The 71749-nt window shown below is 38.7% G+C and overlaps 2 protein-coding genes across 10 annotated transcripts; both read left to right on the top strand.

Annotated features, from left to right (window-relative positions):
* Positions 1 to 20376: 20376 nt before the first annotated feature.
* PRXL2C (peroxiredoxin like 2C) lies at positions 20377 to 24981 on the top strand. Of its 2 annotated transcripts, XM_082782764.1 has the most exons (6): positions 20377 to 20597; positions 21052 to 21120; positions 22723 to 22776; positions 23196 to 23301; positions 23546 to 23677; positions 24310 to 24981. In XM_082782764.1, exons 1-6 carry the CDS (start codon positions 20418 to 20420, stop codon positions 24435 to 24437), a joined length of 669 nt encoding a protein of 222 aa, XP_082638890.1. In that variant the 5' UTR covers positions 20377 to 20417; the 3' UTR covers positions 24438 to 24981. The 2 variants fall into 2 exon arrangements, with proteins under 2 accessions (XP_082638890.1, XP_082638891.1); XM_082782765.1 differs by lacking the exon at positions 21052 to 21120.
* Positions 24982 to 27101: 2120 nt separating this feature from the next.
* On the top strand, positions 27102 to 71308 carry CDC14B (cell division cycle 14B). Of its 8 annotated transcripts, none has more exons than XM_082783602.1 (14): positions 27102 to 27504; positions 34228 to 34321; positions 36357 to 36432; positions 38260 to 38352; positions 48912 to 48988; positions 51230 to 51296; positions 52785 to 52847; positions 53774 to 53861; positions 54203 to 54433; positions 56066 to 56204; positions 56341 to 56494; positions 57173 to 57273; positions 66418 to 66534; positions 70127 to 71308. In XM_082783602.1, exons 1-14 carry the CDS (start codon positions 27300 to 27302, stop codon positions 70161 to 70163), a joined length of 1542 nt encoding a protein of 513 aa, XP_082639728.1. In that variant the 5' UTR covers positions 27102 to 27299; the 3' UTR covers positions 70164 to 71308. The 8 variants fall into 8 exon arrangements, with proteins under 8 accessions (XP_082639728.1, XP_082639727.1, XP_082639730.1 ...); XM_082783601.1 differs by having other exon boundaries at positions 70124 to 71308; XM_082783604.1 differs by lacking the exon at positions 66418 to 66534 and adding an exon at positions 59906 to 60051.
* Positions 71309 to 71749: the final 441 nt, after the last annotated feature.

Here is a 71749-nt window from a genome sequence, read left to right as displayed (position 1 = left end):
TTACCTCTCTGCAGTGCCTCTGCAGAACTGAGATGCTGTTCAGAACTTTTCAAGTATGCAACAGCCAAGGTCACAAGGCCTTATTTTGCATCAGGAAACTGTCCTGAACAAGATAGTCATTGCACAATTCCACTGCATGGAAAAGCAAAGCTCAGTGGTAGTGTCAAGACCTGGCTGTGGAAAATGGTTCAATGTCTACATGTACCAAGATGTTATCAAGCAATACACACTGGACTAGAGTTATAAAATGTATGGAGGAAGTACAGGGGGACTTTTGAGAATCCTGTTTAGTTTCTCATTATACATAGACATTTCTGATAACTGTCATGTACCTCTGCATGCCAGCTATGTGCTTTTCAAAAAGCTTTGCCTCACTTCCTTGCATTCTAGTTACACGCTCCAGACTTGACAAGGAAAAAGAAAAAAAAAATAATAATAATAATGTCTTCTTTTGTCTATTTAGTTTCAAGCCTTTTAGAACAAGTTTCTCATATTGTATGATGGAGATCCTGGTCACCACTGAGGTAAGTGAACATTTTATTGTAATCTCACCAGAGCCAAGATTTCACATCTGTTTATAGAGCAACTATCCTGAAGGATCACTTTAGCTTTATATCAGCTAGATACTGTCAGAAAATGAGAGTCATATTGTCAATCTCATATCAGTATGGATATCAGTTGTGCCACCAGTCAGACAGAAGCATGCATAAACAGGTATTTTTCTCTGGTGCCTCAGATAGCTCAACAAGACCGCATGTTACCTTACACATTTATGTAACTGAAAGGCAGATGGTTGAAACACTGTTGTGAAAATGCTCGGTGCTTTTAAAAAATTGAAAACTGAAGTGCTCCAATATATTACAGAATCCTGAGATAATCTCTACAGACAGACTCCAACTGGGCAGAGCAACAACATTGCTTGAATAGTTTCTTAGCATGCCAAAGATATTACAACAGACTGAACAACATACGAGTATGAAATCTTTCAAGATGCCTGCTCACAGTTCACAGATTCAGTTCTATGGAAGCAAGTGTTCCAAATTCCCTCAGTATTGTGCACTTCTGGAGAGCTCCCTTTGCTATTAGAAAGTTGCTGACCATGTCTGGTAAGAATTGTTAAAAATGCTCCAGCGATGAAACTAGGAGGCTCTTGCCAATTCAGGAGTCTTGGAAAAGGGTAAAAGGAGAGACAAACAGCTCACAAGAATATAAAATAAAGTTCTGTTCCTTTCATCCCAAGGAATGTAATTCAGATGAATATCCATCACCCCAAATATTTGCATCTTTGTTAAAATACATGCCATCTCATGTGTGGCAGGAGATACAGTTCAGTTGCATTTCCTCAGTACTGACCTCGTGTTTCTGAAGAGTTTAACGTGCGGAACAGAAACTGAAATTTTAATCTCTTCTTTCCCCCATAACCATGAGGGATGAAAATTTGCTTTTACATACCTATGCTACATGCCCATACCTGAGTCTGTTCCTGCAGCTCTTTCCCTTTGACGATATTTGAACCTTACATTCAATTTCAGCCAAAAGAGAGAGAGAGAGGTATGTCAAAGGAAGTTGCTTGAAAATAGGCAGGCAATGAAAAGTCAGAGACCATATTAGTACGCCGGAGATGGTGAAACAAAAGTATGCATTCAGATATTATTAGACACCTGAGATATCCCATCAAAGAGAAATTCGGTGTTTCTCAACAACCTCTGAATATTCCAGTTTCCATGAAAGATTAGTTTGAAGCTCATACTTATTAATCCCATAAGGCAGAGAAATCTACTGGAAACCAAGTCTTTACAGTTCTGGTTCCTGGAGTAAGGTTTTTATTTGTGTTTTTTGTTTGTTATTTTGTTTGTTTGTTTGTTTGTTTTCACTCTCCCACAGCCCTGTTACTTCTTCCTCTTCTTCATTCATTGTCTCACAAATCAGCTTCATTTTTCCGTGTGTGATGAACTGTATAAAACCTGCTAAAATAGTCTCCATCAGTATCACCCTGATTCCACTTTGCTTCCATGAAATGAAACCCCTTGAGCACTTCAGCTCCCCATGTCCTTTCATCCAGCCCCTGGGACCAACTGCCTCTAGTTATCCATTACTTCACGTAAAGAAGAAAGGCACTAGGGCCCTACAGTAATAAGGGAGTAAGGCATATCTTCTACATAGGCAGAAAAGAGACTTTCTCCAGCCTCTCATCACTGGGAAAGTATTTCCTGCCTATCTCATTTGACAAGAGAACTTCCCACCTGCTCATCTTGCTGCCCCCTTGCTGCCCCACAAAGATCTTAATCTGCAGGGGGCTGACTGGTGTTTTACAATTTATGTTTCTGAATCAGTATGCTCTCAAAGGCAATCTTCACCTAAGCTAGAGCAGAGTCAAGAAAGTGATGCAAAGACGGGCACAGTTAACTTGCAATGTTTCCTTCATGAAAAATGGGTATTATTTGAATTATGAATGGACATTATTACTTGCATTTACAATGCAGTTATCTGTCTCAATACACCAATACTGTATGAACAAAGATATAGTTTATGATATGGAACAAGGGAGGGAAAGAAAATATAAATGTACAAAAATTATTCTTATACATTAACTCGGCAATATTAAAAAAAAAAAAAAAAAAAAAACCACGATGGTTTTAATTTAAACAAAAAAAAATCAAGATTGTTTAATTAAATAAGGTTTTTGTCATGTGGAACTTAAATATTTTATTCCACCAGCAAAACCTGCTGATGCATTGTAGAGATATTCTACCAAACAGATGGAAACAGAATCTGGATAAACATTGCCACCTAGCGGAGCCCTCCCTGACAGAGAGTACTGCAGCAACCTCATGACTTCACTGCAGAACAATTAACTAGGAGCTGGTATTGATTTTTAATAAAAAATGTTTGCTAAAATACACAAGCAACAGAAAGTCTTCTACACAGGCTGCGCAGACAGAAAGAATATTACAATTTTGGTTAGTTGAATCTTGGCTGGGATATCTTAATTGGAAACCTTTTACCCCGAAGCAGTGTTTCGAATCAGAAGTAAAACAAATGCAATTCTTTGTTCCATTTTATGAGTGCATGACTACTAAAGTGCTTTGTTTCCCATTATAGAACCCCACTTCACAAGCAAGGAGACTGAACATTAATTGTGCTCACAGAGGTGTACCCTTTAGGGCAGGTTTGAAGAACAGTGGGTAGTGTGGGAAAATATGAAGCACTCCTTCTTAAGACACAGCAATTCATAGACACAGACAATCTTGTCAGCCCAGCAACTTTCCCAAACATGAAACTTACTTTAAAAATTGAGATGTTTAGCTCTGAGCTCAGATGAGTCAGTGAGTTATCTGGGGAGTCATTAATGAACGTCAAATAGAGAAAGCCACAAAGAGATGAGTCATATCACCATAACACCAAAGAAATAAGTTTTAGCCCTTCTAGTTCTTACTCTCATTGTGGCTTTTTGTTTGCTTGTTCTGTTGTGTTGTTTTTTTTTTTCTCTCTCCCTCTCTCTCATCATTCAGAATAATTTCCAGCTATTGCACTTCAATTTTAGTTTCTGTAATGATATTTTTCTATAGAGCTGACTCACAGATGAAGGATTTGTCCTCCTGATATGGTATTAAACAACCTCTAGACTCTGGTTTCCTGATTTTTTCTTCCCCCGAGTCAGCTTGTGTTAGCCCTAAAGCCTTTTCACTATGAAGCAGCAAAAGTTCAGTTCCCTCTCTAGCATTATCACTCCTCAAGTGGGACAGATGGTAAGCTACAGCAGTGCTAGAGACAGCAGTAGCACCAGAAATTGCACCTTCTTCTGCAAGTTCATTACAAGGGTATCTTCACACAAGCTTCATAATATTTGACCTAAAACAACACTTTACAGTCACTGCGTGGTCAAGAAGACTAACGTGAAAGAAAAGATGAAAGGCACCACATGGAAACGAGGCAAGAGGGCTTCTAGGGAGACAGCATAATCATTTGGTTGAGCAAGTAAATGTAACTGCAAAAAGGAGAAAAGAAATCTATTGGAACTTGAAAGGTGGCTTCAAGGTCACTCAGTGACACCTCCAAGGTCAATTAAAGATAAAGACACTACTTGTAACCAGTCCAATACAGAATGTATGAGCTGCTCAGCCTGCAGTACTCAACAGGTTCACTGGTGGATGTGACCTTCTTTGTAGACTACCAACAGTGAACAAGGTAAAAACAGCCCCTCTGTTTTGCAAAGGGATGTCAGCAGAGGTGTCAGGAAGGCATGTCACAGGTACTGCTGGCAGAAATGACAACATGACTATTGCTGTTCAGCTCTCAGAGACAGGACCATGGATTTGGGCCAACATAAATACTTGAGCAGTGGCTGGAAGGGGTGTTTGAACCCTTGCATTTAGCACTATAGACAGCCAGATAAATGCATAGTGAGCATTTACTCAGTTGCTTTCATGTAAAAAAGAGGAATTAGAACTACAAATTAGAACCACAACAGGAGTGCAGGTTAGTGGTGATATGCACCCGTGGAAAATATGTCAAATATATCTAAATTTCATCAAACTGTTAGCTTAAACTACACCTACTTGTTGTGATTCTGTACATATCAGTAACATTTTTCATTATACACTTTTATCAGTTTAGTGTTCTGCAGTCAACTTTTTATTACAGTGCTTTTCCTTAACTTTTGCCCCAAGGAGAGAGTAATATAAACTTTTTGTCTCATATGCTTTCCTTAAAATTATCATTGTTACTAGGCAGGATATGGTCAAATAAGTTAGGAAAGAATGCTCAGAATTCAGATCCCAGGTTGGGCTGAGAGCTAGGGATTAAAAAAAAAAAGGGGGGGGGGGAGGCAAGGCCAAATAAAATAAAATAAAATAAAATAAAATAAAATAAAATAAAATAAAATAAAATAAAATAAAATAAAATAAAATAAAATAAAATAAAATAAAATAAAATAAAATAAAATAAACCACTTAAATTATGAACTGAGCAAATTTGTTACCAGCAGCATTAAAAGAATAAATATCCTATCACATAACATCAGTGATTCAGAATGAAGTGTTATAAATGCCAATTCCTATAAAGTATGGTGGCAGAGGTTAGAAAAATATCTTAGATCATTCTCCCAGTCACCGTGTAAAGGTGATTCACTATATTCCTCTAATTCCAAAAGCTGCATCTAAAAAAACATGTCTTTGCTATACTCACAAAACACCTCTTACAACCATCATACATTACACTTACACAGAGAACTAGTTATCGATGATAGCTGGCATAAAATATTTTTTCTTATTTACAGACAATTCAGAGATGTTCAGTCTCTAAATACCAAGGACTATGAAGTAAAAAAATCTTATCTCTTATATACTTTACTAGCATCATTTCGACTGGCAACAGCCGTATAAGAACAAACAGCAACCATTCATCCCAATAACATTTTTGTGCATCACAGTTTCCTTTGAATACAGCTCAGTAACCCTGACACTTCTGTGGCTACAGAAGGAATTATAACGGGAAGTGCCATAAACTGAGCAAATTAGAGAATAGTAAACTGAATTATGCAACTCAGAAAAAGCTAAAAACAAAATCAGTGTATCAGGCTACCTGACATGTCTCTCTGCAGGCAATGCCATGTTCTGACATGAGAATTGAGTTTGATACTAATGCTCAGCACGAAAATACAGCTGAACACACATGGCAACATAGAATCTAAGATGAAATACTCTAAGGACACTATTAAACTGCCGTGCAAAGCTTTTACCCAGAAACCCAGCATCACAGCCAAGAAAATCCATGGTCTAGTGCTGTGACTAGAGGAGATAAGCTATCTGAGGAGTAGGTGCCTGAAGAAGATGAGGGAAGATTCAGGACCAACACACTATACCTAGAGACCCTTTTTGAAATCAGGATACTGGCATGTCTTCCTTTTCCTTTTTTATTTCTTCCTAACAAGAGTTGCAGTGCAGTGTGTTTGTTTAAAAACAGCAAATTGAATTGAGACTGTAGTACAAACACCCCGGTAGGCCTGTAATATCATTAAGCACAGACCATCAGCCGACCACGGCAGCCAGAAGCAAGCAGTGTGCCTGATCTGCCTTTCCCCACAGTGGTGTAAATAGGGCATCTTCATTTCCAAAAGAATCACATTCATCCAAATTTTTATCAGTGCAACTGAGGGCAGATTTGGCCCAGCTTGTTCAGAGGCCACCAGGGCCTACAATATGCATGCAAGGATGCATAGATGTGCAACGAAGTCTGAAAAACATACTCTGCTTTTTTCCAAAGTGTGTATGATGAATATTAAACAACCCCCTGAAGTTCCTGTTGCCACTTGCCTGGAATCAGCACTGCCATCCCTATTACATACAGCACTCTTTGGAATGCTAATGACTACTTAAACTCGTTCAGAGAGGATGTGTAAAGAAATGGGGCAGTGACAGGGATATGGCATATAATAAGTGCAAGATTTTTCTGCAGCTTTACATATTCATTTTCTTTCTTCTTTATTTCAAGCAAACCAGGCATTTTCTTCCAAATTGAACTATTTCTGATAGCCTCAGAGGATAGAAAATGTGATTTCCACATCCGAATAGTTAACACACCCAGAGGCATGTTAGAGAGATTTAGGAAAATGGAAAAGCTACTTCATACCAGAATGCCATGTCAGAGACTGGAATGATCAGCTGAGTCACAGAGGAAATGAATGTGAAGTCTCATGAAAAGTGGAATCTCCTTGTAAGCCACAACTCTTCTATAACCTCTTATTTGTCTTCTAAATATATTTGCACTAGATTTGAAAGAATTACAGTACTAAAGAAGCAGGAAGCTTAAATACCTATGTTTAATCAGGAGACAGCAAGAAGGTGATGTGACAGCCAATTATTTACATAACTAGAAAGACTTTATAGACAACAACAAACAATCCTGTGTTACTTAGAAACTACCATATCTCAATTTTTCTTCTGTTTTCTGAAATATACCACAGCTAATGCCTAGGTCAGCAGTAAAATAGGAGGACAGCTTCCATTTATTAACTCAAAAGTGGAGGGTTAGTGTCATTCTCTCTCTCTCTCTCTTTTTTTTTTTTTTTTTTTTTCCATGACAGATTGCTTGTGGTTTGGAAGAACCAGCACTTAGATAGTATTCATTTTAGATTGTGGCAAACTAAAGCTAAGGGATCTCCTCTGTTCTGGTTGTGTGCACATGTTCTCAGAGTGTATCTTCCCCAAATCAGTAAGTCCTAATCTAGATTTAGTTTGTCACTAGTCAAATACATCTTCTGAGGAGTACTTCCTTGAAGTAACACTCACAACTTAAATTTCATTTTTGATGCAAAGGGAAGTTGCACAAAATTCACACTGACATGAACTGGAATATTAACAGTGGATTCTCTGACAACTACATGGACTACTACATTGGCTCAGTTTGTAGCATCCTTTAACTTAATCAAAACAGTGGGGAGTTTTGTTATTTTTTGTTAATTTTTAATCTTTTTCTAAGCTTCCATGTATACATAATATTTATGTCCAAAAGGTTCTTTGAAAGATATATTTTTTTCATGCTGCAAATCTGGGGGCAAATTCTGAGCAGAGAAAACATCCCCAGGAAAGGCTAGCATTTTTTGCACAAAACTCCTGCCAAGTGTTTTCCAGAAGGATTTATTCTTAGTATCAGCAAACAAAAAGTGCAGTTTAAGAGTAAGACAAAAATAAGGGGAAAAAATAAATGAGAGGAAAACAACCAAAGAAATAAAAAACAATCTAATGATGAAAATCTAAAAAGCAGAAAGCAGAAGGAGGAAAGGAAGTTATTATTATTAATAACAATAACAACAACAAAACAGAAAATCCACCCTTTTGCTGAAGCCACGTACTAAAAACAAACCCAATGTTAACGACAATCAGCCTGACTGACATCACAACCTCTGAGCAATGCTGGGCTATACTTTCATGACACCAAGTGGTTAATCTGTAAAGGTGCATTCTCGAACATGCTCCACATTCAGAGGGCTGTTAAAAGAAAGCCATATTCCAAGGTGCTTCTAAAGACAATTCTCCTCTGCACACTCTTGATTGAGTTACACGTCCTAAAATGTCTTTTCATAAGAATGCCACATAATGTTAACTAAATTTTTCTATTATTATTATTTCACTCTGTCCCCATCAAATAATTTTGAATTTATTCATATTAAAAATATTGTTGCATCCAGAAGCCAAATTAAGCATTTTACAAGATCCCAGATAACAGAAACTAAATCCAGATTCTGTGAAGGGTAGTAAACACCTACAAAATATATTTTAAAAGGAACTCAGAAAAAATAAAAGGGCCTAAACAGAAGCTGAAACTAAGCCTGACATTGGACAGATTTAACCCATCCCCTACTGCTATTACAGAAGTTCAGAAAACAAAACATATTAGTGAACAGAAATAGAAAAATAAATGATGCAGTATGATTGTCATTTTCTTCAGACCAATTGTCTTTCAAAGTTAATGATTATTGGTACCCAGATGTATTCAGACTCTCTCAACAGAAAAAAAATAAAAATAAAAATAAAAATAAAAAAATCTGCTCCTATTCACTGTGATCAGCATTCAAGGAAAAAAAAAAATCCTATTTTCCTTTACATTTCTATGTCTAATTAACAATTAAAATGAGTACAATGGTGCTTATGTCTGCTTCCTGTGAGGCTCTCATCACCACGATTCACACACATTTTCAGGTTATTACAATAGTCAATTAATTCTTCGCAGTGGACCCTGTGCTCTGTGTCTCCCTGTTGTATGGTTAAGCCAACTATCTGTTGAAATTTTCACTTGCTTGCTCATTTCTTTCATTCCTGACGTTTCTATTGATGTAATTCTGCCTATAGTAACACAGAAAAGGTTCTCCTAGCAGGTAAACATTGCAAATTGCAGTTTAAATTCATTTTTAATTCATCCATTAGCTTCCTCCACAGTCAGGTGACCTTTTACCAAGAACATTTATTATCTGTCTCGAGCTTTTTAAATACTTGGTTTCTATGAGAATAGCTTTGGCATCAAGTTACAAATGAAGAAAAATAGAGTAAGAGCTCCTAAATGGATACTAGAAGTCAAATGAGACTGTGGAGGATCCTGGTAATGATAGCAACCTGCTGGTAGAATGCTTTTTATATGAAGAAAAGTCAGCATTTACATATGGTGCCTAACACAAGCTTCAAATAAAATTTATTACAGTAGTCTTAGCTGATGATCACAGAGATGGATTGCTGTCAGTAGTTTCTTGTGATAAAGAATAGCAATTTATGCCTAGCAAGCTAGGCATGAAGGAAAGCATCTCTCAGCCTTCATGCTAACTCAGAGCTTCACCAGGTTCAGTTGTGGTAGTTGAAGGCAGATACCTTCAAAGAAAGTCAGTGTTGTGACAAATCCTTAATGCATTTCATTTCTGAGCACCCTCACTTTCAATTCCATTTGCATAAATTTTCCCTTCTCTCTTTTTAAACTGTTATGGCTAGTTGACTCTGTGACATCCTCAAGGAGGGGGCATTTTCAAAAGAGATTTGCTGTTAACAAACAAGTGATTTTTATTCACTGATTTCTATTTTTGCATTAAGCATGTCATAGATATAAAATAGCAACACACAACCACAGGATAAACAAATCAAAAGGCACAAATAGTTCCCTAATCAGGAAGGCCCTGAAATACCTCTGGGGTGTTCTGGGACACCACTCAGTAAGAGTTTGTCTTGTAGAGGTACAATGTGCTATCCCAAGAGACTGCATAGCCCCAGCTATATGGGGCACAACTGGCAGCTCTTCAGCAACCAGAGGCAGCAAGGGTGCCCTGTATGGGAGGAATCCACAAGCTGCCTTGCGCCTGTCACAGATACTTCCAGGTGGCTTTGAACCAGTGTACACACCATATCACACACCAAAAGTTCAGCCAGCCACGGGAGCACGTGATGTCTCTGTTCATACATATTTAAGAAAGAGGGTCATCTACTGGGAGAGGAGGAACAGAGGATACACACAGAAGTGGACATCATTGAAGACACAGCTGGAGACTGCAGCCCGTGGAGGAGCCTGCATCACAGCAGGGATGCCTTGAAGGGACTGTGTCCCATGGGGTGACCTGCACCTGGGCAGGGCCACCACCAGGTGGCTATGTATGGTTCATGGACAAGCAGTGCCAGGGCAGGGACTCTACCAAAGGGACTGTGGCCCATGGTTAAATCAAAGAATCATTACGGTTGGAAAAGACCACCAGGATCATCTGCTACAACCATCCCCCTACTACCATTATCAACCAGTAAACCGTGTCCCTAAACATCATTTCCAACCTTTTCTTAAACACTCCCAGGGACGGTGATGCCACTACCTCCCTGGGCAAACAGTTCCAATGCCTGACTGCTCTTTCTGAGAACAACTGTCTTCAAATTTCCAACCAAAACGTCCACTGGCACAACTTGAGGCCATTCCCGTTAGTCCTCGATATCCTTCTTGTACTGAGGGGCCCAAAGCTGAACACAGTACTCAAGGTACAAACTTGATTTGGAGCTACTCAAACATGTTCCCTCATCCAAATCATCAATAAAGATATTAAAGAGGATGGGTCCCAACACCGACCCCTGTGGAACACCACTGCTGACCAGACACCAGCTGGATTTCACTCCATTCACCACCATTCTCTGGGCCCGGCTGTCCAGCCAGTTTTTAACTCAGCAAAGAGTATACCTGTCCAACCCATGGGCTGCCAGCTTCTCCAGGAGAATACTGTGGGAGACTGTCTCAAAGGCCTTCCTGAAGTCTAGGTAGACTACTTCAACAGCCTTTCCCTCATCCACCAGGTGGGTCACCTGGTCATAGAAGGAGACATGGTTGGTCAGGCAGGACTTGCCTTTCGTGAATCCGTGCTAACTGAGCCTGATCCCCCAGTTGTCCCACAAGTCCAGGTGGAGCAGCAGGTCTCTAACTGTTTCTACCTGAACTGTGGGGAGGGTTCTTCTGCTCCCTGTCCCAGACTTCAAGGTCAGGAGGCTGAGTACCCCGAGGATAAGTGACTAGTAAAGACAAATTTAAAGAAGGCATTAAGAACCTCAGCTTTTTCCTTATCTTCAGTAGTCATGTTCCCTCCTACATCCAGTAAAGGATGGAAAATAACACTGGAACAAAGAAAAAGAAGTAATAAGAAAGGATTGGCAGCCAGAAAATAATAGGCACACAATGCCAATCCCATTTCCCCAAATTAGGGATGTTTTGCTTGTGATGTCACTTCAGCCACCCTCCAGTGGGATCTTCATCAGGATACTCTTAAGATGTTTAGTGAAAAAAGAGATCTGCAGAACCTGCAACTAAGACATATTCATGTGGGTGGTACATGACAGGTGGATCCTCACCAGCCCTTCCTCTACACCCAAGCAGAATGGACTTGTCTTACTCATGACTTCAAAGTTTCACAAGTCCTGGTTTCCTCTGTATATACTCTAATCTTCTGAAAGATGATTAAATATGAAAGACTCTTAAGTATAAGTTATATACAATGTATGCTGTACGGCTTCATCTTTTTAAGGTAACAGTTAAATAACACATGCTTCTAGGTAGATAGCAGGTATTAACATTAGAGACTCCATTGGTAGCATCCTTACCCCTGAGTTAGCATTACAGTAACATTCCAGCATGGTGCCTGGGTGAGCTGAACTGCTGGCAGCATTCTTTAAGATGCGGTATTAAACCTAAACCTGAAATATTTACAGACCTCAGAGATCTCCATGGCATTGTGAACAAGGTTATCCCTGAGGTTCTGAGTGAATTATATTTCTGTATGTGCATGCTGTCAGTCTATTTCACTGCATTTTTAAGTACTGTATATTGCTTCACTTTTTTTTTTTCTTTTTTTTTCTTCTTTTTTTTTCTTTTAATGGTATTATTTGTGCATACTTTAAAAAGACCACAAGCTGAGCACTGCTTGGAGAGGAAAATACAAGGTCAAGTAGTAGCTTCCATAGGAAAGCTGCTTTTCTTTGCTTTTTTTTCACCTCAGAGTGGAAAAGAGTGGTACAGCCACAATCCCCCCTTCAAGTACAGGCCATACATTGTTAATGTGAAGGGAGGCATGCCAAGAATACAGCATTTACAGGAATCACTAGAAAGAGTGGTAAAACTTCAATACTGTCAACTTCAAATAAGTACAGCTCTTGACCCAGAATCCTTTCAAAGGTGGTATATTTCAGAATCTTTTTAAGCTGAACTTGATTTCTTTGGTACATGGGTTCTAATTTCAAGCTTTTGCTCATAACAGAAGCAGAACCAGAAACTTTCTGGTAAAAACTTTGGATATCAGCTTGTCTCTGGTGGCCAGGAGAACTAATAACAGTGACTTCTGCGCTCACACCGTACTTCTTTCCCATTCCCTCAGCCCTTCAGAAGCATCTTGGTGCAAGTTTTAGCATACCCTGTGAAAATGCTAGACAAAGTTTTGTGTCATGCTATACAACCATGTGAAGAAGGAGGTGGTGCACCCAAGAAAATGGAATTTGTCCTCCTACAGCAAACAGCTTTTCCCCTTTAGAAGGAAAAACTCTCTCTGGGACTCTAAGTCTCTAGAGACTGAGGAAGGTATGACCATTTATTTATTTATTTATTTATTTGATCATAAAGTATTCTAATTTGTAAGGAAAACTGCACACAGATAGTATCTCCTTCTTTGTGCAAAGACTTGTCTATCCAACATCAGGCACAACAATCAAGTTGTTGATTCCTTGTTCTTTATGCTTTTCATCTGGAACTGGACTCCAGTAAATAACTTACTCCAGAAGATTACTTTCAATTTAATTCAAATTAAGCAGTTCATCTAGTTCAATTTTGAATGAAATAAAAGCCTTTTTATCACAGTGACATCAGAGAACAGTGACAGACTTAACACACAGACTTAACACAGACTTAAGACATTTTTATCACCTGAAATTCCTGTAGTAATATCTAGAACAGTACAACACTAGAAGACCTCTCACAGCTTGTCCCACAGTACTAGTTGTCTGTAAGTATTCTGAACAACTTCATGTTTTAACATGCCTTTCCCTGAATGATTATCCCTTATTCTGATTTAGCCTCATTATTTCAAAGTTACTTCAGATAAGCAGAATTCAAATAACCACATCCATAAGTGGAGTTACTCAGCAATAGCCACAGAAATTGAATTTATGTCTACTTTAATCAAAATTAACTTACAAGTGTGGATAAGCTTCTGAGCTGATCCCATTTGTTCTGTCAGCCCAATTTCATCTCTGATTTGATATTGCCAGACAATGACTATTGCTTCCTTAAAGAATTTCCCAATGTAGAATTAAGGGAAGCAGCACAAAAATAAATATGTTTTACAGATTGACTGATATGATACCCAGCTAATTTATTTGTATGATCAAAACTATATTGAAGTCACTAGAGCTGTATGTCAGGACCTGGGAGGCCATGGCAGGGCCACAGCTTGAATGTTTGAGTACCTAGTGAGAATTTTAAAATGGTGGCTGTTGATCATTCCTTCCTGAACCAAGAGAGCAAGTAATTTCAGTCTCAGAAAGTGATCTGATGCCAAAATAACGCACTGCTGTGCAGAAAGGGCAGAAGCTGCTTTATACAAATTGCTGATGCATGATAATCAGCATCAAGGAAACTAAGTGCAAATTATTTTGGACATTCTATAAAGAAAAAAATAAGAAAATTGAAAAAAGATAGGGTTTTGGGGAGTTAAATTTATGGGAAATAGAATCTAATCAGCCACTTCATTCCCTTAACATTCTCCCTCCCTCCTCGCTTCCCCCCTTCCCCCCCCCGCCCCCTCCCCTCCCCCCCGTCCCTTGTGTGTGTGTGTTAGTATTTTATTCTCCAGCTCTTATATACAAATCCTTTTGTTGTAGACAGAAGGGTATTGTTGCACATGCTAACTCATAACATGAAAGACGATGGTGTAGTGGAACAATAGTACATTAATTGGAACTAATTTAAATGACCTCTCACCAATCTGCCAAAAAAAGATAACACTAGATCACTTACAGATGTTTCAGTTGCGGAAATGTGCTTTAGCTGATATGTTAATAAGTTTTTATTCACGGTTCCCTGTAACGAAAGCATATTTAACGTATTTGTATTCCCCCCTTTTATTCTGTTCTTCACATCTATAGCTAGCTTTGTTCATAGACAAACTACTGCAAAAGAAGTGCATGTACAGAGAGAAAAGATTCACAACTGCAAGTGAAAAATAAGGAAAAGCCATACATAACTTCATTAAGGAGTAAAAGTCTTCTGAAGCAGCTTAGCATCTTTGTTGAAGCAAGTAATTATGATGCAAACAGCAGAAAGAAAAACAGCTTTCTTATTTAAACGCTGTCCCGTACAGCAGGGGCCAGATTCCTCAGCCCACAGCCAAGGATCAGTTCCCAAGGCACCAAGAACAGGATTCAGACTGACGCCAGCACAAATCCCAGGCATAGGAAGCTCACAGGGCTGGGCCCTCAGTCCTGGCTTTGGCATGCATTTTACTGCCAGCAGTGGTAATTTTCACTATGAACAAACCAAATGCATTGTTTTCACTACAGATGTTTTTAAAAGGCCCTCTGAAGAAACCCAACTGAAAAGCTGTGATCTTTAGAGCTCCTGACAGGACCCACATGATGGCCATTAGAAATTTTACCTTTGGACTCCTTTTCCTTATTTAAATCGTTTCTTCAGGAAGGCCTTCCACTATGAAACATCACTGTCTTCACCCAAGTTTGGCACATGCATCATCTCAGTCAGGCACACAATAACCAGAGATAATTAGGCAACATACTTAAACCATTTTGAAAGGAAGGAGTGTGGACATGAACCATGTATTTGTAGCCCTCAGGATACAAGCAGTCAACCAAGTTTAAATGCTTGTGTGATATATGGAGTAATAATTCGTGCCAAGAAGATGGTTGATGTTAATAAAGAAGGGAGAAATGTGGGAGTGTGGCCATGGGGGTCGACAAGCCCCATGGCTGGTGATAACATCAGAATCTTAACGAGGAGGCCATCAGGAATGTAAAAGAGTTTAGAGGAAACAAAGAAGGGTGATTCAGGAGACGCCATGCCGTCTCAGATTGCTTGTTCTCCAGCCATTAAGGCATGGAAGTCGCCGAGTGTTTGCTGTTGCCGGGCAAAGTTGTTTGACCAATGAAAAGTTGTTGGAAAAGGACTGCTGTGGGGCGAAGGGTATAAGAGGGGAGCCTGTCCTCAAGAATAGACTTAAGGATTGTTTGTTAAACATTTACCTTTTAAATTTTTGCCATGTTTATATTTCAATTGATACCTTTTCTGATTGTATGTATAGGCGTACACAGATTTAATATGTAAAAGCGAAGTTCTGTATATTTAGGAAGTTCAATGTTTGTGTGTGCATGTTGGTAGAGCATAGACTCCCCATGCACCCAGCGCTGTTTACTTGCCTTTTATAAATATTACTAACTTCAGATTGAGTTGTATCTTCATTTATAACACTTGCAAAATAAAAATAAATAAATAAACCCCTGGCACTATAGAGGAACTGGACTGGGTTCCTCACTGATCCCTGCGACAAAGAGGGACAAGAGATACCAGAAATCAAAGTGGTGCTACTCTTGATTATACATCACAAAACAAATGAGATCTGTTTCAAGTCATTAGCCTCCAGCAAATACATAACACAATATTGTGGTCTCAAGAACAAAACTCCTCACTGAACCTAACATCAAAGTTGCCATAGGTAAAGGAGCCGTGTGAACTGAATCCACGGCAAACCACACACTCAGCTTTCCACGAACACAGGAAACAGAAATATCCACAAGGAAATACAACCTACTTGCGGTATGCTCCTTCTGGTGGTATGTTTCTTCTACATAGACAAAAAGAGCAGAAGATGGGGGGGGGGGGGGGGGGGAAGGAAGGGACAGGGAGGAACAGCTTAAGATTTTCCTGCTGAAAGTAAATGTTTTCTGAAAATAAAAATAAATAAATAAATAAATAAATAAAATATTACAAATATAAAAGCTACAGTATCTAGGGTTTTCAAGCAAGTTTTTGTTTACCTTGTAAGACGCTAGTTCAAGAGTCTTAAATAACAAGGCTTAATCTGGCATGAATACTCCATGTGATCACCTCCACTTTTCTCCTCATTCTTCATGTCCCTATCCTCTGATCTAACTTTTACAGTAATTTAAACACTTAAGATAATTAGCTTACTTTCTAAGAGCCTTATTGGTAACAAGATATGAGGCAAGTCAGTTTGGCCAGCTTGGATCATAGAATATATTTTACTTGCATTTTGCCTTTGTTTCATCTATTTAAGTAGTGATCTCTTCAGGTGAGAGTCTTGATTCCTCTCAGTTCTTTAAAGAATCATTCAAACTTGTGGCACTTAGCCACAAAACAGCAACTACACATATAAACTACTATTCTTGTCATATAGTGGGTCATCTCTGGTTTTCATCTACAGCACACAAAGTAGGTAGTTGCAAAACAGAAATATATCAAATATTAAGAGCTCTTAATACATGCATTAAAGGTTCTCTCAATGCCTTGAAGCTATGTATTAATCAAAGTATTATGCATTTCACCTACAATTGTTACATTTTCTTTTGTAGTAAAGTTTGTTGTTATAGCACTCCCTATAGGGTTAGCATTACAAAACTAAATATGCCCAACATAAAGGCCCATCTGGATGCCTACCTGGGCAGCCTGCTCTAAGGAACCTGCTTTGGCAGGGGGTTTGAACCCAATGATCTTTCAAGGTCCCTTCCAACCCCTTCAATTCTGTGATTATGTCATAATAGGAGAACATTTTTTTCTCTCAATGTGTAAGTGTGATCACTAAACTATTACAGTAAATTTTTGATTATATTTATGTTTTGTGAGACAACAGTTAATCGGTATACCACATACACTGACACTGCAAGCAGACTTGCCAAGTCCTTAGTCTTGTAAATAATCTTGAATAATTTTAAAAAGGGAAAAGAGAGGAAGTAAGGAAAATAAAAGAGAAACTACGTCACAAGATAGAAAGTACTCAACAGAAAGAAAAAAAAATAGAGATGAAACCAGTGTTTGAAAAATGACTACGAATGATTCTCCTGGCTGATTAAAGGAATCAGTCCCATGACTCTATGCCAAGAAGTCTAGTGTGCTCCAATACACCATCACACTAACAAAACAGTGAAAGGGAGCTGTAAAGGAAAATCCCGCCTATCTGTAGGACATCATGCACTTTACTGCTTTTTAGTTACAACAATAGTTTAACATCAGTGCATTCTTAGTTAACACTTAGCATGATACTTTTATCCTAGAATTCTAAAGGCTGATTTATTTCAGCTGATCAGTAATAACCATGGCATCTCTAGCTTAATAATACTCAGATAAACAAGAACAATAGATATACTAGTGCTAAATAAACAGTACATCTTGCAGTAAATTGATAATAACATGGTGCTTTGCAAATACACACTACACACTCTAAACAGTGTGGCATGCTACTTGTATAGGCCACAGCAGTCTTGTCAGATATTTTGTACAGCTGTTATAAATAAAGGGATTCAGGTTACATAATTACAGCTGGTATTTTGTTTTACTAGCCAATACAGAGCAAATAAATTATTCCACATCTGTGTGTAATTATTTTTTCTTCCCCTTGAAATGGTAGGAATCTGAATTTCCTATCCCCAACACAAAGCAACCCAGCTCTTGGTTAATTAAATATTTACGTAAATTTCTCTTTACGACTGTAAATAGCACTGCTGTGAAAAAAGTGACTTGCATCTTGAATGCTACATCATGATTAATAATGCCAATGTACTAATTAATTCTCCTTAAGTTACTGAAAAAAATATGACAACACTGATGAGCGTGCTTTTCATCACCTCCGTATTTAAGAAATGTAAAGAAAAGTGCAGAAAGGAAAAGAGTAGTCTCCCTAATCATAGCTCATGTGGACAGATTTTACGGTTTTGGTAGACTGCACTTGTAGACTGTCCATATTTCCCAGACTATCTGAAGTCAACAGATGTAGAGTCTTTCTTTCCTTCTAAGTCACTGGAATTTATATCTTTATTTTTTATTAAGCATACTTAGATGAATGACTTCAAGCTTCAACTTTCAAAAGTGACTGCTAATTTTGAGTACCTTCTCTTTCAGAGAACATGGTAGTGTTCAATTCCCATTCTTTCTCTGTAAAACAGCGGATGGAGGTAATTGGTATTTGTATGTTACTAACACTTCTATCATACTCCATTAAAAATCAGAACCACGCCATTTGAGGGGCTTTTGAGAATGCTTTAGAGGATATGCTTGGGTGAAAGCTGCTAGTCATCAGCAGCAGGATGCTGAAACTATGTGCAAAGGACATGATTCCTCAGCTAGTTTATGGCATCCAAATTGGATAAAAGAGCAAAGTATGGAGGCAGATCTTAGGCAGTAATGTTTACCAGCTCTAACAGATGGGCTGGCCTCCTCAGAAACGTAATTTAAAACCAAGTGATAATGACCTCTCTGGAGTCTAGGCATAAGACCAGCCACGCCACGCACAGACTGAGATGGAATAGTGTCCTGTGAGTTTGTGACACCCCACTGGCCAATTCTTCATCAGAGGGCTCAGCACCACTTGCACCCTACTCAGGACTGGCAGCAGGTCCTATGCAGGGCCACCACTGCCACCTCTGCAGGCTCTGATTTCCAGCTGCAGTCACCAGGGCCCTGCTCCCAGCTCTGCTGGTGACCAACAGCTGAGCTGTGCCCCTGTGCCCTGCATAGCATGGTCTGTGATACCCAGCAGCTTTACTGCAGCCACAACACAGCCTGCCCACTTCATTCTGAAGATAAAGAGCAAAGCATGTCGAAAGTCACCAGTTCTCTCGGCTTTGATACATCTTGCAGTAGTCAAGGGCAGGCCACTCCACATTAGTGCTTTTGAAGAGCCACAGAGTGATGCAGCATGGCCCAAATCTGGCATACTAGCTGCTGGCTGAAGTGCTCCAAGTGACAGCATAAAATATGTGTAACCATTAAGTGAACAAAGGACTCTGACAACAGCAACAGGGAATTAATACTGTTCAAACCCTTATCTAACAGAACATACATTTCACAATTTTCAGAAATTCTGTATCAATTTGAGTTCACTGTGACAGCATACTGGACTGCAAGATTAGTCCTTGAGGTAAACTGCCGTAAGCAAATATGCAAGAAGTGCTTTACTAACATTCAAACCATGATTTGCTGTCTCAGCAAAGTATTATGATGACAATCACATTTACCCTGGCAAAGACACCAGCGGGATCTGTATCATGAAATATAATTTTATTACTGAAACTAGAGGGTTGCACTAGCAGCTGGACAGTTTTACCTGCAGGTATGTGCCAGAAACTTGTAAGCAGCTACATCAGCCAGCAATCATTTTCCCTCATGTTGTTGTTTATGAAGGAGAGCTGACTTGTCATTATTGCTAACTTGGCATAAAGTACCTTATGCGTCCTTAAGTACTTTTTGACAACAATTTAAAAAGAGTTAGGAAGCATCCCAACTGCGGGACCAGCTATGTTATATCATCCCAAGTAAAGGTCTTATACAGAGCTCATTTGACTTTTCAGACATCATGAAGGTGGAGAGAATTTCTCCCACCAACTATCCTATGAGAAGTGGTGGCAATGCACGCTCGTCTAGGGAAGGTCTGGAGCTGAGCAGCTGGGGGTTACAATGGTTCTCAGGCCAAAAGTAAGTCAATAATAGTACAATGTTGTTGCACAACCACAATACCAGCATGTTTAAACAGATGCGCAGGCCCAAAGCATGGAGTAAAGCTAACACGTAAACATTGTTTCTAGTTTCAGGCACTGAACTTCAGGCATGACAGAAACAATCTAGACATTTATTCTAGAAATGGTGTATAAGGAGACATTGTAGAAAAATAAGGGGGGAGGGGGAGGGAAGGTTGCTTAATCTAGGAAACAGAAGATTGAGGGCAGCATGGCACTAGTCTGTGTAGTCAATACTGACGCGGTGCGGGGATTAACCTGTTCTATGCACTCTCTCCTGGTAGTATAAAAGCAAGGGGCTTAATCCAAAGTTTCAGGAGTTTACATAGACAGGAGTTTATGTGACACCGACACTACAGACACTCTGGATGTCAGCCAAGAGAGACTCTGGGCTGCACACCATCAGGGGGCTTCAAAAAGCACAAAACTCCTGGCGATGCCCCGGTGCTGTTCCCTCCAGCGGGAGGTACTTCTTTTGTTCTGGCAGGGCTCTGGCAGCGGATCTCCCTCCCGCTCGGAGGCCCCAAGCTCCCCGACTCCTCCTTCATCCCCGGCCAGCTCCGGGCGCAGGGCCGAGGCGATGCCTTCCCCGGCCGGCTCCGCCTTTCCCTCCCCGCCTGCGGGAAGGCCGGGCCGGGCCGGGCCGGGGCGGCGGCGTGCTCGGCCATGTCCTCGCCGCCGGCCCCCCCCGTCACGGAGCAGGTCCGCAGGGCGCCCGCCGCGCCCCGCCCGGAGGCGGCGGAGCTGCGGGAGGCGTCCCGCTGCCTGGTGGCGGACAGCGAGGGCCGGAGGGTGCCCTTCGCCGCCCTGTACCGGGAGCAGAAGGCCATCGTGGTGTTCGTGAGGGTGAGCTGGGAAATGGGCAGGGCAGGCCAGCAGCTTCAGGCCCCAGTGCGCTTACAGGCGAGGGTGGGAGATGTGGGGTGGGGGGGGAGGCAAACAGGCAGCAGAGCCCCCCGTGCTTTGGCAGAGCGATGCAGTTTGCATCCCAGACCAAACAGTCCTTCAGCCCTGTCCGTAGGGAAGCAAGGATGCTGCTCCCCAATTTCCCAGCTGACAAGCCGGCTCTCACCTTCCTAGGAAAAAAAACACACTAGCAAGGCCCCGAGCCCGGTGTGCTTGTTCAGGCTTGGATGAAACCAGGAGGCTCACCCACATGTGGTGGCTGCAGTAAACTTTTATCTGTCGCGTTCCCAGTTCCCGGCCACCTCCAAAACAGTTTGTGCCAAAGTCAGAATGAGGTGCTTTGTTGGTGTGCGATAACGTCTGTTTGTGACACGTCCAACCGGCTGTGTTGCAGAGTTTTCTGTGTTATACCTGTAAGGAGTATGTGGAAGACCTGGCAAAAGTCCCCAGGAGCTACTTACAAGTAAGTATAACACCCCCTGTATGTGTTTGTATGGGGGTCTACTGCAGTCCATTAGATCAGTTGTCTCCTGTAGCGGGCTTACACAAGGCTTAAATCTTTAAGGAATAATACAAAAGCTCAGGAGAAAGTTAGTGCTTTCCTTCTTTGCTACAGTTGCCAAAATGCATCTGCCTGGGAGACAGGGATTTATTGCACTGCATGCTCTGTTGCAGCACCATTATTTCTCTTTGCACTGTTAGCTTGATGCTGTTTTTTCTACCCAAGCAATTAGACAACATTTGACAGGCATTTCTTTTGGTATTAGCAGTGCCCCGGCAGCTGTCTACTCCGACCAGACCACTGACTACTGCCCATCCCATTATGCTGCTACAGCTGAATGCTGGTTGTGCATGGAATGAGATCAGAAAAGTGATTTAGATTACAAATAGTCTCTCTTCTGTGATTTTTATTTTTATTTTATTGTAAGCTGCATCAGTTGTGTGACCTGTCCACCAGTCAGCTGCACAAACAGGAGTTAGAGAATGACAGAAAGGAGAAATGGAATGGGCAAGACTTGCTGTGGACTGGTATTTGTCAGGTGGTAGGAGATGCAAGAGAAAGACAGCAGTCCTCTGCTAAACAAGGGAGATCAAACTGTCTTCTAGGCTGCCGATTGCAAGTCTGACATATTTTGTTTCCAACAGCAGCACAGCAGGTGACAGAGACCCTGCTCCACGGTGACAGCAGTCCTTAGATAGACTAAGACCTTGAGGATGAAGAGGGGTAATTTCTTTGGCAGCTTGCCTCCTCAGGACAGATTTTTCTAAACTGTTCAATTAGCATTACTCAGAATGACATCTTAATTTGGCTGCTTAAAGATATGCATATGGAAAATCAAATCTTTTTTTTTTTTTTTTGTAAGACTTTTTTCTTTTTTTTTTTGGTGGGGGGGAGGGCTTTTTTTCCCAACAAACGAACAAAATGATTCTGTTTGGGATAGGCAATCGTTATACCCCAAAATTAAAAAAAAAAAAAAAACACAAAAACAACAAAAAAAAGAAAACACAACAACACAACAAATAACAGCAATATCTGATACTTTATTAAATGTGTTATTGGCATCTATAAAAGTTTTGGCCTGTATTAGACTCAGGCTTAACGTTGCACGTGCTAAAGGCAGCACTACGTGTTGATTGAAGTTATATATATTAAGGGTCATTGGTATATGAAAATTACAGATGTACTTGTTTGTACATCAGTGTTTGCATGCTGCTTCTTTAGATGCAGGTGTAACTGCACTGAAATTTTCCATTTCCAAAATCATAAGCAGGTTGCAATCAATTGAGAAGATGATGCTACTAATGCTACAGAAAACATAAAGTTTACATACCTGTATCTTAAAAGTTATCTTTAATTAGTAATTTACCACTTAGTAAACTTATGTAGCTGCTAACTGTGGGTGACAAAGACTGTGTTCCAAATATGTCAGTGACATTAATTTCAAATAATTTTAACTCAGTGCACCGTGATCATTATCGCAGAACACCAGGCTGTTAATGCTTTGCAGCTGTGCAGAAACACCAAGTTCCTCTTTTCAGTTTCAATACCTGTGTTCTGTTCTAGGAAGCAAATGTGAGGCTTATCGTTATTGGACAGTCATCTTATCATCACATCAAGGTAAATAAAGTAGTCATTAAATAAATTGTGTATTCTATTGTGTCTTAATGATCTGCATTGAGTGATTTTGCTCAGAGTGAAAAAGACGGTCATTTGCAACCACAGAAAACCAGGTCATGAAGCAATTGATAGTACATGAATAAAGCAAGTAACTAAAGCTTTCATTTTGAAATTCATTGAGACTTGTTAAGGAAAAATATTTTCCAGAGTTCACTGGGAGCTTTGTTTTAGTAAAAGCCTTAGTAAAAGCTTTTAGTAAAAGCTAAAACTTTTTGGCTTTTACTTTCATTTAACATGGCAAAGTCACAGGTTTTAAAATTGGGGGTGTGTCAGTATTTTTTCCACTGTCAGTAGATCCTAACTAATCCTAACCTTAAAAATGTTACTTTTTTTTTTTTTTGTATATACATATTTTGCAGCCCTTTTGCAGTTTAACTGGGTATACGCATGAAATGTATGTAGATCCACAAAGGGAAATTTATAAAACACTTGGAATGAAAAGAGGTGAAGGTAATAACGCATCAGGTAAGAAAATTTTTCTCACTCTGAATTGACTCACGGAACAAGAATGCTCTGATAAAATACCATGATCACAATGTAAATAGGAAGGGAGTTGCTCACCAAACCATCTCTTGTAAGCTGCATGTTGGCAAAACACACCCCATTTCTTCACTAGTCAGGAAACTATTCACAGCAACACTTTGATTTTGTTGTTCTCTCTAGTTATTTTTGTATTTCTAGGTAACAAGGACTTTGCTGTTTTGTTTAGTGCAGAGCCCTCACGTAAAATCAAGTGTGCTCTTGGGAAGTATTAAGAGCATGTGGAGAGCAATGACTGGCCCAGCTTTTGACTTCCAAGGAGACCCCGCTCAGCAGGGAGGAACTCTGATTTTAGGCCCAGGTGAGCCCATTTATTTTGTCTGAAAAACAAATGCAGTCTTCCTTCTGCTGTTTGCTTTAGTGCTGCCATCTTGGCTGCTGCCCCTGTGGACTCCCAAGGAGAAAGGACAGTCTAGTGTAGTCTGTGAGATTCTGCTAGCTGAAGGAACCCATGGAGGTGCCATTGTGCAATTCCACCTCCTGCAGAGATGGCAAAAAGCTGATAGTGGCCCTGATGGAATAACTGGCTTGAAGTTTGGATGTGTTTTTTTGTTTTTTTTTTTTGTTCTTTTTTTTTTGACATTGTGTTATACACCCACATTCTGCTTTTGATTTGATTCTAGGCATTTAATGTGTTTTTAATAGAGGAATAAATCATGAAGTGGGGCTAACATATGACAAAGTAATCTCCTCAAATCATTAGGAAGCACCATGGTACAGCAGATTTAATTCAGTTAGATGCCTCAGTGCCCCATGTTTCTGCAACTTAATTTTAAAAATCCATAATTTAAAATACAGTGTATTGTGCAACCTGCAGCTAGTACACATCTGTACAAGAGCTTGTGGGAATTCAAAATGCTTCTGTGATTCACTTGTGTCCTTAAATAAGTATTGTATTCAACTATTTACATGTTTATTCTCATTCAATTCCAGGTAATGAAGTTCATTTTTTGCACCTTGATAAAAACAGATTGGATCATGTTCCCATTAACACTGTTTTGCAACTGGCAGGAGTTAAAACAGTAAATTTCACAAACAAACCCCAGATTATTGACATATGACACAGAGGAAATGTGTCATTTTTCATTTCTGCTCTACAAGAACAATTCTCCAGTGAATTCCCACCAGCATTCGTACTCTTGCGACTTTATAGGACATCCGAAACCACATCTAGACTATCAGAGCACAGAATAAACTACCTGGCACTGAAGACGGATACTGAAGTGCTATTTCCATTGTGTGTAAGATAACAAAAACTAAAATGCAACTGATACTTATTGCAGAAATTCCTGCGGCTTATTAATTTCTCATCTTGCTAACACATTTTAAAAATCTTCCTTCAGGATGCACTAACCTAAAATCTGGTTTTGCTTGGGAAGAACTTGGGATTCTTGCCTTTTGCTAAATCACATTGGCTTTCAACCCGGAACTTCTCAGTGGTTTTCAAACCTCCAGCACTGTGTGGCAATCTTGTATTTAAAATATACTTTGAAAGCTCACCGTTGCAAGCAGTGGGATCTAAGCCGATATCTATTCTTGCATCTGGCAAGGGCGGACTTTATGAAATACATTTAACAGTTTTAAATAAATATTTTATATATATCATCTGTTGCCTGCAGTTGTTTTGTGCAATACAAAAAGGTGGGTCTGTGAAAACAGGGAGAGAGGGGTGCTAAACCTGTTTCTGCTCAGATTGTCAGTTTTAGAGTAGGTCGTGGTTGTTTATTTTTTTACGAATATTTGCAGCAGTACATTCTCCTGTATAAGTATGTATTTTCTGTCAGAGCAAGAGGTCTTGGAGAAAACATCCTTAGTTATTTCTGTCATCGGCAGCTGAGCTGAGGACATTTAAGTTTGTGGTTCTGTCAGATTTTGTATGATCTATTTTTGTAGAAACGCCTATGCTCAGAATCTATTGTTTTCATTAAAGTGAAATTTGCCCTCTTTTGAGGCATGAGCCACATTTTATAAATTTCAAAATAAAAATCTCTGAGATTTATGGAGGAGCATATCCTCCTTTGCAGTTTCTGATCTTTGGCCTTCACGGTACACTGCCACTACTCATACATATCTCACCTGCAAAATCTCACCAGTCTTAAGCCTTAACACTAAAGTGGTATGTCAAACAGAGTTTTGTGCCTACGTCCATTAAGGCAGGCCCAGAGCAAACTTCTGAGAGCTCTCTATGCCATTAAGATCACGTGAAATTAAATGCAGTGCCCCTTGATGAAAAATAAAAGGCTTAAGAAAAATAGTGATAGGGAGCAGTGTAATCACACCAGAAGGTACTATCCCTTGGCCCCTTATTAATTACATAAGTGTTTGGACAGTGCGTGTTTAACGAGAGGATGTTACTAATGTGAAAACACTGCACTGGGCTCCCTGCTCTGACTAAAGGGCGCTCAGAACAGGGCTGTCAGCAGTCCTGTGCAGACTTTGAACCCTGGCTCTTGCAGGGTGGCCCAGAGGATCCCTGAGAAGGTGGCACAGCAGACAGCGGCTGGTCCTTGTCCAACAGCCAAGGCTCTCAGGGGCAAAGCAGCAGGAAGCAAGATGGAAGCCCCAGACCGTGTGTGCAAAATGAGAAACGCAGGGATTTTAACAGATTTTGGAAGTGAAAGAACACCAGTTTACCCGCAGTGCTCCCACACATTCATTTGTCCGATCATCCCTGCTGAGGACACTGGTTCCAGCTCTACTTTTGTTTTCCTGTCATTTCACTTTCACCTTCCTCATGCTTTCGATTTTGGAGTAAGCGATTGGCGAGTTGGAAAAAAAAAAAAAAAAAAAAAAGATACAAACAACAGCTAAAAGTGAGGACTCTCAAAGGACTCTTAACAGGGATCAGAGTGAATGAAGGTGTAACCTGCTCTGTTTCTTAGTCACCCAGCCCGAGAGCACTGCCAGAAGCTGTCCCACAGCCTCCGCACTACCCCAGCACAACCCATCCTTCCCCAAGGCTCCCAACACGAAGAGCAGCAAAAAGAGGGATAACAACAGAGGAGGACTCATTAGAAAAGAAGACGTAATTAAGGCACCAGCTGTGGGGTTGCTGCGTGCAGCCAGACCACGGTGCGACCCCACAGCGCTGGTGGGATGCTGGTGAACACGGAGCATGGGTGCTGGCAGGGGAAGGCGGCAGCAGGATGCCAGGTCTGCTGTGTGACTGAAAAAAAGTATTTAAAAGGTGTTTTTTTAGTGTTTTAAGTGAAAAAAGGGGGTTACAAAAAAGTGTAAAAAAAAAAAAAAAGTAAAAAAAAAAAAGTATAAAAAAGTGTATGTACAAAAAGAAGTGCTTTTACCAAAAAAAAAAAAAAAAAGAAAGAAAAAAAGTGGTTTTAGCAAAAAGAAGTTGTTTTACAAAAAAAAAAAAAAAAAGACAAAGAAAAAAAAAAGAAAAAAAAAAGAAAAAAAGGAAGAAAAAAAGCGTTTTTTTTTTTTTTTAAAGTGTTTTTACCAAAAAAAGTGCTTTTACAAAGTTCGGCAGCGGAAGGCGGGAGGTGACCACCGCTGGCCCCGCTCGTGGCAGGGCTGAGGCGAGGCCGCCCGGTCCCGTCCCGGTCCCGCCCCCGCCCCGGTCCTGTCCCGCGCCCCGCGGTCCCACCTGTTACGGCGGCCGCTATGACGTCACAGCCCGCACCGCTCCGCGCCGGTGACGCCACGCGGCCCCGGCCCAATCAGCGGCAGAGGCGGGGGGCGGGGGGGGGGCGGCCGGGAGCCGCCGCCGCGGCGGGGCGGGGGGCCCGTCGGTGCCCGGGGCGGCGGGAGGGGGCGGTGTCCGGGGACACGCGTCAGCCGCCGCCGCCGCCGCCACCGCCGCCGCCGCCGCGGGGTCCCTCCTCCCCCGCGGCCTCGCGATCCCCGCGGGGATGATCCGCGCCGCCTCGCCCCCACCGTAGCGGCGCGGCCGGGCCGCCTCCGCCATGAAGCGGAAGAGCTGGGCCGAGGCCCGGCGCCGCGCCGCCGCCGCCCCCCCGGCGCCGCCGGCTCTGAAGAGAACTCGGAGCGCGGCGGCCAGGGCGGCGGGGGGCGAGGCGGAGCGGAGAGGGCAGCAGCAGCAGCAGCAGCAGCAGCAGCCGCCGCCGCCGACACCCCCCGCCGGGACCGAGACCTGCGTGAGGATCGCCGGTGAGGGGCGTGCCGGGGGGGTCCGGGCCGAAAGTTGCCCCGGGAACTTTGTTGGCAGCTGCTGGGGAGCCGCGGCGGTGGTGGAGGGCAGCGCGCCGCAAAGCACGGGATTCGGGGGGAAAGAACCCAAAAAAAAAAAAAAAAAAAAAAAAAAGGAGCGGCGGCGGTGGGTTCTCGTGGGGGGAGCGCGGGGCCAGCGCCGCTCGCCCGCGGGGTCCGGCAGGGAAACGAGCGGGGACAAAAGGCGGCGGTGCCCTCCCGTCCCGTCCCGTCCCCGCCGTGAGCGGCAGCGGAGCGTGTGGGCAGGATGTGCCTGCCCCAAACGCCTCCCGTTGCGCGGCTCCCATGCTCTGGTGGAACGAAATTGCCCCAGCCTAGCAGATACGAAACGGTCTGTGCCTGACCCGCGCCGCGGTCTGTGGTGACACGCGGCTCCCAGCCCCGCGTGCCCTATAGCATCTCGGCTGTAGGCACTCACATCGGAAATTACAGCGCTGCGGCTCCGGGGTTAAGCGCAGAAACCTGCAATTTGGCAGGTGACGCCTGCCCGGCAGCAGGGATTCCGCTCCCTGGAGCACTGTGCAGCCCGGGGCTGTAGCACACAGGTCTCTCCAGCCACCCTCCGGCTGCAGTTGCTTGGGTCTCTTGATACGCTCCTGGCACCCAACGGGCCCATCAAACGACTGTGTTTTTCTCTTCCAAAAAAATGCTCGCTTGTTCGAATAATACAGCCCGGCACCTGGGATTTGACTTGTGTCTTTCAGTGGGATTTCGACCTACGCGGCAGTGCACAGTTTAGGAAACTCAATTAAATGCAGTAGGTTCTTATATTTAATAATATTTCATTTTGCCTTGATCTCACTGCTCGCGTTGGCTGCTGTTTACAAGCTTCTAATAATGGAACAATTACAGCCTAATCTTCATTGCACTGGTATGACATGCTTATTTTTTTTTTTTAAATAGAGAAACCCTAGAAGAATGAGCCCTCAGGCTTGCCTTTTCATTCAGCTGCTTTAAAAGTTGCTTCAGGTTTTGAGCTGTCAGTTCTGCCTTCTCGTAATGAAGTTCTGAGAAATGAATTAATAGTTCTGGACTGCAGGAAGATTAAAGCTTAAGGCCCTACTTTTGCAGTTGGACATGCTGGTAAATATTTCAGCACCTGTAAGGGCTAAAATACCTGCATTAGCTTATCTGCTTACAAAAACACTTCCTAACTCATTAAGAAGGTTGCAGGCTGCTCTCATTTTCATCTTTGCTGAAGACAAGAGCACAAAACAACCCAAATAGCCGTAAAGATTTATGGATCTTTCCTTGCCTGATACTACATTTGCTCTGATACATAACGGAGTTTGTAATCCATCATATGCGTGGATTTTTTAATGCAAAATAATAAAATAATTACTGTGTTTCTGTATTTCCTAATGAGTCGTACCTATCAACCATATGTCAGGGTCATCTAAATATTCCTGTTTGCTGCTAAGAGTAGTTCAGAAGAGCTGTAGTTCTAAAATACTGTTTATTTTGGTCTGTTAAGCTACATGGTAAATTTTACCATTTTGTCTTTGTCAACTAATGGATGAGGCTGGCTGGTATGAATTCAATTTGCTGGTACTGAATGCACTTCTGTTTATTGGAAGCATATTCCCATATCCTTCTGATCTCTGAAACACATAATTTATATGACCTAAAGAAAACACAACAGTTCTGCTTGAGAAGCTCAAAAGCTAGTATTTTCTTCTCTGGTTTTTATAAGTAGCATCTTAGAGAAGATGTGTAATTAAAAGGCATAAACTTTGGACAGAAGGTGTGTGTTTCTCTCTCACCTCTCTCTGGTAGTTAATTCCAAAATAAAGTAGCTATGAATAAGTTTTAGTGATACTACATCGTGGGACGTTTCCTGATGTTTGTTTGTCCTCTTGGTAACTGGGTATACAGTTGGTTACAGTGAGGAACTAACTCCGGGAAAGAATGCCCTAAGCTGTACCATATATGCCTTTTTTTTTTTTTTTTTTTTTCATTAATTGAGAGTCATCTTACTTACGCTGTCACAAGGAGTTTTGTGAAACAGTGTTTGGTTTAATATGATTTAGGTTTAATATGGTTTAATAGATAGGTGGGTTGAGTTTTTTTTCTTTCTGTTTCTGTCTTTGAAACCATGGAGTCCAAGGGTTTTGCTTTGCCTTTCCTCTGTTGCTGGCTTGACACTATAAATCTTGTGTATTTTGAAGAAAACAATTTTTTTGGCACACTGAAAACAATGTAGGGGGAATTTTCACAATACTTAGTTTTCATTATACAAGTCTCTCACTACAACAGTTGTATTTAATCTTTTATCAATATAACCTCACCTACTGGTGAGCCTGTCTCAAAGTTAAGATTTTAAATGCAGGTCTAAGGCTTTCAGTATCTAATCCAGTACTGAAAGTGCGTGAACATATCTAATGTAGTCTTGTAAATCAGCTGAGCAGCAGAGCACAAGGACTGTATTTAAGGAAATCATAGAAGTAACACAGTGTTGTTGAGCAGTCATGATGTGGCCCTGAAAATATTTTTTCATGGTTTGAGGTTAAATAAAAAGTTCCTTTACAGTGTCTTCATTTTCTTTTTCAGAAGGCAAGGCTATTGTTGTTATTGCCAGCAGCATCATCACTTAAATTTGAAGTACTCTGTAAAGACGAGTGAATGAATCTTTCCAAGGATAGGATGACTAAAAAGAAAAGCTCCTACAATTTTGCTCATCATCTCAATATTGCAACAGAATTTGTCTTTTGTTTTCTCTTGTGTCTTCCTGTTATTCTTAGGTCTTTAAATCCAACATAGCAATATACTAGGCACTAACCCTGGATTTAGAAATGCACTTCTGTTACAATAGCAAGTAACTCTCTAGTTGCATTGCTGGTAATTCAAAACAGGCTAACGTGGTATTTTGCTGTACTGTCAGCCTCCTCTGAATTTCTCATCTATTTAACAATAGCAATGCAGAGCTTCTCTTTTTTTTTTTTTTTTAAATAACCTTTGCTGTTTCTGTGACTTGTCCTGTAGTGAGTGCCTGTCTGGTGTTTAGTTGCCTCGTGAAATTACTGAATTTTTTTTCTCTAAAGCCTTTACAGCAGATCCGAAGAAGCATCAGGCTTATTGAGAGTAAAGGCAAGGAGATTACTTTGTCATCTCTGTATTCACGTGAATATGATTATGAAGTGGCAGCTCTCAGTTTTCTGTAGGCATGCTTCCACAGAACACTGTAGATCTGAAAAACAAGCAAAATGCATTTCTTCCTGTGCACACTGAAATCAGATGTGTGATTATTATAGCTTGTGTAGACATGCTTGTGCTAGCTTTAATCTCAGTAGTTTTTGTACTAGCAGTAGCAGAGCTGTGGAAACATAGCCCTCAGTTAGGGGTCTACAGGCTCATTTTGTTGTACAGTGGATGCTTACTCAAATTAATTGCCGACAGTGAAGTCCATGTTTCTGTGTTTTAACTATTTTGTTATTTGAGGCAAACAAAATTAAATGTAATTGAAGTACATCTAATGTACTGCAGTCATATCTCCTAATTGCAGTGCAGATGCAGCCTGGAAGGCAGTAAGCCCTGCTTTCTTATTCTTCTGAAAGACGATTAGAAAGATCTGCTCTAGTTTATGATAATTTTATGATGACCTTTTATCAGAAATTTGCAAGAATCTGGATGTACTCGAATACATTACATGTAAATGAGATACTGAAAAGTTAAAATTAACAAACGAAGCATAAAAATATTAAAATGGAAGCCTTTCTCCTGCAGCCCAAACCTTTGTGGAGTCCTATTGAAATAAGTTTACTGCTGCTCCAGTGTATTTTATGTATAAACCCTGGTCCTGCAATTTTATCCTTAATGAAGAAATTCTTGTCTCTCTGTGTTACTCATGTTCAAAAATTAACACGTTAATCCTTGGTTACTGTAAACAGAACTGGGAATGTGTTTGCCACAAAAAAAAAAAAAAGCACAAAAAAACAACACACCAGGTGAAAATAGGCATGGTGAGTAATTTACCATTTGTATTGTATCAGGCTGGTTAGCCAGTAAAAAGGTAAATACACGCATGGGAGAAAGCTGTGCAGCTTATTTCTAAAATCTCCTTGTAGGAAACACTTTTAAAAGATGGAGCCTGCTGTTTACATAATAGGGAGCGATTGTTAGTAGTGCACTGGAAGGGACAGCTTGTCAGGATATTGGAATTTGACACACGCTGCTCTTATTGTGAGGCAGTTCTGTACAGTCATTAAACTTGAGTTTCTTGCTAAATTCTTTCAGGTGTTTTAAGAATGACTACAATTAACACGATCCAAACATACCAGTGCAGAGCTGAATACTAACAGCATTTCAAAAGGCCACATGCATGTTACTCACTGAAGAGATGAATTCTTATTTTTGCTGGACATTTTCTGCTGAAATGTCTGCTGAAAAGGCAAGCTGCTGAAAATTTTCAGTAAAAGTCGGACCACTGAGGAAACAAGTGATTCATGTATTCCAAATCTTGTTTTAGAGAAAAATGCTGGGTTGTTTTAGGCTTTTGACCTATTCAAATGTGTTTCTTTCTTTATATTTTTTGTTCTTTCTTTTGAGGATTTGGGATTACTCTTTCTGTATTGCTTTTATATTTTCAAAAGTGATGTAAAGCTTATGTGAAGAAGTTGGCATGCAAGAGGGTAGCATGCCAGTCCGAGTGCTGCAGCCATTCTGCCCAGACCTCGATGTCAATGCTGTTTGTGTGCACCGAGAGCTCAATCTTAGTCAAAAATTAGAGTGGATCTAAAGGACAGATGCCGTTGAGGGAAAAATCCTGGCAGTGTGTGGCCACTGCTAACCCACAGTAGGCTGGCTGGTTTAGCGATCTAACCCAAAAGAAAACTTGTAAGAAACCTGATGGCAGCTAGCCATTAAATCAGTTTAGAAGTAGTGTGAAATTGTAGCTCAGGGCTGTAGTCTGACATGTGTTTCATCTAGCAGTGCCGGTTTAAACACAATCCCTAGATATCATATCCTCTCAGTTCTCCTTTTTGCTTCCTCATGAGCCCTCAGACCTTCCCCCCATTCACATGTTAGAGCTCATTTTCAGGGCAGAGGGAAGTAAACCAGCAAAGCAGCTTTTTTTTTTTTAATTGTTATATTTCTGTAGGTGAGCTAGCATACCTGCTGCAGTCTCGGATACATGCAAACACATTTTGACACAGCACAGGGAGGAATTCAGTGGGGGGGACAGGTGCCAGGGGAGTTGTGGGATCCCTGTGCTCCTTCTGCCCGTAAGGAGTCAACTTGAGCCCTTTTCCAGGACTGCCTGCCTGTGAAGGTGTTGGATCCATGTGGGGTGTTGGCACACTTGCTTCTCCAGACTTACTTTCCTTTGGGGCCAGTTTATTCACTTCTTAACCCACAGCATTACTCTGGAGGTTTTCTCCTTTGGCAAGTTTTTCGGAGGTGCTTTGGTAAATGCTGCAAGTTACAGAAGTTCCTAAGCAGTGCTGCACTTCCCAGCTAGTATTGCAGCTGATGTGCCAGCAAGATGGGACTATCAGAAATTAAATCCCTGTTTTTTTTTTTTTTTTTTTTTTTCTGTAGCTGACACCAGAGGAAGTAGGTACCTGACTTGCTCAGGAGCGAGTGCATTTCCCAGTGGTTGCGCCTGACCTGTAAATGTGTAAGCCAAACTTCGGGCTGGCGTTGTATGGAAATCTGCCTTTAGCAGAGGTATTCTGTCTGGTGGGGGTGTCTGCACCCCCTCCCCAGATATTGTTGTGAGTGTCAAGATACAGGCATGCAGACTCCATTCATGGTGTACTTTACAGCATTTAAAAAGATACTTCCACATTTATCTTTTCAAGATTCAGGTAATGATTTCTAAGTGCTAGTCATGGGGGACTTTTGTTTGAAACGAAGTGATTTTTTTCTCTGCTCTTAGGAAGAGGTTGTTCTTTTAGAAAAGTTACACTTTGGTATTTAAATACAGGTGATATTTGGATATTAAAGTAAATACATCCACTCTGGACAACTAGTTTGCAAAAAGAAAAAAAAATAATCGTTCCTTTTAAGCTGGACTTTTACTCTGTGTATTTTACAATAATGACGCTTTTTCAGCAGGAAGGAAAAAAATAAATAAAAAAAAGAATTGCTATGCTGCTGCAAGGCATCAAATTTTATTGACCAATTACCAGAAGCACAGCAATTTACAGCGGCAGCACAGTCAGTGTTTAAAGTTCAATGGGCCTACAGCTCCCCAGGCCATAAAAAAATAAAAAAAAAATAAAATAAAATAAAGAAATTGTATCTATGTGAATATCAATGGTGCTTGTTATCCCCCCACCCCCCGCTGAGGGGAACATGGGTCAGGGCAGGCACCCCTGTGGAGGCCGCCGGGCTGTGATGGTGGCACCAGGCCAGGACAGAGGTGTGGGGGCGTTTCGTGGCTGGGCTTCACGTAGGTGCTGTGTCCAGATGGGGGCTGTGGTGCTCAGGAGAGCAGCCGTGTGGCCTGCCCCTACACCAGGAGGAGCAGGGCAGGGTCCCTCGGGTGTGGGCCGAGGGAGCACTGCCAAGCACAGGCCCTCAGCCGCGGTGTGCCTTGTTAGCTGGCACCTGAGGAGCACTCTCGAGCCTTTTAAAGTTGTTCTGCTGACAGGTAATACTTCAGACATGCTGTGGAGAAGTGGGTTGTTTATAAAAGCCCTACATTTTCTTGTGTTTCAGATCGCCTTTATTTTGCAATTCTCTGCCAAAAACCAAAGAGTGGAGCTGCAAATACCCATTATTTCTGCATAGACGATGAACTTGTGTATGAGAAGTAAGTACAGACTTATTTTTTTGTTTTTTTACAGATCATTGGAATAAATTAGAACAGCAGTAATGAGAAACCAGCCTAATTGACGTTCTGTTTTTAAATGTAGCTGAGGGAAACATACTATTTCCATTATAGAGCTAATTATATGCGTCTGTCCTCTCAGACTTATCTGCCATAATGATTTATATGTCTTAGAATGGTTTCTTGGCTTCCCATCAGGATTTCTTAAAAATCCTTTCAGAGCAGAAGCTTTCATTATACCCATTCTTGTTAGAAGACAAGTTGTTGCAACATGTTCCAATATATTCAGAAATGCACTTGGACTATTGAGCTGAAAGGGATGTCTTTAGTTGCTGAAGTATGAAGTGGGGTGTTTAAACTTCCTAGAATAAGAGAAAAAGCTGGCAAAATTAATTCAAGCCGTTATGAGCCAAGAATGGATATATTATTTCCCCTGCAGTGAACAGGATATGCCTTTGTGTGTGATTTGGAATGCTACTAATTTTTGAAATATTTTTGACCAAGGACATGCTTACTGTTTTTGCAATTACTAATGAATATTTATTCCCAGTGCTCACTTTTCTCTAGCAGTAACACACGCTGTATCTTTATTTAATTGACGTATTTTACTGTAGAGTGTACAAAGAACAGTATGTATATATAGTCAAACATGTTTTCAAAATATTTGTGAGTTACTATTAGTTGCCTTATTTTAAAGATGACCATTTGGGTTGCTCTTAAAACAGTTTCTAAATAGTTATCATAGAGTGGTATAATATTGAGAATTATTCAGATCTTGAGTATTCCAGTTTCCTTGTGTGGTGGTGTGTGGAAAATAGGAAAAGGTTTTTGTTCCAGTTAAAAGATTACTGGAGACTTGCTAATGTGACGCCCATCTATAAGGAGGGTCATAAGGAGGACCCAGGGGACTACAGGCCTGTCAGCCTGACCTCAGTGCCAGGAAAGGTGATGGAACAGATCATCTTGAGTGTAATCAGACAGCATGTGCAGGACAACCAGGGGATCATTAACCCAGCATGGGTTCATGAAAGTCAGGTCCTGCCTGACCAATCTCATCTCCTTCTATGAATGGGTGACCCACCTTGGGGACAGGGGACAGGCTGTTGACGTAGTCTGCCTAGACTTCAGCAAAGCCTTTGACGTGGTCTCCCACAGTATTCTCCTGGAGAAGCTGACAGCCCGTGGGCTGGACAGGTACACTCTCTGCTGGGTTAAAAGCTGGCTAGATGGCTGGGCCCAGAGAGTGGTGGTGAATGTTGTTAAATCCATCTGCAGACTGGTCACAAGTGGTATTCCTCAGGGTTCCATTCGTGGTGATTTGGATGAGGGATTTGAGTGCAGCCTCAGTAAGTTTAGAGACGACGCCAGTTTAGGGAGAAGTGTCGATCTGCCGGAGGGTGGGAAGGGCCTGCAGAGGGACCTGAACAGGATGGGTTGATGGGCAGGCCAGTGGGATGAGGTTCAACATGGATAAGTGCTGGGTCCTGTATTTGGCCACAACCCCATGCAGCGCTACAGGCTTGGGGCAGAGTGTCTGGAAAGCTGTGCAGAGGAAAAGCATCTGGGGGTGTGCGTCGATGCTCACCTGAACATGAGCTGGCAGTGTGCCCAGGTGGCCAAGAAGGTTAATGGCATCCTGGCTTGTATCAGGAAGGACCAGGGAGGTGATCATTCCCCTGTACTCAGCTCTGGTGAGGCCGCACCTCGAGTACTGTGTTCAGCTTTGGGCCCCTCACTACAAGAAGGACATCGAGGCCCTGGAGCATGTCCAGAGCAGGGCTATGAAGCTGGTGAGGGGCCTGGAACACAAGTCCTATGAGGAGCGGCTGAGGGAACTGGGGTGGTTTAGTCTGGAGAAGAGGAGGCTCAGGGGAGACCTTATTGCTCTCTACAGCTACCTGAAATGAAGCGTGATGCACTTGTATATTACTACTCCTCACTTTGTTCATCTGGCTTAAACTGTATAAATGATTTTGTTTTTTTTTAATGTACAATTTTTCTTTCTTTCTCCGAATAGCTTTTATGCAGATTTTGGACCACTCAATCTGGCAATGGTCTACAGATACTGCTGCAAACTAAATAAGAAATTAAAGGTAACACTTGTTTTTGTATTTAATATTCTTCTCTTTTTAAAGAACAAAAACAAATGGCCCAGATTTTTTTTTTTCCTGAGATATTTTCCTGGACTTGTAAGCAAGCTAAGTTTTGAAAATGCATGCTAAATTTCATCCAGGTATATTTGGGGAGCAGGAGGATTAGGAGTGAAAAACTGCTTGCCTTTAAGATCCAGAAGTTGCAAGTGACAGTAACTAATATTAAGCTCCTAAAAGATCAGTTGCTAAATGGATACAGACTTCTCTGAATGAAAAGCTCCCCTCCTGGAATTCAGTCTTCTCAGCTATCTGACAATATTGACAGCCTGAACACAACACATTTTGATTTGAGGTGGCAGTTTTTTTTGACTCTAGTTTCTCTTCTGGTACTGACATCTCTTTTTGTAAGAAGAAACATTTGATCTTTAATAGCATTTATCACATGGTCCTAAAGGAGACTGTCATGTTCCCACTATAGGTTATCTTCTCTTAGGGATGCTCAGTAATCTTCAGAATTGACTCTCCATTGAGCATAATGTCTTTAAAACAGAGTTCCTATATTAATTAAAATTAATGACTTCAAGTTAGTTGACCTCTAACAGAAATTGGACTATAAAACCTGTTAGGCAGATAAAAAGCTTATTAGCATTAATGTGAATCACGGTTTGCCTCTTCAAAACTGCTTAGATCTTGAAAGAGACACTGAACTGTGAAAATTGGTAGCGTGCAGAACCTTATAGTTTAACAGAGCTGTTTTTTTGTTTGTTTTTTTTTTTGTTTGTTTTTTTTTTGTTTTTTTTTTTTTTTGGCAGGGGGCATCCCTTGGTGTCTGTCACTGCTATTGGTTTGCATAATTCAGTCTCACTTGGTCCCAGTGGCACTAAGAACAGGTTTACCTGAGACAAGATTCTTTGATTTCTGTTTGCAGGGTGCTCTGAAGCAATAAAAGTCTATATATTGTAATTACTTTGAATATGATGGGTTTGTTATTGGACAGATTATTAAGATTGCTGAGGACATACTACTGTTAGTTATCTGGAATTTATTTATTTTAAGTGTGCTGAATAGTATTTGAGCAAGTAATACTGCTATTTAAATAGCAGTACTTTATGACACTTTAGCCATTAATCAAGTTTCAAGCACACCAAAATTTGTTTCAAGGGCAAGTTTAGGGACAGGTTTTGCTATTACAGATGTCCTTTCTATTGGTAATGCTATTCCACTTCCTCTCTAAGGTAATTGAAGAAACTACGTGCTAAAGACTGAGATAAAAATTTTAAAAGTTATTTCTGATTAATTTTAAAAAAGCTTTCAAAATGTTTTTATTTAAGCCTTTTCTAGTGTATCTCATATAGTATTACTTTAGAAACAACTATTAGAAGAAAACTGATTTATGTTATGATTTATGAGTCTAAATTTCTTTAAAAAAGTATAAATTACGTTTTTAAAGCTGTTGAGACCTTAATTTGTGATGTTTTTTGAGAATGTCATGTATTTACTGCCATGTAATGTATTTATTTCTCATAACTGCATGTCAATTGCATAGGGCTTGAAGTCACAGATATTAAATGCATTCAAGAAGAAAAAGAAAAAATAGTGTAATTTGTGTCAAAAATTTGTTTAGGCAGTTTACCGGGGAAAAGTACTGAAATAATCTAGGTGGGGATACAGTAGACGCTGAAGCTTCCACTGAAGCTTTGAAGGGATTTGTCTACTTGGTCCTCTGAATACAGATGGCTGAAAGGGTGAACATTCCTCTAATTTTAGAAAAGGAGTCATTAAAAGTTTATGCTGCAAAATTATAATCTTGTTCATTTCTTGATACAGTCATTTTCATTGATAAGGAAGAAAATAGTTCATTATACTGGCTTTGATCAGAAAAAACAAGCAAACGCTGCATTCCTCATAGGTTCCTACGCAGTAAGTATTTAAATTTTTTCCATTATATCAGCTGGTTAAATGTGTTCATTCTTTTATACTCCCTTTTTAAAACAGCAAGATAGAAGCATTTCTTTTTTCTTGAGTAATCTTTCTACCAATGTATTTTGCAATAACGTACCGCATACTAAGAGAATTTTTAAAGTCTAGTAGGTATGTGTTTTGGGTTTGTTTTGTTTTGCTTTTTTCCTCTCCAGTGCAATTTGTGCTCCTAGGAACTAAGAGCACCACTGGAAAAAAATCTGAATTTTATTTATTTATTTTTTTTAATTTCATAAAATTTACGAATATTTTCATTTAGAAAAAAATGACTGCTTTTTGATGTTTTTTCTTTCTCCCACTCACCCACATACGTTCTTGCTTTTTAAAATAGACAAATATTATCTTGCACAAAGTACGGTTTATCATTTCCCATTGCATTCACATTTAAAAATACTTTTTCTTCCCCACTTTCTTCTTTTCCAATCTAAGTTGATCTCTTCAGTTAACCTATGAGAAGGTGTGAGATGACATGGTAGGTTTAGAGCCACTCTAAAGCCTGGGAATGTATGAGGTGGCTGAGAATGTACTGAGTCAGGTCCCTGACCACAAAGGGAAAAAACTAGTCTTTACATCACAGCTACATCTGATAGAATTGGTGTTTTGATACACAGAAGTATAGTCAGGGAGTAAAATGCTGACAGCTTAAGAATGAAAGGTGTGATGTATTATATTCATGTTGTGCTTTGACTTGTAATATACCTTGAATGTAACCATCTCTCTTGTTCACTTACTAATGAAATAAAGGGAAAACCTACATGTTTTTTCATGTTGGAGACTTGAGGGGTCTGAGTGCATGTAGCCCTAGGTCATTCTGGTTTACCAGCTGCAGGGTGATACAGTACTTGCTATGATGCGGCAGTGTCCTTGCTGCCTCTCTACATTATGCATGAGATCCATTTCCTGCTCCCCAGGGTTTCTCTGTTACCTGTTTTCTTCAGTAATTGTTATAAATAAAGATCTAGACTTCAAAATCTGACAATCTCGTATTTGAAACACAGAAGTTTTACGTATGTATTCTTAAACCACATGGAAAGTGGCAACATGAGTTACTAAACTTGTTTGCAGTTAAGGCAATATGTTAACTAGATAGCTGCAGCGTTTAGGAAGACTACTTCTTTCCAGCAACTTCATCGTAACATAGGACTAGGAAGCAAGAGTAGACTGGTTACCAGCCATTAATTGGAAGAAGTATTCATTTTTCCCTAAAATATCATTCTGAATATGTGTAGTAGTACAGTGCAGCACAACATCTGACATTTAGAGCAGAATCCACAATACAGAAAATTAACTAACAGCAAAACAATCTAATGAGAAAATGGCTATTTATATGGTTGGCTATTTAAAAGTATACAAAAAAAAATTAACACAGATCTTATCTGTGATCATCCGTTAGCCCAGCCGTGTTGCAATATTAATATGCAGTTGGAAGGATACTTCAACAGGCTTGGATACGTAAGGTCTCTCTATGGATTACGACTGTGCAAAGTAGAGTAATGAGGAGTGGAGGCTATTGGCCACAGTACTATTGTGTTTTGCTTCAGAGAACCACAGTGAAGGATATGGAAGTTGCAGAGCACAGATTCAGCTCAGGTATGAAGAGAGATCATGACCAACTAGCCAGTGCATGTGGGAGGGCTAGTTTCAGACAGCTGAAGTATGGCAGAAAGAGGTTAGGCAAAATAACAGATAATTTTCAGAATTCAGATACCTGCACTTAGTTTTTTTGCATCATACGTTTTGATTCTTTCTGCAGTTTTCCTTAAAGAACCAGCAGCAAAGCGAAGCCCTATGGGAGTATTCATCCCCTCCTTGAGTGGGGAGGAGTCTCTCTTGAATAATCACAAGTTGTAGTGTTGAGATCACTTAAGCTAGAACCCAATTTTCTCTCAAACGCAATAGACTTTGGCTTTGGTACTGGTTTTTCTGTAAAGTAGCATATAGTTTCTTCACAGATTGATGTAGGAGGTATTCCAGTGAAAGAAGATCACAAAAGAAGGACTGTGCCCCTGAGGCTTACTTTTTTTCCATGGTGTCCTTTGATCTTTCATGAAGAAGCAGGCTTAATTACAGCAGACAGTGCTGAAGTATTCAGGCATATACCTCCCACATTCCAGTTTTCTGCAGGGAGAACTGGGTTGTTCACTTTGAGGCAAGCAGTGGCTTAGGGTCTGCTCAGAATGTCTGAACAATATGTGTCTGTAGTCATACTTCCTGACTGGAAAGAAATATATTGAGACCTTTTTTATTTTAAACATATGTAGGCTTAAGCATCCAGCTACTTTCACAGTTCAGAGTGCTTTGCTTTTTTGATGAAGAAGGATCTATCTGGCCATTAGTCAAAACTGCGAGACGCTTTCCTGTAATTTTAATTGTTTAGACCCTGTCCTGTTGTTAATGCTGTTCATTGCTTGAACTGAATTTTGTCTTTTAATTTCTGATCCTGTGCCGTGTCAGTGGTAGATTGTCCTTCTATTTTGTTTTCTGTGGGTTTAATATTTTTTCTTGTTCAGTATCTTTTCCTTTTTTAGCTTCATGGTGGGTTCCCACATCAACTACTTATTTTAGGTTGAGGTACTGTGTGGCAGTGCATCACGAAGGAGTTCAGGTGGGAAGAGCAAGGAAGTAAATAGAAGTAGCCTCCGTAGACTTAGTCATGAAAGTAGCGCTGTGTGTGTTTTAAAGCTTTTGATGTAAGTATAGTTTTGGATGCAAAGTGCTCTGTAGATGCAGGTGTTTTAAGCTATTTGTTAGGAATAGTAGGCTGATGGCTTTCAGGAATAGCACAGATACAGTAAGTTTGTGTGCTTTGTGTTTTTGTACTTTTTTTTTTTTTCTAAGCACAATCACACTTGACCACATGACTACATTAAACTATAATTAAATGTATGTAACTAGTTCTCCTCTGGCACTTGCATGTCTTCATAAACTCTCAATATTTTTATGCTAGCAACTTGGAAATTTGTCTTTTAAAGGCTCAATGACCTTAAATTTATATTCTTAAACAGAATGTTATTTAACTTCTGCATAAAGGAATTGGGATATATTGGCATGATTTATGATTTGACATCTTTTGTTAAAATATATATAAGCCTGTGTGTATTAATTGTGTGGGGAAATGCTCATTTTGACAATTAAGGCAATTACGAAAGTCTTCGTTAACTGTGGTGAAGTGTAAGGGCAGCTGTTAGAGTTCTGGTTTACCAGAAAAGTCTGTTCCCAGTCTTTCTTTCACAGTTGATGTGTTATAATGTTCCCACTCCCCCATCTTCATCTAACTTGTCTTTCTTTCCTCTTTAGTGGAGATAGTTTCTGAAGGGGTCATCCAGGCTACACACTTCTTTCTTCCCCCTCCCGCATCAGCTGCTTCCTTCCAGGTGTACTTTGATGTGACAGCACAGCCTAACTCAAGCTACAGGGCTCTTCAGTGTAACATGGCCTTAAAGATGAAGAACAAAGTTTCCAATACACTGTTATATATGTAGTTTTATAGTACAATATGATTTTTTAGAGTAAATCTTAACAATTTAGTTCTTAATCCCTATATTGTTCATCTTCCATCTATTTTAATTCTGTATTTTGTTTCATTTTTACAGATAATATAATGCATACTGGGAATAATTTTATTCTGTGTAGATTAGCATAAATTGGTCATGTTCAGCCACACAAAGCATAGCCAGATGTGGTGTGTTGGGGTTCAATGTTTAAACTTTTTACTTGGGGTGGAAGGGGTGAGGGGAAAGAAGGGACGGGGAAAAAAAACACCTTTGTTCTTCACCTTCTAAAGAAAACCTGCTTTTCCTTGTAAGCTGTCTGCACTGTTCAGGCCTTACCACTCTACCAAAGCAGCAGTGATCTTCTGAGTTGATCTCTACAGTGGCTTCTCTTGATTTTCGCCAGGACTTGGCTGTGGGTGAGGAAAGTCTGCTTCTTCCACCATTGCTCCTTCTGTATTAAGAAAGAAAATGTACCCTCTGTGCCCTGTCCACCTAATTCCCAAGCTCCCCCCTCTCCCCTTGGCTGCATTAACTTAGTAACAGTGTTTCTTTTCTCAGGCCTGGCACTAATTATGTACTTGGAGGGCGACCCTCCGAGGGTACCGCCCCATGAACTGCTGTAATTCAGGTCACCTTCTCCAGGACTCATCTCTGTACTTTGTCTATTTTCTCATCTTCTTTCTTCAGGGTAAGCAGCGTTTCCTTCATCCGTTCTGATCCATAGTACTGTTTTTGCCTTTCCAATTTGCTAGCGTCCTTCCTAGTTGTGGGCCTAATGTGGGGTAGGAGTTGGAAGTTGTAGAAGCAATTAGCACCAGCCTGTGTAATGTTGAACTGTTCTGCTTTTATAGTGGCACTTGCATAATTATCTCTGGCTATGCGGTAGGAAAGGCGGTAAATCTGTTTACTAAGTGGTACAAGCTGAGTAGTAGTAAATGGGTAACTGATACAGAGCTCAAATTCGTGGTGGGTAAACTGTGTTTACCCTCAGCTACATTTTGGTGCAGAGTGTTTATGGTTGACCAGTGAATACCAAAGAGGAGATGGACAAAGAAGTACTGGCACTTCATTTAAGCAAATGTTGCCTCAAGCCTTTTGTCTTTCTCTGTGTTCAAGTCCTCTAAAAAACTACCTCGTCTGAATTGTACTTTGGAAATCATGATTGGCTTTCATGATGGCAATTTTTCCTGCTTTTTCTACTGGTTGTTCCTCACCGTGTTCTTACCAGACTGCTTGTCTCCATGGGGTTGCTCTCTGGGGGTCCCTCATTGTAGTACTAGCTTGCTTTCTTAGTTGTCATGAAGTACTGATGTTCCCAGCTAGCAGGGTTTTCCATGCCTCCTCTCCACTGTTTAAAAAGTAATTGGAGGTTTCTTGCTTTCATTTGTGACGAACAAGGAAAGTTGCGAGAAACAGGCAGTTATTCCCTCTCTGCCACATCTATTGACTTAACAACTGTTTCTGCTAATAAAGGGACTGTTGGCTACACGTGCATTTCTTCAGTATGCCACAAATCCATGCAGGAAGCTTCTATTCTAATAAATTTGTTTTAATTTTTCTGTATGTAATGTTTTCCTCTAAGGCATATTGCTAGGAAGTTTAATGTATTAACTGATAGGATATTCATTGAGGTTTTAATAACATAAAACATTTAATACTTTTAAATTATAGTAAAATGATGCATGTGTGTGAGCTTTTGTTTTGTGTTTAGTCACATCGTAGTTACTGTATTTATTCAGAACAGGTGGTTTGTGTTTTTTTGCAGGTTGTGGTGGTTCAGATTACTTTGGGTGAGATTTTTGTAATACAGTTGTATTACATGAAATATGCTTGCAAGCAGTTTAAATTGGATCATCTCATTGTTTTCTTGCTTTTATGTCAGTACGGTAAAGTGTGTGATTTAGGTAACAACTTTAAGAAGATTTTGCACTTAAGGGTGGGCAGGAAAATAAAGTTGATTACACCAAGCACTTCATCAACGTGAATTTGAAGTGTTATTTACAGACTCGAGTCAATACAGTTTCTTAACAGTATAGCATGTTGAAATAGCCTATTTCATTTTCCTGAAAAAGTAACAAATTATATCAAAGATTGTTATTATCAAACATATTTTGTCTCGGGTTCAGTGTTACTATTTTGCTTGGTAATTCCATGGTTCAAAGATAATATATATATATATATTTTTTAATGAAAGCCTTGTTTCCTTTTTCTACCAGGAATAATTCTCATCCTATTGTGAATACTGTTTTCAAGATCATAATCTGGGAGGCCTCTGTTTGAAGTAGGACTAGTTCAAAAGCAGTTCAAAAATCAGGCAGTAACACAGCTTGCTCTACAAGAACTCTCATTCTCTGGGTGATTTTAAGTGCTCATAAATGAGGAGTTAGTAGCCAAGAGCTGCAAGCCCTTCCATTTCACTGAGCGAACATTACAGTGGCTGTTGGACGACATGGCAATGTTGGCAGGAGCAGTGCTCGAGTGTACCTTTCCCAGTGCTCAGCGCTTGGATGGCTCTTGACCGTTCACAGAGCTCCATGCAGTCCTGTAATCAGAAACAGATGTCCTAAATGAAAAGGATGATTAGAGCAATGTTAGTGGTTCAACTGCTAATGGCAAATTTCTGGCTGTATTTTGATGTTCAGTAGGATATTTTTTTTTTTCCTTTGTTTGCATAAGGAAAACAAATTTTTAAAGAGGTGGTACGCAAGTGTTTATACAGGGTGATAAGCAGTGTGTTATTTTGAAAGATGTCAGTTCCTTATTATAACAATTTCCTTATTTTTCCTTAACAATTTTACTGGAAAATACTTAAGAAAAAGATTTTTAAAGGCCTTTAAGGGTTTTTCTGTGTGTATTTTTTTTGTGTGTGGGTATGTAGGGATCTATGTACATGGATCTGCACTTGTATATGATTGTAGGAAAGTTCTAAAACGAATGCAACTGTACTGTAGCACAACTTCATTCATGTCTCCAGAAAACAGAATTTTAATTAATATATTTTTTTTATTAAATATAAAAAAAATACTTGTTTAGTGTTTTTCTGGCCTTGAGGAAGGGAGCCCTTTGGGAAGTAAATGTAGTGTTTGAATAGATGTTTCTCCATTTCTATGTACAAGAAAGACAAAAAAAAAAAACAAAAAACAGAAAATACCTGTTTATGCAAAATATCTGTTGATATGTTTACTTTAAATTTACAGTGACAGATCCTTTTAATAGTAACTCTTGTTGATTGTTTTACTGGCATTAGCTTCAGAAAGCAGCGTTATTTGTGAGTTTCTGTAATCTTAGAAAGCACTGCAGAAATGTAAGTAGCCAAGCCCAGATTCAGCATCTAGTCAAACTGGTTTCAAATGATGTATATTTCTAGAGGCATGTCTCTTCTCATTTTCTGTCTTCGCCCTTGTACACACTTTATGAATATACAGATATATCTGGAAATGTCTTTGTTTTGCTATTCATCAGCTCAACATTTCCATACTCATCTTTTCTTAGCCTGCAGTTCTGCTGACTGCCTTAAAAAACTCTTTTTACTTCCAATAATTCTGTCTGCCAGAGGTCTCTCTAATCATTTCTACTGTCTGTCATTCTCTGCCTTTCTGTAATCCTCAGCTTTATTCACCCACAGCATTCCTATGAAATCATTCGTCTTTAAGGATTTAGTGACCTCCTCCTGGTCAGAAAGAGTAGCTGCCACTCTGACCTTATGCTATGAGGTGTTTCTCAGTGTGTCTGTATTACCTCTTCAGTCTGTATCAGGAGTGCGCGTTTGAAGTGAATCTCTCCTTAAATCCTTGCTCACTTCATTTTGGCTCACTACATGGAGCGGTCTAGAAGCAGTCCCAGCAGGTAATGGGTGTCCAGTCCACAGGACCACACTAGGACTAAGCTGCAGTTAAAAAAAACATTGGAAGTGTACAGTACAGAGCTCAAGTCTTCATAGCCAGCTTATGGTCTACAGATGCATTTCTGCTGCTGTGCACTAATCCAAATGCAGGTGTGGCCTCTGCTGCCTTGACATCTGTTGATCCTTGTCCCACTTTTTTAGTCTCACTTACTGCCACTTTCTACATTTGGAGTCTGGTTCACCACTAGCTTGAGCCCAGGCTCACTCAGGTTTGTCTTTCATCCAGCCTTGCACACATCCAAGATTTTTTGCTATGTTCTCTTGTGGTCCTAAACTGTGCTAGCACTGATTCTGTCTCTACTTTGACTGTCACAACTTCTGCTGTGTTACTGCTGGGATACTTTCCTTGTGAACAATGTATCAGTTCATGGTCTTTCCCATTCTGTCTAGAGGTTGAATGCCATTCTTCCCTTTGAAGCACCTGCCCAGATACCATCCTATTAACCCAATGTTTTTGTAAGACTCTTTTCACGGAGAACTCCAATCTGTCCATTTCATCACCTGCTGTCTCTGTTCACACATCACATCTTAAGTGTATAGTAGTGTCACAGCTGAAGTGTACAAGGATCTCTCTTTGTTTCAGAAAATTAGTAATCCAACTATATCGAAGAGCTTCCTAATTCAGTGAATATACTGTATATTGTTTCACACGTACTGGAAGTGTGGTGCATTTTTGCTTAGTACTTGTTCCTCTAAGTTTGTCTGCACTGAAAAAATGCCATCTTCTCACAGTGTGTTTTTTGTATGTACTAAATTATAGCAGACTTTCCAGTTCAGAGTCGTTTTGTTGTTGTTGTTGTTGTTTTGTCACGTTGGCTTTTCTAAGTGTCCTTGTCTGTGGTGAGTGTGCAACTATATCAAGGAAAGTCCATACACTTGTGCATGCATACATCTTCATGGTGTTTCTAGCAACTTCACTAGTAACGCCATTTCAGAAGTTTGATCTTTGCTTGAGAACAAGCGAGTTTCAATACTATGTGGTGTTATTCAGACGTATTGTAACATAACGTTGTTAGGGCAAAAACCTCCTTCTGTTGCCATTAGATTTGCAAACAGATGCTCCTGTGTTGAAGCTTGTATTGTTCAGGAAGCTGGTAAAAGCTCAGCTGAGATTTGGGAGGAATCCTTTTCCATTCTGAGCTACAGGGGAGCTGCATTTTTTAGCAGCATTTCTATTTGCCTGTTGTACAAGTAGAGCTCTGTATTACCCAGCCTGGCAGCACTGAATACCAACTTTTTTCCAGGTGACTCATTTCTGGGTACAAACTCTGTTTCTGCTGTTTAATTTCAGTCTTCTCTATTTGTTAATTCAGAAAGTGCAGGGCTCTTTCTCTGATAAGCATTGCTGTGTTATATGACTGTAGGAAATCCGTGCTTGTCATGCTGTGAGATGCAAAGTATGACTGTATCAAAGCATACCACGTGAAAATTTTTGAAACATGACCTTTGTAACCAATTCGGGCAATGAATTGCGTGTAACATATGCCTGCAGAACAGAACATATACTTGGGCATCTGAGGAGGAGCTCTTAAATTATTATATTTTTAATCTTTTTTTATTCTGGGTGTATGTTCACAAATTTAAATGCAAAATTCACTTACTCCACCCTAGTGAAGACACATGCACACATACATGCAAGGTGTGTTTTTCATTACCTTACTAAACTACTTGAACAAAACAGATTTTTTTTTTTCCCTTTGGTTTTGCTAATTGCACAGGAAGAATGCTCAGAAAATAATTAACAGTAATCAAATAGAGGAAAAACAAGAGGGGTCACCTGTTACCATATATGTTTTAGCTGTCTGTTGAAGATATTTCAAGCTTTTTTCCCCCCCCCCGAAATCTATTCCACCTCCCGTTTTTACCTCACAAGACTGTATATATGTTTGTGCAGAGAAGATATTGAGGAGACGTTAAACTATTTGTTCAAACTAGTTTTGTAGCAGTGTAAAAGAATTTTGAAAGACAATGCCAACTTTTAAAAGAAAAAAAAAAAAGGCAGAGCAAAAATGCCAGACTTAAATTTTGGGGCGTATTTAACTAATATGCATTAGCATTAGGATTGCTAATTCGTAATGGAAAAAAAAAGTCATTAATAAAACAGATGTAAATACTTTTGCTGAACTTTAGTGAAAAAATAGCTTCCTGGAGTGTTTTAATGCTTAGTTAATGCAGTTCTAAAGAAAAAGTATTAAAAAGAAGTTATTGAACAATGACATATTAATCACCACATTGTTTTTATTAACAGTTGTTTTCTCTTGGCTGTGCTGGCAATGGTGCTTGACTATTGGAGGATGTGATAGTAGAGGAGTTTTACAGTATTCTCTAAGCAAACCTTATTGTGAGGGGCTATACAGGAGAGATAGGTGTGTTGTGAGGGAAGACCATGTGAATATTGTCATGAGTTGGTCTTCCTTGAATTCTTTTCTGAGTGGAAATTTTGATATGTAACATTTCAGGTATGTTCATTCTGTTCTTAGGACTTTGTGTCACGAGCTACAGATGTGTTTTTTTTTTTTTTTCCCCCTTTATGACATCTGGATTTAGTTATTGGACACTGCCTCACCAGTACAAAGGAGGAAGAATAGGATTTAGAATAATGCAAACGTACTGGTGTAGGAAAATCAAACATGTACAAGTTACTGTTTTTAGTACACAGTCTGTTGAGTATATACACTTTTGTAAACCTGATAATTCTTTGCTGCTGTCTTTGAAGGTTTTAGGATTTTGATTTACATCACAAAAGTTTAATACACAGAAAAAAAATAGTTCTACAAAGCAGCCCAACAGAGTTGCAGTAGAAACATGGAAGAGTTAGGAAGACAGAAGCTTTTTCACTCTAGCTGAAAGTTGAACGAACTGGGCAAACCTATAAATTTTGTTTAAAAATATATGTTGACATAGGTTGACCAGTATTTTTTATTGTTTTGCTCTGTATTAGTCTTATTGGTGCACACTTGCCTTCTTTTGTTCTTGGTGGCATTCCCTCCCAGCATTTTCAAACTTTGTTATATAATTATGCCACCTGTAGTAAACAAGTGACTTGAAGTTATTCATATGAATCTTAAAATATTTTTTTCCCTCTTCTCCCATAAAAACAGATAATATACCTGAGAGAATCACCAGAAGATGTGTACAGGCTTGTATTGGCTGGAAGCGTTTCGTATCTTCCTTTCAGGTAAATAATAAGATGTTGGAACTTTTTTTTTCCTTTTTTCCCCTAAGGTTTTAATATCTGGAAGGTCATGTTTGCTGTCTGATCTTTAAAGTGCAGGCTGCTGAACTGGTAGTTCTGAAGTGTAATGATACAGAAGGTAAAGGAGCCACAGTGCTTCACATACAGTCTTGTTTAGCTTTTTGATCTATATTGCTTCCTACTTGGCATTGTTTTAGTACTAGTAGTTGATTGTTAAACATCTTAAGTGTGTCTTTTTACCAGTGAGGAAATGTATAAAAATACTGGTTTGGTGTTGCTTGACCCTGAGGGAGTGTAATCCTAGCTTTTTCAGACCACAAACTTCTCATTGTGGTATGTGCTATGTTGCCGAGAGTAGCAAATAAAGTCGATCCATAGCATGGAGGGACAACTTCATCAGTTCTTCCAAAACAGAGTGTTAAAAAAGTTGGACCAAACTAGCATTCTATTGTCTGTCTCAATATGCAGAAAATGGACAAAAAAAATTTAGAAGGCAAGTTTAGTGTCCAAGTATATTGTTAAGTACTTTTTTTTTAAGTTTAAGTACTGATTAATTCAGTACTTTCTTTTTTGTCTGTTTTAGCACTCTTGCCAAAAGCTGTGTTTTTCAAGATTTGAATTTCCTTTACTTACCTCTCCCACTACCCCAGCTGCCACAGTACAAGTGTATAGTGGAACCTCTATTTAATAATTTACATACCTCCATCATCCCATTTCTCTTTTTAATTCAATTTTTCATATTTGCAGAAGGACAAAATAAGTCCTCAAGTAGATCCAGAAGATTTGTGTTTCTTAAAATCCTAAAGATGTATGTGGATATCTGAGGTAGTAGCTTTTCATTCAGGTCATACAGTCTACCCAAATCCCCAGATCATCACTTTGATAGCACTACTGTATAAAAATGCAAAGATGTGTTATGCAATTAAAATTATTAAGAGTTGACTTATGAAGCCCCCAGGATAAAGCAGACAGTATACTGAAGTGTCTGGGAATTTTACCGTTTTCTTGAATTTACTAGTACAATTAAACCAAATGTAGGAATTTGGATTTCATGAATGATCAACTGAGAGGTTGCTCTGGGCTCTGTTCACATCAGATCATCTTCATCTCTGGAAAAAAAAAAAAAAAAAAAAACAGTATCTTGCCATAGAATAATAAAAAAGACATGTAATTGCTACTTCTGTCACAATCAATAGGAAAACTTGTTAGCAGCTGGCAAAGAATGTTTTTCATTTACCTGGATGGGGTTCTGTTATTTCCTTCACCTGCTGACTTTTTTTTTTTTTCCACCTTCACACTGATTGGATAGGGAGAAAAAGGTATAGATAAAGTGGAGAGGCAGCCATTCAGGTTCTTCATAAGTTCTTCCTTCTCTCAACTTAAATGGAATATTTCTTACTTTTAATGTAATATTAATGATTCTCTCTTTCTTGATAAGAGCTGCATGGTTACAGAAGTAGGTGTTCTGCCAGGACATATATTATCTGATATAGATTCACATTAAATTTATTTTTAAGTGACTGTAGTATTCCTGTAGAATACTTATTATGCAGTGCTTATCCAGTAATGGCCATGTACCAAGAACATGCTATTCTTGTATCAAGAAGGTTTAAAAAGCAGTAGTTGAAAGAAAGGGCTTTGTTAAAAACCATTTTCTCAAGTTTAAGCATAAACTATTTTATGCCTCTTAACAAAAAGTCTTTTCATGCATCTATACAAATGTGTATCTCGACAGACATATTAAGAAGATGCTCTTTGCATATATATAATATAATGCATGTGTGCAGCATCTTTTTTCTTTTAAATGGAATTTGAAGAAAAAAATTGCAGTGTATTACAACTTGACTTTTTTGCAAATGAACTTCTGAAGAAAATGTTTTTAAGAGTGTATATTTTAAATATTTAAACATTAGCTTTTGCCATAAGGCGTTCTTTCTGTTTTTCAGATATGTGTGTTCTTTGATGTGTGAATTGAACATGTCACTTTTTCTGAGAAGTATAGCTAGAATAATCTTAGTTTTAAATCTGTTATCATAATGCATTTTATATCTTACTATTGTTATAAGGCAGGGAAAGTGAAATAATTATCTGACAATTATGTTTGTTATAATAGAGATTATATTGAAGCTATCTTCTAAAGTTGTTTTAGAGAAGTGTCTTTTAATTGCATTCACATGGATTAAAATCGGAAAATTTAACAGTTTTGGACGTCATACGTTACAGGGATGCTTCATTTGGTACTTGCAGTTTTCATCTAACGTTGCTGGACTGTTTTCATGCAATAAGCAAGGTAAGTAGAACATTTTCTTATTGCAAAATGTCAGTTAAATATTTCTCTGCCAGAAGAGAAGACTCAGGAAGTTAGGAGCCAAATAGAGCTGTACAGTAGCAGATTTTCTGATTGTTGTCTACCTTATTATGTATTATGCATTGTAACAAAACTTCTAGATAAAGCATCCGTAGAAGTGAACTGATATCATATCTAATCAAATAGCAAAGTTTTTAAAGAGGAAATTTCGAGTTTTATATAGGTAATCTTCTCAGGACAGTAATTTGCAGCTCTAATCCGTAAGAGTTGTGTGACAGGTTTATCAAATGGCCCTCTGATACTACATTTTAGGCTGGATATTTCCTTTGGAGGAGGTTTTGAATCACTTATCGATAATTTTTTTGGGGGGAGCGGGTGGGGGTCAGGACACTTTCAGTATGTACTAATGACTTGTAGTTTTGCTTCAGTAATATAAATACAACAAATGTTAAAATGTTAAAAAATGTGGTTTGCTTTTTAACCACAAATTATCATAATAGAATGTCTTATTGCGGTACAGTGGTTACATAATGTGGCATTTCAGGACAGGGAAAATCTGTTTACATTCTTTTTTGTCTGTATGAATAAGGAAATGTGAAATGGGGAATTCTGCAGGTCTCCATCCCATAACTTTTTTTTGAGGGGGGGCTGGAGGGGGCCATCTCTACCAAATACTGTTGTTTCTATTGAGTAAATTTGCAGATTTTCTTTTTTTTTTTTTTGTTGTTTTTTTTTTTTGCATTTTTTGACTTTGGCTGCTTTGTCAGTAGTGATGAATTTCTATTCTTTTCAGTACTGGCGAGCAGCAAAGAAAACCACAGAGGGCTATACAGTGAAAGAGGAGATTAGAATGTAATATTTAAAATATCTGGGGATTTGAGATTGTCTGTGTTTGCTCTTTCTGACTTTACAAGTGGGTAAACTGCCAGTTACACAAATGTGTACGTTTTTATACTATATTAAATATAATGGCTGTGGATAATTATGGGGCATCAGGGACCACACTAATGTCTGCTAAGGACTGTGAACATAGTCTGTCTATAGCCAATTTTAAATTAGTGAAGATATTCGAATTCTAATGAGGTAGAATATAATTCATGCACCAAATATTTATAATGCTTGAATGCAGACTTCAGAATGTACCCATATTTTAAATAGATATTTTTTGCCAGTTATTTTTCACTGGCAATTTGTACTGATAGCAGTAATAAAAAGACAATACTTATTTAGTATGGAATTTTGTAGTGATTCAGTGCAAACAGAAAGACCTTCTTGTCTAACTTCACTTACATTAAAATTTACAAATTTGTTTTGCACCAAGAGTCAGTTGTTCTGTATGTTTTCAAACAAAAGAAGAGATCTTGTAAAGCGTAGAACAGGTATTAAGGGGTGTTTGGTACACTAACACAGTGATAAACTGCCCTCATTGGTAAGGTGTTGTCATGTTAAAAGTTATATTCTGAATTTTAGGCTTTGCAGTGTGATTTTCTGAATTTCGATGTGTTTGATGTAAATGAATATGAGCATTATGAGGTAAGTATTCAGTATCAGTCTTCTGATTCATTTGCTGTTATTAATGCTAAGATAATTGTTTATAATATAATCTGCTATTTATTTTGTAGTATTAGGTTTCATTTTTGTTTTACCTCTTTAAACTATGATCGTTAAATAACAGTGCGTGGTCAGAGAGAGCGTATTAAGTCAGATTTAAGCATAGTCAGCCTCACACATGGGGTAAAAGCAGAAACCAGAATTGAAATAAATACTTTTTTTTTTTTTCACATTTTTATTAAAGCCTGAAAAATTATGGGGAAGTGGGAATTTGTTCCTTGGCCATTTTTTAGGTCTTGCATACTCTTGAGCAATCATGATGAGAAACTTGAGGGCATACAAGTCCAAGTCTATCTGACTTCCAGAAAGCAGATAAAGTATGTATATATGAGCTCATGGCAAAGGTGTAACAGCACTTTTTGAGGAGAAGAAGATAGGACTTGGAAACTCCAAGACTACAAAATTCACTTGGGGACACGGGAAACTAATATGAATAAAAAAGACTACAATATTTGACTACGTGCACTGTTAGAAATACAAAATTATTAGTTATCTGTAAAGAGAAAATCGGGTGTTTTTAGAATCTAAAAAATCATGATCTAAATAGTGAAGAGAAATAAGGTGAGGTCATAATTTAGTAACCTATAAACATTTTAAACTTGGAAGTTGCCTTTCATCTGAAGGACACCAACTGCATTGTTATAAAGCTGTAATTTAGAAAAAGGAGTACACAAGAGGAGTGAGGTTCAGAACAAGTGACATCCTCTTGATGAAATAAAAAGCAGGCAACTAACACGCTTCCTTTGGCAAAAATTGTACATCATTTCTATCTAGCATGTATTTTGAAACAATAAGGAAAAGGCTGAAAATACAGGGATAATGATAAACCAAGCATTTTCTCTTGACAGAGAGCAGAAAATGGAGATTTTAACTGGATAATACCAAACAAATTCATTGCCTTCAGTGGACCTCATTCAAGAAGTAAAATTGAAAATGGTATGCTTAAAAAAGGAGGTGGGGGACACAAGCCCACTGCTTTCTTAGCTGGTTGTTATCAGTAAGAACAAGCTTTAAAAATTGTTCCTGAAACAGTGTGTTTTTTCCTTGGATCTTTTTCTTTTATAAGAACCCTGACAGTAAAATTTTAATGCTTGGTTTAATTGTATCTGACCTAGGTGCTTATGTTAAAATTCCATTTTCAGTTAGTCTATTTCTTTCTGTTGAATATGAGTTTTATTTTGAAAGTGTTTTCTTCTATTGCTTTTGAGTCTTCATTTACATATTTTCTGTTTGAGCCTTATTTTCCCTTATATTTCCATCTTTTTTTTTTCTAACAGGCTATCCCCACCATGCTCCAGAAGCTTATTTCCCATACTTCAGGAAACACAAGGTCACCACTATAATACGCCTCAACAAAAAAATGTATGATGCCAAACGTTTCACAGATGCTGGATTTGAGCATTTTGACCTATTCTTTGCTGATGGAAGCACACCTAGTGATACTATAGTTAAAACATTTCTAAATATTTGTGAAAATGCTGAAGGTGTCATAGCTGTTCACTGCAAAGGTATAGTGTGCAAACAATTTATATTATAAATAATGCTTATATATTATGCAGTTTCTGGGATATTTCCCACTATAACTCTGTTATATCTAGTTACTGACAACATTGCCAAGCAGCAGATTTTCTATACAAATTCTGTCTGTGCTTTATTCTGCTTTTTGTCTTCTAATTTTTTAAATTCCAGGAAAATCTTTCCAGCTGTTTCCAAGAATGAGGCTGGGGAAAGTGAGCTTGCCAATATTAACAGCTCTTTCTGCTAGGAAGTGCTAGGACTTTCAAAAGATTCTTCTGAGCAGGAATTTCAATTATGGCAAGGTTTATAGGTCTTTCTGACAATATGTGGTATAAATACATAGTAAATTTTTGAAAATACCAGTATACTAGCTATACTAGCTGCACTGTTCTTTGGACCAGGCATTCGGAGCATGCCCAATGCAGCTAGTGTAGAGGGTTTCTGAGAGAGAGCGATTTCTGTGGTTCTAGAGGAACTATGTTTGCCTTTCCACACCTGATAATAGTGTGATTGAAGGAGAAAGGTGAATTCTTAAAGCATTTGCCTGGGACCTGCAAAGACTGAATTTTTGTTAACTGGATCTGCCATTCACTTGCAGCATGTTTAATAGTTTTAATAGATTATACTGTGAAGTAGAGTTGGTGTTACAGCTTTTTGACTGTTGTACATAAGTGCATATTTTTACTCTCCACCAAGGTGTGAAATCTGTGTATACCACTTAATTGATTACACAGCAGTGGTACAATTGCTTTGTTTTCATTCTGATGAAGATGTTCAAGATGTCCTCTGATACTTGTCATGCTAATAATGTCTAGACTACCTTACAGTCTTCAGCCTCCTATTAGTCTTGAGAAAGAGTAGAATGATGTAGCCTGTTCTTAAAGCTGGGCAAGGTAAAGGAAATGCTGTGCAGTTGTCTTGGCTGTTCAGCTATACTGAAGTTTACATGTGTGTTGTTCCGTGGATTCTTAAATGAGAGGATTTGATGCATGGTTTGACATTTACAGCAAGTGGTCGAGTGGGGGAGCCACTGAGCTGTCTATCTTCCTTCTCATGTTTGTCAAGGTAAATAGTGCTGTTTCTAGGGCCGTGTCAAAAAAAAGTTTTCTTATTCTGGATTATTCCAGCCTGTGTTGGCTAGTGCTCGGACTTGCTTATTGCAAAATGTAGGTTTTCCTTGTGAACCAAAAAAAAGAGTTTAGTTAAAGGAAGGATTGGAAGAACAGCTGGTTTTAGTGCAAGTCACGATGAATTTGCAGTTAAAATGCTTTGAGAATTCTGTGAAAAGATAAAAACATCTACATGCCTATTTAGTGTATTGCCTGTATATTTTTGTGTATATCTCTGTGTGTGCATGTGTGTCTGTGTGTGTAAACATACCTGTAAGGTCACTAGCTTTGCAAGGTTATCTTACTAAAAATATGTGAACAATGTGTTAGTAACCATGTCTATGGGAAAAAAAGAATTGAAAAGGTAAGTTTTACTTACTGAGTTTTATTAGTAATAGGTTTGCCTAATAAAACAGGCAGTTAATTATTTGTCTGAGTAACAATGTCTGTAGCTACAGCAGATTCCAAATGAAAATGAGTATATAAAAGAAACCATTCTTTTATCTTACACAGCTGGTCTTGGACGAACTGGCACACTTATTGCCTGTTATATTATGAAGCACTATCGGATGACAGCTGCTGAAACTATTGCCTGGATCAGAATAAATAGACCTGGTTCAGTGATTGGACCACAACAACACTTCCTGATGGAGTAAGTAGATTAAGTACATTTAAAAATGTATTTAGATGCCTTTTTCTTTTTTTTTTTCTTTTTTTTTTTTTTGTACCCTTAAAATCTTTGTTGTTAATTTGTTGGTTTGGGGGATTATTTTTCTATACCATGATAGGAAACAGGCAGAACTTTGGACAGAAGGGGATATCTTCCGTGCAAAGTTGAGAGGAAACCGTAAAATTGCTGTAACAAGAATCCTGTCGGGGGTGGATGATATTTCAATTAATGATACTAGAAACAGGAGAATGATCCGAAAGGACATTGAACTGGTAAGCATCTGAATATTGTGCTTTTGTAAAAGTTGTAAGTGCTTTTGAGGATCTCTTAGGTTCTGAACAAACCTGTGGGTACAGTAGAACTTTGTTGGATTCTTCTTCTGTTTTCCCTTTTTGTACCAAGATATTTGCAAGTAAAAAAAGATATGGATAGTGGTTACAGAAAATGAAGGTCAGTACACAGGTGAGGTAGGAATATCCTTGTCCTACTGTCATCTTGTGATTAAGTAAATATTAGAACAAAAAAATACAATTTGCTGTCAAAAATTCTGTAATTGTATTTTGGGTTGTTATATTGCTTTCAGTGTTTTACAGGAAGGGGTGAAAGGTGTTTTGCTTTTTTGATTTCTAAGTAATTACAATTTCTGTAATACTTCTTGCAGCGTCTCTTAAAAAAAAAAAAAAAAAAAAAAGTATTACTGTGAAAATGGCAGATGAAGGAGGGAAATGCTGTACTTGAGTGATGATTGTATTGTACCAAAACAGAGATTTGAGATGTGTTTCTACTGTTTTAAAAGTAGACAACATTCTGACGCACGTAATTCACTGGAATGAAAAACTTTGGCAAACTTTCTTGTTGGGATAATTCTAAGTTCAAGATTTAAAGTAAGGTTAATAGTTAATTTTCTAAATGACTATATTTACCTCTTTTTTTCCCCTACACTTATCTAGTATAGTGATGAAGATGAAACAAACTGTATAACACAAGGTGATAAGCTTCGTGCTCTGAAAAGTAGAAGGCAAGCAAAAGCAACAGCTGCATCTCCGCTAACGTAAGTCCGTTCCTGAATGCATAAATACCAGAAATACTTCTATCTTCTTCTTCACACACACTTGCTGTAGCACCCAAAAGTTTGTTGGCAAGGCTGTTTTTGCTCATTTGAAACAAGCATGAGATTCACCTTTCTTCTGGTAGCTCGGTGTGCATTAAGGAGGCAGGAGAACTTGTCTGAAGAACTGCATTACTCAATTTCTTGTTGTCTGTGTTGTTTTTTGATTCCAATGCTCAGTGCTCTGCAAGTTCTTGTGGTTATTTCTGAATGACGTATTCCTAGTTCATTCGCAAGCATTCCCTTGTCCTTCCTGTGGTAGTATAAAAACAGAGGAATACAACTCCAATTGGTGGTGTTTCATTGGCTGAAATAAGGTATATTTTCATTTTTGAAGTAAGGTCAACTACTTAAAAGGAATATCTGGAAGAAAAATCTAGCTTTATTTCATTTTCAGGTCTTCAGAGAACTTTCCCTAAACCTTGTGGGCTTTGGGATAAGGGCTGGTACTCTGGAAGGCAGGGAGTAGCAGCGTTTCACTGAATAAATACAAAGGGCTGTGGTTCTATTTGAGAATCTGGTATATTAGTCTCTTTGTTTTAGACAAACACCACCTGTAAGAGGAAATTTTTAGTCAACAGTTGTTTGCATCTGTTGCAAATTGTACCAACTATAGGTAAAAGCTTTCTGGTTACCCTTACATAAACTACAGAGAATGCAAGAGTTGCAAGACGTATCTGAGACCTCATTTGATTTCTAGGAAAGGAATGGTGACCCGTGGCTATCAGATTTTTTTGCAAATAACACACCAAAAGAGTCATAGAACAAAAGCAACTAGGCTTTTATTTTGCAGCCTTTCTGTGGGGATGCTGCTGCAAAACTTCTAGCTCACTATGATTTTTTTTTTTAAGACCAAAAATTGTCTTCAGACTTCTAGATAAGCAAGAGGTATATTGTAAGAATATGCTGAATGGAAAGGAATGCCTTTGGAAACCCTCACTAATTGCTGTGTAAGAATTCAGTTTTGTTTAAAAAGAATCTTTTCCTTTCATCAGTTACAAAGGCAGTCATACAATAAACAACATATAAAAAACAAAGACTGTACCCAACTGAAATTAAAACCAAAAGCAAACAAACAACAAAACACACACACAAAAAAAATACAAAACACACAAAAAAAAAAACAACACAGGACCTCAGTGTACTCAAGTAGTACATTAAAAACCATCTACTTTGCACATTAGTTTCTAAGGCACATAGTGCCTTCATTTCTACTTCATAATACTCTTTCATAAGTAGTAATTTAAGTCATGTAATAAAGTTTGTGAGATATCTCATTTACTGTATGTTCTACAGAATGAATATTGATTGTATGATAGTCTAATCAGAGGCACAGTATTAATATGCGTAAAGACTATAAACTATTAAAAAAACCTATTCCATCCACAAAGCATTCTGTAACAGGACTCCCTTAATTAAAACTAGGTAGTTTGTAGTCCTGTAGAATTAAAATAAATGATCAAGAGCTTCTGGTAGTTTCGCATAGTGTGCCCTGTGGCACTGGGAGGTGTGATGCTAACAAGGAGTTGCAATTTCCTTCCTCCTGTTTCCATCAGTTATTGTAGGGTTTGCAGCTTGTACTGAAGTAATTTGGTGACAAATCTAGAACCTTTTACATTCTGTGAGTTAATGTTACTAAACCAAAATATCACTAGGCATATTTAGCATCCCTACCTGGGTTAGAAGTCTTCCATACCTGAATAGCTGTCAGTCTTTTTTCCATCATAGTTCAGAATAAAAAGAAAACAACAACAACAACAAAAAAACCCAAAAAACTAATTCTGCTATGAAATAGATTAATTTTATCTAAGCAAACGAAATAGAATGAAGTTCTCTATGCAGTTTTATTTCAGAGAGAAATAGGGGAAAAAAATCGAACACAAGCAACGTAAAAGCACTACAAGCTGGGAGAATTATTAGTCTTTTTGTGCTAGAGGCGTGACTTAAACAAGTCCCAGGGGGTTTGTGTATAATGTTTTGTTAATGTTTGTTGAAGTTGTTTGTATAAGCTGTTTATGCCTTGGTGAATGGATGCTTTGTATATGTTCTGATGAGCAATATGCTGCACCTTTGGCAAAGGGATTATGAATTAGCTTTTGCTCTTTCGAACACAGGAAGACAATATATCCTCACCATCTGGGTGCTTACATAAATTGTTTGTTACAAGAAACTGATCTGGCTCTGATCTAGGGTTTCTGTATTAAAACACAAGATTGTGAGGTAGGGTCTATCAGTACAGGCTGATCAAGCAGCGTAGAAGTTAGCAACAAGTGGTCAGAGATACACTGGTCTAGAAGGCATTTATTTTCAAAAGAGTGATGTGGACTTTCTTTGGAACAAATAAATGACTTCAGTGAGGATTTCAGAAATACTGCTTTGCTTCTGGTAACACATGGATACACCTGACAAGTCATGGTTGCATGGATTGTGATAGTCACAGAAAGAAAGAAAATGCTTGGCTTAAGATTATAGAGCAATATGCTTTTGAAGAACTTGAAACAAGCTAAAATGCACCAATAGCTTTTGCTTTTGAATTTTTGTTCACCTTTTCCTCCCCCTCCAACCCCTTTTTTAGATGGCTCCTAGCTATGCTGGTGTCTACACTGTGTAGCATTGTCATCTGGTGGATTGTATGTGGCTCCCTTCTTCCCAGCCTGCTATTCTGTCTAGATGGTTTAAGAACATAGTAACCATCAGGACCCCCTGAGAGAGAGCCACTGTGTAAGTGTCCCATTCCATTTCTCTACAATAGCTCATGCTTTCTGTCTAGTATGTCTCATAAGTGCATGTTTTCATACCATGTTTCTTACTGGCTTTGTTGCAAGAGTAAATTTCACTGCTCTCGCTTTGTTGTATTTTTGTGTATATTATTTGGAATAACTGAGTGATTTTTATGGCTGGCTTGCAATACAAAAGGTGCAGAGCTTTTGTAATTAGGATGATTTATAATTTTGAAGCCTTTCTTCTCTGCATGCTTCTGCAAATAAGCAAAACCATGTTTATTAAAGAAAAAAAGTGCTGTTTTAAAATATGATCCTCTCCTTTGCATATTGCAAGTGAAGATGTTAGCTTCAATTTTACTTTGAAATTCATGAACTTGCAAATGTGCTTAATCTCCCAAAGGATGGTTTTACTCATGCGAAATGCCAGGAGTTAGAATTTGTTAGAAATGGCAGTAAGTCTTTGTTTTTATGAAGGGATTATAGTATTAAGCCATAAGAGGCAGTAAAATGGGACACTTTTCCCCTTATAGCAGAGGATGTGACAGGTTGCAGTATTAGGACAATGCACGTTTGTTTACCCAAGCAATCTGGTTTCATCTTCTTTCATTCTTAATTATTTTTATAGAGCTTTATGAGACTAGGTTGACACTTCTTTTCTGTTACTTAAATTCAGGAGCTGGATTAAAAACATGTTCCTTGAGTACAATTTTTACTTTTCTCCATCTTCTGTCAGAGTGGCTGCAGTGGTTGTTGTGTCTAGCTTTCACTTAAAAGGTGCAATGTTTTTGCCAGATGGCAACTTTCATCTTTTGGCCAAATTAAAACTTCAACAGCATGAAGGACTACCAGGAAACCCAAACAGCTCCCTTCTGCTTGCTACCTTGTTTCCCTGAGGCTACTCTGCCATCACCACCCAGGAAGCAAAATGGTTACTTTGGGTGAATACTTGAAAATTCAGTGCTCTTAGAGGAAAAAATAGGTCAGGAAAAGTGTTTCACGCCACAGTAGTGAATAAGAAAAGGAATTCTGTCCTGTCAGAACTTTATGGTTAGGAGATGCTGTCCTCCTCACCTTTGACCTCTGAGCCATACTTCTAAAAATGGAAAAGGTATAGAAATAGTTCTGCTAAGGTAAATGACTTAACTAAGAATGAGAATTAGAGGGAGTTATGGACAATTTAGTTATCCCATTAGTGTAATCTGAGGTCATTTTAATCTTTTTTTCCCCATTGGTACCTAACTTTGTCCAATACTGTACTTACACAAGAGTTGTTTCTGAAGTTTTATGCTGAATATGTGAATAACTCTTGTCTTAATGTTTTACAGAAGTCAAGCCTTATATTTCTGAAGGCAGACAAAAAAAAAAAAAAACACAACCAAAACCTACTGTAAAAAAATGAAAGAATCCATCCTTTATTTTCCTGTACTGTAAGATCAGATTCACTCAGATGTCTTCTCTTTGTGTGTTCTTTCTAAAAACTCCTTTGCTAGAAGGGAAGAGAAAAGATAGATTGATGTTGTTAAATGTGTCATTATGCAGGCAATGGGGTTACTGGTGCCCCTGTGTCATATCCAGCATTGACAATTACACTGTGTTATGTCCAGGAAGACAAAACACTTACTTTTATTTTAAAAGCTTTTTATTTTTTTTAAGCTTTTTTTTAAATTTTATTTTAATGTTCTCTCCATTATACAGATCAAATTATCAATCAGGGTAGTGATTCAGTCATCAGTCTTGGCTAGCCTGGCAGTCCTGTGTGCTGAAGCCCTGTGGAATGAAGAACATCAAGTCACTTGTTGATTATTGGTAACATAGGAAAGTGTTAGATGTCTCAGGCCAGTCTTCCTAAAAACCCTAAAGACTCAGGCCAGTCCTCCTGAGAGAGAGGTGACGAGGGACAGAGCAGTATTGCATTTGGCGGTGTAGTGGTTTACCCAGGCAGGCGGCTCAGCACCACGCAGCTGTGAGCTTGCTCACTCATCCCCAGCGGGGCTGGGGAAGAGAATTGGAAAAGTAAAAGTGGAAGAACTTGCAGGTTGAGATGAAGACGGTGTATTAGGTAAGGCAAAAGCTGTGTGCCCAAGCAAAACAAGCAAAGCCAGACAAGGAATTCATTCGCTATTTCCCATGGCAGGCAGGTGTTCAGCTACTGCCAGCAAAGCAAGCAGGGCTTGTCATGCTTAGCTCTTACCTGGGAAGACAAACACCATCACTCCTAATGTCCCCTGCCTCCTCCCTTACCCCATGGCACCACATGCTATGGGACATCCCTTTGGTCGGCCTGGGCCAGCTGTGCTGGCTGTGTCCCCTCCTGGCTCCTGGTGCACCCCCAGATTCCTCGCTGGCAGGGCAGCACAAGGAGATTGTGCTTTTGGCTCTGCGCAAGCACTGCTCTGCATCAGCTAAAACACTGGTGAGTTACCAACATTATTTTTGTCATAAATCCAAAACACAGCACTGCACCAGCTACTATGAAGAAATTAACTCTGTCCAAACCAAAATCAGGACCTCATAAAACAGGCAAGTGCAATCCCCCCCCCTTCTGTGTAGCCTCGCTTCCCTGTAACCCTCTTCAGGATATTGCAATCAATTATGTTTTAAAAAACCTTTTTTACATGGATTGGTTTGTCCAGGTTGTAGTGCCTTGTTGGCATTTTGAGTTTTCTGTTTTTTTTTTTTTGTTTGTTTGGTTGGTTGGTTTTTTATATCAGGCTTTGGGGTTGTTTTTTTGTGTCATAGGTACGTGTGTCCCCAGTTTAAATGATTAAACAGACTTGTGAACATTTTACAAGAAGGTACTGCTGACCCAGCATTTTTCCATTTAAGCAGGCTTTGATTTGTTTAAAGACTAATACATCAGCTTAAAAAGAAGTAGTATGCAAACTAGCGTGGTGTTGGGGAATGTATTAGGTTCAGAATTACCGAGTGATGTTTTCATTACAGATTAGGTGGAAATGAAAGACTCTTAGCATACATGGTTTACTTATTTTAATAGTGTGGCTATTAAAGCATCTTGTAGCGTGTCTTCAGGGAATGCTCTGCTTTTTATTTTTTTAAACCATGTTTTATTAAATAGAAAAAGTTTGTGTACATCAGATACACTTTCTTCTGGTACTTCTGTGAGTTAATTGCTGAGGTGTGCAACATGACATACTATGTTATATGAACAGTTACAAAGCAGTCAGGTGGGTGCCCTGTGAATTTTACTCTTTGTAATATAGTTTGGGATAACTTTTTTTTTGGTGCTGTGATTTTGGGAGGATGTCTCCGACTGTAGCCACATCTCATGTTCATTTTAAAATCTATTTATGAAACCTGCTCTCAAGTGAGGCTATTACTCTAATCGTGTCCTAGATCAAAATTCCTTGCGTTAAAACTAGTTTTGCGTCTTAGCTCTCGTGTATGAGGTAGCACTTCAGTAAAAGCTGTGATGGCAGCGCTGCTGCTCCAAAGCTGACAGCTGGGTCTCAAGACAGTTGTGTGTTTAGTTGTAACACGATGTCAGTGGCATAAATGGGAACTTGTCTGTTTTCCTTGAGGTGCTTGCTGTAAGCCTTAGAAGGCTAGAATTTCATCTGAGTTGAACGTGTCTGTCTGATCTTCCAGCAAATATTCTGCTAATCAGGAATTCAGCTAGTCTGTACTCTTGGGCTGGTTGTGTGATGTATTGTATCAAAGTAAAATAACTACTAAAGAGTACATGATCTTAAAGTTCTACTATGCTTAAAGCTGTCTCTGAGCTGATCCCATAAGCCAGCTCCTTCTCTCCCTACCCTTAGGTAAATATAGCAATTTTAAGAGGAGGATGTCATGGTTGGCTTGGTTTTGCAGTGAAATTGTATATGGTGCCTATTTTTATAATTTGCCTTCCCATTTAGAACCTTATTTAATTTCTTCATTTCGAACACACAAAATACAATTCTGTGGAAAGTAGTGACTTTTTTGTCCTATGACATGACAAAAAGATGAATATTTAAGTGTTTGTGCAAGATGGTATCTTAACACTTCAGTGTTTTAGTTTATGCTAGTCAGTATATATGGCTTAAACCTATATACTCATCTTCTTTTCTGAACTTCTGGTGTCTGGAAAAAATGAACTGCAAGAGAAAGATAATTAGATCATCTTCCAATAAGTTTTGCTTTCTTTTATGTATACATTACATGCTTTTTATACAGAGAGACATTGTATATGTATGTTTAAGGAGAAAACAAAATTTTACGTATTCCTACCTGCATAAACACTCATACACGAGCATGTATCAAACTTCAGTCGTGTTTTATTTTAAAAGACTAAAAGTTAGAGGGGTAAGCAGGTTTTGTACCTTTTCATTTAGTCATGGAAATTGCTAGTGGCACAGAGGGAAGGTTGGTCTGTTTTCAGCACTGGTGACATTTTCAAAGCTTAGTTCAAAGTGCAGTAGCCCAGATTTGTTCATGTTGTGTGACAACTGTGACACTGAAAAGAGAATTTTGAGTTTTAGTGTTAGAACTTGTTCGATTTGCTTTAGAAGAGCAGAAGAACTTAAAAAGTGGACTTTAAGGTTTTGAACCTTTTCACCTTGGACATGCGAGGAAAACAGATTTTTGTTAGAAGAATTTGTGTTGTCTGCTGAAACATGATATGGCTTTGAAGGTATCTCTTCTATATTTTTAGCCTCTCAAATAACTGATTCCTCTGACTTTGTATACTGTTTGCAATAGAATCTTCTCTGCATTTTAATAGTCCTTGCTGTTGCAATCTTGTATCTTATCCGGGAGGAAGAAAAGACTGTTTAGTTTGGACTTTAGCAAAACAAGGTGTTTGGTTTTATAAATCTGAAATATTAAAAGATGTTTGTTCCAATGTAAATTGAACATGTATGAAATTTTTGGTTATGTAGTCACCCATTTCCCAAACAATACAGAAGTAAGTGGTAAATACTGTTGCTGATCAATTTTACTGCTGTAAAATTCAGAAACGTAGTACAGAATTGATTTTAGATGAAATTGTGTTCTCTTAGGTACACTTGCATATTCTACTTCTAGTATCAAATCTATATAAAACAGTGAAAATACATTCTTTTTACCACTTAGGTTTTCAGTAATTGCCTCTTGAAAAGTGAATATGTTACATGAGTATGAAAATACTCATATATATTTCTTCCATATATGCCTGTCCACTTTTGCTACAGAGCTTATGTTTTTATGTTCACATCTAGGATTCTTAGAAAGCATTTTTTTCAGAGTAATAAGCAACTGGACAACAGTTCATAAAATTTAATGAAGGTTTTAATTACTAATCTAATACAATTTGCTAGCAGAGATGGACTCGGTGAAGCCACTGAGAATTGGTCTGCTAATAGCTACAGGGGAAAAAAAAAAAAAAAAGAATGAATCCCTGCATTACATGAATCTCTAAAACAATGCACATTTTTATAGTTGGAAATTTGCACAGATGGACTAGAAAATAGGCCAATTAAATGTTGCACTAAATATATATATTGCTGGACTCCACAGGCAAGTTGTCACTTTCTTTCCATAGGATTATAATTTTACTACAATTATTTAGGAATACAGAGAATGTGGTTTCCCTGCAAACCAGTTGCATGGTGGCTTAAAATAGTTACTTCCATTTCATAACCTGTAGTTCAGTTCCTTTGTTATTGGTGTTGACACTATAAAGAACACATGGATTTATCTGCCTCTTTAGGAAACAGTCAATACATTGCTCAAGAGTCTTCAAGAGGATCTTCTTAGCACAACTAGCATGCAAAGCTGAACCTTGAGTATGGTGTAGTTATTCCCTGTAAGAGCAGAATACCAGCATTTTCAGTATTCTTTCCCCAGCCTGCTCTGTCTGAAGGGAATATATCATGGTTAACTGCAGGAGATTTAGACTCTGATCTTCACAAATTGAATTACTTGTTATTTTTGTTTTTGTTTTTCCGAATTCCTCTATGTTAGTCTGAAAAATAACATTTGTTTTTGTTGCATACTTCAGATTTGCTCCTTTTTTTTTTCCTGTTGTTGCAGTAACTTAAGGTGTTTAACTTTTTTTGTCCTCCAAAAACCTAAAAGAGAATTACAATTTATTATTTGATCTATTCTTTGAAAGATTAAAAAAAACAAAACAAAACAAAACAAAAAAACAACCAACCAACCAAAACCCATTTCTATTCCTAATAAAACGGACTTGTATTACTATTATTATAATGACATTATAAAGAGAAGGCTGTGTTTCAGGCAGAACAGTTTGCTTTTCAGAATGATTTTTGAAAAGCTAACTGATGCTTATTATCTCTGCTGCAACTGTAACATCCTCTTTTTGGTATTTTCCTAGAAACTTTCAGGTTATATAATCTCTCTTTTTTCCTACCCTTTTCAGAGTAATTCCACAGTCCAGTGTTCAGAAAAATAAAACCTCTGAACCTAGCATTTCTGACAATACAGACATTACTAAAAGAACTACCAGGTCTGCTACAAGAAAAAAAAACTTAAAAAGGTGAGAGTTAACCTCTTTAAAGATCCAGTAATTTTTCTGTAGACAAATACTTTGAGCTGTTGTATCCATTGCTGATAGGGGTTTCTGCCACAGTCTGACTCCTTCTAGCAGTGAGAAACGTGAAGCAATTTTATGGTTTATGTCATGTATTGAGAATATATGGAACCTTAAATCTTAAGGGATTTGCATATGCTGCTGAGCCTTTCAACTTTTGGAATTTTATGTTGTAATTCCTAATGTCAACAAGAATTCCTGAAGGTGAGGGATTTGGGGAACAAAAAAGCCTTTCATTACCAAACATCTGCCTGGAGTCAGAGGCAGAAAAGTTCACAGCATTAAGCATTAGTTAGCATGCTAAGTCAGCACTAAGAGGAATTAAATTTGACGTGGACTACTGAAATGCAATATTAGGAAGAATCTGGTGGCAGGTAGGTGAAGTGTCTAAAATGTACATGCATGTGGATATGAGATTTTGTAATGAGAGTATCAGTGGTAATCTGGACCGAACCTGTTCAGTCCACATATGTGTGCATTCATGCCCCTCTACTGCAGCTTTCCAAAGCATTATCAAAGATGAGCCCGAGAATGTAACTGGATACAACTTTCAAGTAATTTTCAGTGGCTTCAAATGACCAGAATCTGACTTAGGCTTGTAGTGAAAAACTTTTGAATGGACCTACCAGGTGATGAAGAGATGTTTTTTGTGGGAAGAGAAAAGGTGGTGAATAACAAAAAGAGAAGAAAAAAAAAAAAAAGAAAGAAAGAAAAGCTTGTTATGTGGCTCACTTTATAAATATTGCTTAAAATTCCAGATTCTTGGGCAGTTTTTTTCCCTAAAAAGCTCTTCTTTCCCCAGCCTCATCCTTTTTTGCAGGTAATGGAAGTTACAAAAAATCCCCTCTATTGGGCAAAGGAAATAGTCTAATGAATAGCAGTCTGAAGGAATATGCTAGTCAGAATTCTCAACAGCAGCCATATGAATTTTATGAATTATGTTTTGATTCATAGTACAATACATAAGAAATACTTTATCTTTCCTGAAATGTGTGCTTCACTAAATACCTTAGCTCCTTCACAGAGGTTTGTCTACATTCTGCATTGTTTTCTCCATGTCAGACAGACCAATGGGATTCTGACAGCTTTTTTTGTTCTTCATGCCTCTCCAGTTTTAAGCTACTTGCAACTCCTGGTAGATGTACACATGCAGATGTGTAACTGAACAGAGATGTTTAGTTCCTGAAAAGCATACCTTCACGTAGATGTTTGTGTTGTGTGAGATGAGTCTACCCATCCCTAGGAGGAAACAGTATCCCTAAAATAAAGTTAACAGAAGATTTCAGGTTTTAAATGAAAGATGAGATTTTAAATCTTCTCAAACTTCATAAAGCATTTTATATTTTAATGTATTTTCAAAAGCTTCTACCCCAAATATTTCAGTCTGTGTACTGTGTCTTCTAATTTTTGGGATCAAAGAATGTCAGTAAGTTTATGCTTGGATCAAATAATCAAAGTAGTCCTAAATACTTATTGTCACAGTTCTGAAGTTCTTAATTATCTTCTTATCTGAGAGGGCTAATTGGGTTGTGGTGCCTCTAAAGGCTACTGCAGTGTGACTGTATAATTTCATGGACTTCCAATTTAGTACCTCACTATTAATCCTGCAGGTGTCCTTTCATTTTTCTTGTAGCATTTGGCAAAACATCACTCTTTTTTAAGCCTTCCTTTCTTTTTTTCCCATGTCTATTCACTTGAAGCTTATACAAACTTCTTGAAGTCTGTGAATTTGCATTATTTCAAATTGACCTATTCCAGATCAAATAGAATGCAAGGTAGAGGATAATAATTACTGTTAAAAAATAGAATTCATGTCCTAACCAACATCCATCTTTGTCGAGGTCCTGTTGCCTTTTCTGAACTTCTGACATTGATGTAGGCCTTTATACTTCTGTTTTCTTGTCTGTCTGATGCATTCCAGTGAAAACATCTTGCAGTGTTTTTATATGAATCTTATTTGATGATGCTCTAGGTCATTTTACACAGTTCTTACTGTAGATGAATCACATTTGTGACCCATCCTAATGCAGTATGATCTGCAGAGCTGAGTAATGCATCTACAATTTCATCCTTCAGACTGTTGGAGACACTATCGTATAAAGCGACCCCACTGTGGTTCTTTAGCCAAAACAGCTCTTTGCAGCTAATAATACCCTATTCTGGTTTTGCTGAGGAATCTGAGAGAGTTTAAATACTATTAATAATGTTCATCGTGTTTCCTTTGTGGAACATCTCTAGATGTCACCTGCCATCTACAAAAGACGAGTACCGGTGGATGCAACACGTTGTCTCTTGTGACTGAAATAACACTGTCATTGAACTGCAAGAAATCACATTACTGAAGTATTCTTCACAGTCTTTTTCCATGGATGCCCCAGATCTATTCTTGTTTCTCAGTTAGGATGTGTCCCTTGTAGATCTCCCAGTTACTGAGAAGTCAGAAGTTGTATTTTAGCAAGATGCATACACCAGATCATGCTAAGGACAGCTGCATCATTTTCCTCTCCTTCTTCCCTCCTCACTTTCTTGATACTAAATCGCTTTTAGTAGATGGAACAATGTGCTATTTCAGCTGGAAAAGTATATAAGATGGAAGAGCAATCCTAAAATCTTAACCCTTAACATCATTGTCCATGCTCGATCCGAAAGATCCCCAACTGGAATAGCATCCTCACTTAACAGCTGGACTGGCAGAAATGCATGCCCAACCTGTGCTTGTGCCAGGACAAGAACCCTATGCATCCTGGCCAACAGTGTTCCCCTTTCATATAGGTACTTCAAAAATTCCCAAACAACTGAAATGGTATTTTCTGTATTATCACACATTATAGGTGTAGGATTACGGATGTAATTAGTAATTGGTTAGAAGTGAAATCTTGAACTGTGAAGGAATTTTGATAGGTAGAGAGGTTTTTAAGGAAACAGAGGTCAAGTTATTACAAGAAGAAATAACTGGGGGACAGGAGAAAACGTGTGAAAGCCACATCATTTAGTTTCATTTACTTCTTTTAACCAGAAAGGCTTATCATAAAAACTAACAAAGAGGAGTATGCTTTTAAAATCTCATATGCCTTTGCTTTGCTTGGAATTGTAAAGCAGCCTTCTGCACTCTTGTTCAAACACTGAAAATTGCTTGCAGAATTTTGGAGCTTATCTGAATGTAATCTAAATCTAGTTCTAAATAAATGTTTCTTTATTATTCTTTCTACTTTACTGTTTCTTTCCTACAGTCTGATAGTTCAGAGGGAGAAAAGGAAAAAGAGTGCTTTACAGCAATTGCGATTAATGATTGTATGGTACTTTGAATCCTTTGTTTTTCTGTATGAAACTGACCCTTTCTTTCTACTGTCTATGATCAGACCAGTCTGTGCTTTATTTACAACCGGTATTGCTATGTTACTAAATGCAGTGACATTTATCTCCTGTTCCTTTTTTTGATGTAACGTTTGCTCATTTTTTTCTTGTCAGCAATGTTTACTTGAAATGTTTTTTTAGTGCGTATTTAATTTTTTTCCTCAAATATGTTTTATTTCAGCAGCCAGTCCATCCCAAGGACTAGAACAGTATTGCGTTAAATTTCAAACAAGCAACCAGTATTGAAAGGGGATATCCAGGAATGAAGGGGATACAACTATAACAGACTTGATGCAATTCTAGGAAGATGACCTTGGCTTCATTTCTCAGCAAAGGTTAAGCAGAAGGAACTCCTTCGTACTTGTAGAATAAAATGAACTGTCAACATGCCCAATAGACAGTTTCCTAATTGCTAACACTTCCTCAAACAATGCCAACAAAATCTGTGTAAATTCAGACTCAGGTGTAAATATGTAAGTTCTCTATTATAAAGAGGGCTTCCTAGTATATATGATGCATGTGTATAAATTGTGATGGCAATCACTTATAGCTGCTGACCACCAGAAGTGAAAAGATGGTGGGAGTTTTTAAATATATATGTGTTGTTCATTCAGACTGGGCTCAAGTCTCCACTTGAGACTGAAACTCAACCACAAAGGCTTTTTACTTATAGTATGGGTACTCTCCTGCGTTAATTGGCTATTCTTTCTTACTTTGACATTTTTTTATGAAGCCGCAGTGTTGAGAACACAGTAACTATTGTCCACCAAAGAGTGCTTTATTTTCAAAGTTTTTTTTCTTCTCTTCAGTTATGAAGATAAAAAACAAAACAAAAAAAAAACAAAACTAAGAAAGCAATTATGTTGCTTTTAATAGTAATGAGTTTTTTAATTGTTCACAACCACTGGTTCTTTTACCTAATAGGAATTGCTTTAAATCTGGTATGATTTTAATAGGGAAGAAAAACAGCTTACCATTTAAAGCAGTGCTGTCATACTGAAATGTCATTACTGTTTCTTTTCATATCTTCAAGTCTTTTAAGTGAGACTTTAGATAACTGTACCTGAAAGGTAAGACTTTTTTTTTTCCCCCAGGTTTTATTGGTACATTTAATAACTTATGAATGTCACTGTTGGTTTTTTTTTTTTTTTTTTTTTTAGCTTGAAGACACCTAATGAGTGCAGCACCTTAAAAAAAAAAAAGAAAAAAAAAGGAAAAATAAGCTTGCTGTACATCTGAGATTGGTAGTGGAACTCAGGGGCAGGTATAATTATTAACATCTAATTATAACACATTAAAAACTACAGCTTACCTCTCAGTTAAAAGCGGTGTAAGTTTTAGAGCAATCTGAGGCTGAGATTTTCATCCACTACAAGACTGTCTTCAAACACTGGCAGCCTTTTTTCTTTACCACTTTTCACACTATGAAATCTCAAAGGCTTGCTTTGCAGCAATTCATCCTTGTCTGCCAGCTGGAAGTTCATAGCTGCATGTCCCTTAGACGAGGACTGGTACCACATAGCCTTAAATAGAATACAGTTCTCTCTTGATTTGGTAACTCTTGTAGTAGAAAGGAGTTGAAAACTACATCTGGAGAGTTAGCAACAGAGTTTTTAAAAGATACGGATTACCTTTGCAAGGGGGAGAATTTTCTTTCAATGAATGTAAATAGGCAGGAACAGTGACTAGTTCCAGCCTCTTTAAATAAAAGGAAGTTTTCTGTTATGCTGGTAGTTTCTCAATGCCACTGTGAATAACCACACATTGGTTTGAATACTTTTTTTGTGGCAGAACAGTGCACCATGAG

The sequence above is a fragment of the Aythya marila genome (assembly GCF_965140915.1).
Source record: "Aythya marila genome assembly, chromosome: Z".
In the NCBI taxonomy this organism is placed as follows: domain Eukaryota; kingdom Metazoa; phylum Chordata; class Aves; order Anseriformes; family Anatidae; genus Aythya; species Aythya marila.
The sequence above is the reverse complement of the archived record's forward strand: the minus strand, read 5'-3'. Positions and strand labels throughout refer to the sequence as shown.

Excerpts from the sequence above, each read along its gene's own strand:
- PRXL2C (XM_082782764.1), top strand. The coding sequence starts at position 20,418 with ATGTCCTCGCCGCCGGCCCCCCCCGTCACGGAGCAGGTCCGCAGGGCG. Across the intron at positions 21,121-22,722 it reads TCCCCAGGAGCTACTTACAA|GAAGCAAATGTGAGGCTTAT; the intron begins GTAAGTATAACA and ends GTTCTGTTCTAG. Across the intron at positions 22,777-23,195 it reads CATCTTATCATCACATCAAG|CCCTTTTGCAGTTTAACTGG; the intron begins GTAAATAAAGTA and ends CATATTTTGCAG.
- CDC14B (XM_082783601.1), top strand. The coding sequence starts at position 27,300 with ATGAAGCGGAAGAGCTGGGCCGAGGCCCGGCGCCGCGCCGCCGCCGCC. Across the intron at positions 36,433-38,259 it reads AACTAAATAAGAAATTAAAG|TCATTTTCATTGATAAGGAA; the intron begins GTAACACTTGTT and ends TTCTTGATACAG. Across the intron at positions 48,989-51,229 it reads GTTTCGTATCTTCCTTTCAG|GGATGCTTCATTTGGTACTT; the intron begins GTAAATAATAAG and ends CATACGTTACAG.